General features: G+C 52.0%; 9 protein-coding genes across 19 annotated transcripts in view; 6 read left to right on the forward strand and 3 right to left on the reverse strand.

The window, feature by feature from the left end:
* Nucleotides 1–5,294: 5,294 nt before the first annotated feature.
* Nucleotides 5,295–14,239, reverse strand: LOC130530635 (regulator of G-protein signaling 9-like). Of its 2 annotated transcripts, XM_057041992.1 has the most exons (18): nucleotides 13,957–14,239; nucleotides 12,976–13,072; nucleotides 11,167–11,217; nucleotides 10,966–11,072; nucleotides 10,512–10,563; nucleotides 10,355–10,413; nucleotides 9,786–9,862; nucleotides 9,550–9,631; nucleotides 8,993–9,055; nucleotides 8,293–8,322; nucleotides 8,146–8,207; nucleotides 7,532–7,645; nucleotides 7,351–7,466; nucleotides 7,172–7,259; nucleotides 6,904–7,042; nucleotides 6,756–6,838; nucleotides 6,522–6,639; nucleotides 5,295–5,684 (listed from the first exon to the last, which is right to left on the reverse strand). In XM_057041992.1, exons 1-18 carry the CDS (start codon nucleotides 14,023–14,025, stop codon nucleotides 5,445–5,447), a joined length of 1,647 nt encoding a protein of 548 aa, XP_056897972.1. In that variant the 5' UTR covers nucleotides 14,026–14,239; the 3' UTR covers nucleotides 5,295–5,444. The 2 variants fall into 2 exon arrangements, with proteins under 2 accessions (XP_056897972.1, XP_056897981.1); XM_057042001.1 differs by lacking the exon at nucleotides 5,295–5,684 and having other exon boundaries at nucleotides 6,239–6,639.
* A 497-nt stretch (nucleotides 14,240–14,736) lies between these two features.
* LOC130530704 (guanine nucleotide-binding protein subunit alpha-13-like) lies at nucleotides 14,737–20,189 on the forward strand. 2 transcript variants are annotated; one of them, XM_057042151.1, is made up of 6 exons: nucleotides 14,737–15,238; nucleotides 15,740–15,966; nucleotides 17,844–17,894; nucleotides 18,083–18,283; nucleotides 18,369–18,746; nucleotides 19,038–20,189. In XM_057042151.1, the coding sequence occupies exons 1-5, from the start codon at nucleotides 14,956–14,958 to the stop codon at nucleotides 18,738–18,740; spliced, it is 1,134 nt and encodes a 377-aa protein (XP_056898131.1). In that variant the 5' UTR covers nucleotides 14,737–14,955; the 3' UTR covers nucleotides 18,741–18,746; nucleotides 19,038–20,189. The 2 variants fall into 2 exon arrangements, with proteins under 2 accessions (XP_056898131.1, XP_056898123.1); XM_057042143.1 differs by having other exon boundaries at nucleotides 14,740–15,238; nucleotides 18,369–20,189.
* Nucleotides 20,190–20,621: 432 nt separating this feature from the next.
* On the forward strand, nucleotides 20,622–23,596 carry si:dkey-21c1.4 (uncharacterized protein C17orf80 homolog). 2 transcript variants are annotated; one of them, XM_057042132.1, is made up of 5 exons: nucleotides 20,624–21,052; nucleotides 21,300–22,244; nucleotides 22,332–22,442; nucleotides 22,501–22,617; nucleotides 22,687–23,596. In XM_057042132.1, exons 1-5 carry the CDS (start codon nucleotides 21,043–21,045, stop codon nucleotides 22,713–22,715), a joined length of 1,212 nt encoding a protein of 403 aa, XP_056898112.1. In that variant the 5' UTR covers nucleotides 20,624–21,042; the 3' UTR covers nucleotides 22,716–23,596. The 2 variants fall into 2 exon arrangements, with proteins under 2 accessions (XP_056898103.1, XP_056898112.1); XM_057042123.1 differs by having other exon boundaries at nucleotides 20,622–21,052; nucleotides 22,332–22,617.
* On the reverse strand, nucleotides 23,430–30,788 carry bicral (BICRA like chromatin remodeling complex associated protein). The gene is made up of 13 exons (XM_057041979.1): nucleotides 30,584–30,788; nucleotides 28,805–28,854; nucleotides 28,609–28,654; nucleotides 28,371–28,419; nucleotides 28,219–28,287; nucleotides 26,925–28,142; nucleotides 26,799–26,844; nucleotides 26,691–26,710; nucleotides 26,564–26,613; nucleotides 26,313–26,455; nucleotides 26,134–26,228; nucleotides 25,932–26,034; nucleotides 23,430–25,866 (listed from the first exon to the last, which is right to left on the reverse strand). Exons 3-13 carry the CDS (start codon nucleotides 28,647–28,649, stop codon nucleotides 25,421–25,423), a joined length of 2,280 nt encoding a protein of 759 aa, XP_056897959.1. The 5' UTR covers nucleotides 28,650–28,654; nucleotides 28,805–28,854; nucleotides 30,584–30,788; the 3' UTR covers nucleotides 23,430–25,420.
* Nucleotides 30,789–30,976: 188 nt separating this feature from the next.
* prph2a (peripherin 2a (retinal degeneration, slow)) lies at nucleotides 30,977–36,736 on the forward strand. The gene is made up of 3 exons (XM_057042190.1): nucleotides 30,977–33,209; nucleotides 34,381–34,627; nucleotides 35,777–36,736. Exons 1-3 carry the CDS (start codon nucleotides 32,629–32,631, stop codon nucleotides 35,981–35,983), a joined length of 1,035 nt encoding a protein of 344 aa, XP_056898170.1. The 5' UTR covers nucleotides 30,977–32,628; the 3' UTR covers nucleotides 35,984–36,736.
* A 3,732-nt stretch (nucleotides 36,737–40,468) lies between these two features.
* qki2 (QKI, KH domain containing, RNA binding 2) lies at nucleotides 40,469–51,891 on the forward strand. Of its 5 annotated transcripts, none has more exons than XM_057042051.1 (9): nucleotides 40,469–40,987; nucleotides 42,959–43,107; nucleotides 44,081–44,197; nucleotides 45,882–46,025; nucleotides 46,979–47,066; nucleotides 47,283–47,567; nucleotides 47,909–47,932; nucleotides 48,486–48,560; nucleotides 50,424–51,891. In XM_057042051.1, the coding sequence occupies exons 1-9, from the start codon at nucleotides 40,477–40,479 to the stop codon at nucleotides 50,444–50,446; spliced, it is 1,416 nt and encodes a 471-aa protein (XP_056898031.1). In that variant the 5' UTR covers nucleotides 40,469–40,476; the 3' UTR covers nucleotides 50,447–51,891. The 5 variants fall into 5 exon arrangements, with proteins under 5 accessions (XP_056898031.1, XP_056898022.1, XP_056898040.1 ...); XM_057042042.1 differs by having other exon boundaries at nucleotides 40,470–40,987; nucleotides 48,483–48,560; XM_057042060.1 differs by lacking the exon at nucleotides 47,909–47,932 and having other exon boundaries at nucleotides 40,470–40,987; nucleotides 48,483–48,560.
* Nucleotides 51,892–55,039: 3,148 nt separating this feature from the next.
* Nucleotides 55,040–57,145, forward strand: timm23a (translocase of inner mitochondrial membrane 23 homolog a (yeast)). The gene is made up of 7 exons (XM_057042222.1): nucleotides 55,040–55,425; nucleotides 55,601–55,659; nucleotides 55,731–55,824; nucleotides 55,952–56,036; nucleotides 56,121–56,179; nucleotides 56,278–56,388; nucleotides 56,495–57,145. Exons 1-7 carry the CDS (start codon nucleotides 55,320–55,322, stop codon nucleotides 56,614–56,616), a joined length of 636 nt encoding a protein of 211 aa, XP_056898202.1. The 5' UTR covers nucleotides 55,040–55,319; the 3' UTR covers nucleotides 56,617–57,145.
* zgc:112285 (uncharacterized protein LOC561476 homolog) lies at nucleotides 57,143–63,462 on the reverse strand. 2 transcript variants are annotated; one of them, XM_057042177.1, is made up of 7 exons: nucleotides 62,692–62,829; nucleotides 59,108–62,141; nucleotides 58,917–59,026; nucleotides 58,151–58,245; nucleotides 57,777–58,057; nucleotides 57,522–57,685; nucleotides 57,143–57,452 (listed from the first exon to the last, which is right to left on the reverse strand). In XM_057042177.1, the coding sequence occupies exons 2-7, from the start codon at nucleotides 59,241–59,243 to the stop codon at nucleotides 57,273–57,275; spliced, it is 966 nt and encodes a 321-aa protein (XP_056898157.1). In that variant the 5' UTR covers nucleotides 59,244–62,141; nucleotides 62,692–62,829; the 3' UTR covers nucleotides 57,143–57,272. The 2 variants fall into 2 exon arrangements, with proteins under 2 accessions (XP_056898157.1, XP_056898146.1); XM_057042166.1 differs by lacking the exons at nucleotides 57,143–57,452; nucleotides 57,522–57,685; nucleotides 57,777–58,057; nucleotides 58,151–58,245; nucleotides 58,917–59,026 and having other exon boundaries at nucleotides 59,259–62,141; nucleotides 62,692–63,462.
* An 86-nt stretch (nucleotides 63,463–63,548) lies between these two features.
* syt15 (synaptotagmin XV) overlaps nucleotides 63,549–64,161 on the forward strand; it is a 2,060-nt gene continuing 1,447 nt past the window's right edge. For 2 of the 3 annotated variants that reach the window (XM_057042091.1, XM_057042109.1), the window contains exons 1-2: nucleotides 63,674–63,928; nucleotides 64,028–64,161. In XM_057042091.1, the coding sequence (XP_056898071.1) occupies nucleotides 63,717–63,928; nucleotides 64,028–64,161 (346 nt within the window). In that variant the 5' untranslated portion in view covers nucleotides 63,674–63,716. The other variant, XM_057042101.1, reaches the window with a different exon arrangement.

Genomic DNA, 64,161 nt, shown 5'->3' on the forward strand with positions numbered 1-64,161 from the left:
GATGGAAATCCACGATTTGGAGGCAATCGTCCGCCGGCAAACTGATAAAAGGAGGAGAAGAAAGGAAGCACGTGGCGCTCAAGTCATGTTGACGGGAATGGTGTTGGCGTGCGTGAGGGCGAGCCGGTGCTGAGAGACGGATGCCGGGAGTGAGAGAGGGACGAACGTCCGATTGCTTCCCGCTTCTTCGCCTCTCTGTGGCACTGATCTGGCCTGACTCCCGCGGGTGGACGCACGTTTAGCGGCCTTAACGAGCGGCGTGGCGACGCGGGCGCGGTCAGGTGACAGGCCTTTTAACGAAGCGCTATAAATACAAACGGGTGCTAAAATAGAAGGTTTGAGGCGTGTAGCCGCTACGCTGAGCGAAGAGCAGCCGCGTCTGAGGGTCTTAGCAGCTGCTCACCAACCAGGAGGGAACATATGTTCTCCAACCATCAGATTAACGCTGGTTCACAAGCGGGGAACGGAATCGTGTTGGGTGGGAAAAGCTTCCGACAGACGCGTAATTGCTGCTGCGCGCGGATTTATTCAGTCAGATCTGCGGTGACCTTGCGTGCAGGTTGTGGAAGGATCTTTTGTTTGGATCTATATGTTACGATCGCTCCCAAACGGTGAATAATCTCACTGCCGACGCGTCGCGTTTATCCTTTAGTGCGACTGGAATTAAGGAATGTGAAGGTCGTTGGGTGAGGCCAGGGGCGTTGAGCACTAGAGGGCACTTTGGCTGCTCTGGGGGGGGGGGGGGGGGACTCTTGTTGCATAGATGAAACCAGACAGTTGAGAGAAAACAAATGTCCGAGTGTGTGAGCGTCCTGGCGGTTTCGCTCCAATCAGAAGCTCTGCTGGCTCGTTTTAAAGTGTCCGAGAGTGCAGGGACCCCGCAAGGAGGGTAAAACCAGGAGGGGTTTATTGGTGAATTACCCCTCCCTCCACCACAGGCTTCATTTGTGCATTTCAAATCACTTCAGCGGCAAAAGCTGCAGCTACAATCATTCATGAACTCTTAGTGAAAGATTTAACACGCACACACACACACACACACACACACTCGTAGCCACTCAGACATTCCTCCAGGTCGTGTTCGGTGAATCATCCTCTGACTTGACAGCTCGGTCGCTTTGTTGGAGGTCATGTTATTTTTAAGAAGCGCTGCGCTACCTGTTGGTGGAAACCTCCCTCCTGACAGCTCGGCTCAACATTTACAGTAGAACACAGACGCCTCACGTCCGTCACACGTCCTGAGCAACGTTCGACCACCTGGAGCTGCAACCGTCCCTCGGGGGGAACTCGGTTTCACATGAAGCTACACGCTGGTTACCGCGGTTTAGCATGTTAGCGCAGTAGCTAGGTTAAGTACGCCAACGCCTCGTAGTTGTGCCTCTTGAAGGTGTAACACAGCTAAACGGTTCCCATGACCTCACGTCTCAGGGAGTAGATCAGGATCTGGGCTCGAACCCGCGACCTCCGCGCGACCGGAGCCACCAAACTTGGCGATTCACCTTTGAAACTGACTCGAGAACAGCTGAGCGAGACAGCGGAAGAGGAACGAGCGGGGAGAGGACGGGTCGAGCCAGAATTTCCCGAGCCCGTAATGAAGCTCTCGGAGGTCGGAGTCCGCGCCGCCGTTCCATTTTTTCCGGAGTTGATTAGAACCTGGAGGTCGGGGCGAGCTACAGTCTGCTAGCATTAAAACCAAGTGGCCACGGAGATGTTCTGAAACCTTAATGAGAGTTGCTTCAGTCATGCGGAGAGGAACCGTCAACCGTTATTCATTAAAAAGTTCCAGCTCCACTTCTGAGTTCCCTCTCTGGCGTCTGGCTGGACGTTAATCAGCCCAAGGTTTGAGCAGCTGGAGGTGGCGGTGGGACCTCCTCGAGGCTCCTGGACGGTGGTGCAGAACCAGGTCAGGCGACTCTCAGAGCAAGTCCAGGACCCGAGTCTGGGTGGCAGCTGCTGGGGAGATGTTTCTATTTAGGAGGTTTTTATACCCGCCTGTATGAATATGAGGGTGAAAACACGTCTGTATCGTCAGCGTATAAGGAGTGTGTGTGTGTGTGTGTGTGTGTGTGGGTGTGTGTGGGTGTGTGTACACTGGGGGACAAATGTTTAAACATGGAGGCGTGTGGACGTGAATACTGAGCGAGGACGATGAAGTGACACCAGAGTGAATAAAGAGCAGCTCGTGTTCGACAGCGGCGCCGGGGCTGAACGCAGACGCCTGATTGGCCCACATTTGTGGTATTTTTACCACCCAGTGGAACTCTTTGATCACAGTCACATGACAGCAACGGCGGGACGCTGGGGGGGGGGGGGGGGTTACGCCACCGCCGAGGCGAGGATCCCGCCGGATGGTGCCGCTGGCGCCGACCCCGCCCAGGACGCGGTCAGCTCCTCTCGGACACCTCGAGCGCCGTCCCGCCGCCTCGTCTTCAGCTCCGCCCACTTTAACCACGCGCTTTGAAAGCAAAAATAGCCGAGGAGCGGCGAGGCGAGAAAAGTGTCAGATCCATAAATAAATCGGCGCCATCTTTGAGTCGGGCTGACATTTTAAAGCCCGCCAGGTATTAATACTGATTTTACGTAAAGAGCGTGCGCTCGTGAGTGCACGTGCGCACGTATTACTCAGGTGGCAGCAGCGTAAACACACGTCAGCGTGGAAAAGAAGCATTAATTCCATTAAAGCTCGTGCGCGGAGGTCAAAGGTTAAGGAGGAAGTCGGGTACGCAGGTGTGAGCTCACCTGTGCTGCGGAGGCCTCGGGGTCGCGGGTGAGTCTCTGCTCTTGTCCACCAGTCGGGTCACCAGGGCTGACGCTCTGGCGTGGGCGCGCTCGTGCACGTGCACGGGCGCCTCGGCGGCGAAGCAGCAGCAGGTGAACGTGAGACATTTCATTAGCTGCCTGATTCGGTCATTTATCATGTCGCGGCGAGGTCACGCATGTTTACGTCTGCAGGGGCTGGCCGTGCACGTGGCTGCGTGCGCGCGGCTGCGTGCGCGTGCATGTGCGCTGCTTTATTTCATTTCGCCGGTTTCTGAGGCCACAGGCGGCGGCGGCAACGGCGAGCGGCTCCTCTCGGCGCTCGGCTTTGGTCAAAGAAGGAAAACAAAATGGATTCTCTTTCATCTCCCTTCAGGATCAAAGCCACCGTCTTTTCGTCTACTTTAGCTCGGAAATTAGAAATCAGCTTTATTTACGGTCAGAATCTGGCAGAGAACACAACAGAGAATCGATTCTCATAAAAACCCAATGAAAGTGATGATACGCGTGCACGCTGTGCACGAGAGACTGTCGGGTGATGCTCAGGGGTTTTAATTATAAAGGTGCCTTTTAATATATTCACACCTCTAATGAATGTTAAGCATGCTGCATAAATTCCTCTCTCCTTCCTCACATAAAGCTTCAGTGGACTGAGGGTGGACGTCCCCGTGAGGACAACGAGACAGTGAAAGACGCCGCGCACGCGCACGCGCACACGCACTGATCGAAAGTTCAGCCTCATGCAAAACTCTAATACTCGATCACAACTTTTCACTTAACTGAGAATCTTTCACACTACATAACCCGAAATATAAAATTTAATGTTTTTTTTATTAAAAGCTTAATCAGAGTGTTTAAAAGTTATTAAACTTTTAATCAGCTATTAAATTTTTGATCACTTTTTTAAAAGTGGTGTGTGGCTCTATTTCTGGGGTTACAGTGGCCTCTAGCGGCCAATAGTGGTTATTACACGGGCCGAAAAGTGCACTTTAAACTTTAAACTTTAAACTTTAAACTTGCTTTACTGACTTTATTTGTTGACTAACTAAACATCCTTCTGTCAGACTTGTGATCTCCTCCCCATAATGTTACATTTTGAAGTTTGGTTGTACGTTGCATTGTGGGGAGTGAAGTCTGTGTTCAGTGCGTATAGTTTTAATTATATTTTATATTTTCCAATATAGTAACTGCAACTGTAAATATGACTGAATAATTCTGCATTGTAAAAATCTGCAGAGAGGAGTACAAATACATCCAAACATAATTCTTGAAGCTTGCCAATATGTTCAGGAAAGTTCAAATGTGGATTTTAATGTAAATAATGTCGTCATTAACGAGCAGAATCTTCTCGTTATAACAATCATTTTATTGAGGCACTTGACACAATGAAACGTACAAATCCATTACAACAAATCGAAGGATTTACTGACATTCCTGCATCTGTAAACGTGGTAAAGATGATACATTCTGACAGCTAATTGCCATTACGCCATGTGAGGCCCCCAGGAACCGGCTGATCCGTGCGGGAGCAGCGTTCATCGGGAACGAGGCCTATTAAGGTGCACACAAACACATCCCTACTGCAGAAAACCGTCCAATAAGTAACGCGACGCATTGTTCCACACAGGCAGAGTCTTCCTGCCCGCCAGGAGGATCATCCTGTCTCACGTGTGCACAAAATTCCTCCTAAAATTCCTTTTCAGGCTTTCCAGCTCAACACACACCTGCTTTGTTCAAACCTCTGAGAGCAGGAAGGTGTGTGAAGCAGATAAGGCTGCTACCCAGGGAGGTTTGCGTCTAAAGGCTACGGGACGGAGATTCCGACGCGCTCGTGTGATCCGACAGCCTGGAATCCCGGAGAGGAGCCGGGGCCTCACAAGCCAAACATCCGCCCTAAACAGCTGCTCACATCTGTAAGGGCTGAAGTCAATCAGGCTGCAAACCGGCTCCAGCCGTCAGGTTTGTCTCCACAGAGCTGCGGGACTTTAGGTCGTCACCACCTGAGGATGGAATCACGCTAAATAAACACGTACAAACTTACGTTTTCGGCGCCAGGAAGTCTCTCAAAGTTTAACAGTGGAAACATTTTGGGACAGAAATGCAGCTGTAAATACTGTTGTCCTGCAGCTGGAGCGTCCCAGTGTGTGTGTGCGTGTGTGTGTGTGTGTGTGTGTGTGTGTGTGTGTGTGTGTGGGTCAATAAACACAGACTGACAACACCCTCTGCAGATATCTGAGGCAGACTCAGTCCACGCCGTTCTGTGGCGTGAGGCTCTCCCAGGGGCAGATGATCTCTTTGGCTCCCACTGCTCCTCCTGCTCCTCCTGCTCCTCCTGCTCCTCCTGCTCCTGCTCCTCCTCCCACCCTGCTCTCCTCCTCCTCATCCTCGGACTCTATGGGGTAGATTCGGCACTCGGGAGGAATGTCGACTTTAATCTGGAAGAAACTGGGGGAGATTTCAGAGGAGACGTCCTGTAATATTCGCCTCGCTGCTGTTTCCAGGATGACGGACCAGCTTTTGGTACCTGCTAATCCGTCTGGGTGGCGCCTGGCCGGGTCGGTCCGGGCCGCTGGGCCGGTCCGGGCCGACGGGCTGGACGCGGCTGCTCGCCCCGGCGGCGGACGGACACGTGGGGGACAAGCTGGCGAACACGGTGGACGGGGCGCAGCCGCGCCTCAGCAGGCGTCTCAGGGACAGCGCCACTCGAGACCTGGAGGCGGGGCCCGGGGTCGAGGGGTCCCTCCTGGCCTCGCCTTCGCCGGCCTCCGCCGCCGCTCCGAGGCGGACGTGCTGTCCAACGCCACGCTGATGGGGGACGGACAGACCGGAGCGGGGCCCGCGAAGGAGAGCGAGGGGGAGGCAGAGGGGAGGTCGGAGAGGCCGGTGTAGATGGCGAGGTGGGGGAGGGGGGTGGTGAAGCGGCACAGCTGCGGGGTCAAAGGGCAACGGAGGCAAGTCACAAACTGGAACTGAGAGCGAAAATGAATGAATGAAAAATGAGCTTTTCCAAAATAAAGTAAAGGTCCAAAATGAAAGCAGAAGCTCTGATTTCTCGCCAGGAGCAGCGACGTGACGTGATTAAGCGCCGCGTTGCTCGTCGGCGATGATTCGCCAAACCACAACTAACGGAAAATAAAACACACAGAAATATAAAAGATGGATTGAAATGAAACATCAATATGCTCTGATTGAGCTGCTTTATTCTCATGTTACAGATCAGCTGGTGATGACATCAGCACTGACGACTGTCACATGTTACCTGCCCTAATTATGGGACTGTGATCACATAGTTGCAGGAATATTATGGTCTGGATTCAGTCCTCAGTTTGGTGGTGAATAATAACGAAGCTAACGTGTGTTTCAGTGCTTCAGATCGGCTGAATCGTCCGTTTCCTACAGATAAAACCGGTTTTTGAGCATCGATGAATGAAATGAGACGCCGTGACAACAGAACAAATAAACAAGAGGACCAACAAATAAACAGGGGGTGGTTCATGTGTGTTTTATTGACTGGAGACATCACAAACGATGGTGAATGATGAGAAAGCTGAGGTCACACACGGATCCGGTAACATATTGTGCTTGATATTACAGGGAATCAGTGGGAAGGAAACCAGGAATATCCTGCTGAGGATAGCCGTTCAGGAAGCTTGGAGACATGTGTCAGTTCAATAATAAGAAATTCAGGTGCTGCTCGCTGCTGCTGCTGCAGCGGGACGAGGAGGCGGCGCCTCCTTGGCCTGTTTACTGAGTTTGCTCATAACCTGTGTGATGTCCACGTTGGCGGCCATCTTGGCCTTCTGCTCCTGCTCCTGCTGCTGCAGGATGATGGGGCTCGGGCTGGGCTTCCTGTTCTTGGCGTTGTGCTCCAGCTGAGCCTCGCTGAATCGTGAGAGAGAGAACACAGGTGTTTTTGCCCTCCTACCTGGTCACATTTTCATCTCGCCCCACGTTGGACCCGCTAGCCAGGTTAGCATGCTATTAGCTGGAGGTCTTACGTGAACTTGTGCTCCTCCGGACAGGCGGCTTTCTTCAGCGTTTCCTTAAAGACCGGTGATTTCAAGTAGCGGCCGTACGAATCCTGCCAAATGCTCAGAGTCAAAGCGTGACCTTCGTCTCCGGCGCCGCTCCGCTGCGTTTGCTCACCTTCTTCATCAGCATGTAGATGTGGGTTTGGGCCGCGTCCAGCACGTATCTGTGTGGGTGTTTCAGGCCTTTTACTGTGATTTCCATCGTATTTCCGTCGATGTTGATCCACCGCGGCGCCCCGCGTGCCAGGAACGTCCTGAAAACACAACAGACGGCGGCGTTGGAAGTGCCGTGACCCGCTTGGCACATTAACGCTGGCGTGATGGACCTCATCGATAATATCCAGGTAAAATTTAGCAACAGTGACTGAAATATTCCACGTTACTTGTAGATCTGCTCGGCTTTCTCCTTCATCGTGGCGGCGGTTCCCCACTTCAGATCCTCACAGCTCTCCCAGAATGCCAGGTTCTCGCCTTGGAAGCATCACAGCAGGGAGAAACTGTCCTATAACCCTGGTTTAAAGATGTTTAAACTGTTTAAAGATCAGAGATCAGTCTACCATACCGCTGAATTCCTTCTTCAGGAAGAGCCTGAAGTCGTTTCGTCCCCGAGGGTCCGAGAGCAGCTCCCTGAAGCTGAACGTCCACCGCTCCACCCGCGTCTTCGTTGGCGTTTCCACACTGTCCCAACGACAAGCGAGGAGTTAATGGGGGGTCAAATCCCTCTGGATGGTCAGCTGGCTCACTTGGGCATGTTGAGGGTCCAGTTTGTGACGTCATCGGTCTGCCAGGGGTTGCTGGGGAGACAGGCGGACAGGAAGGGGTCGTGGCTGCTGTAGGTGGCGCAGTACTTCACTAGCCTGGGAAACACAAACGTGCATCTGCGAGGCTGGAGCAGCACATTTATCTGAAGTGTGCATCAGCACCACGTGATTGTCTGCACGGAGGGGAGGAAATGAGGCCCTGGACAGGGACAAGCGTGCACTTCCTGGTTACACACCGTCCACATTGATTAAATTAATCAACAAGAGCCAGACGTGCTCGTCCGCTGGTTTATGGGGGGGCGACAAAAATGTCTGGGGGCAGTTGTGGAGCTCCATTGTAGCTTGATTTAATTCAAGGTCACGTCCCCTGCAGCCGCATTCATGCATCATAAATGACCACAGCAAACTATTGGTATGCGCGTGCAGAATATAAGCTACTCAATTCATATTTACTGTCAACCTTTCGTGGTTGTTAACAGCATTTTTGTACATAAATACCACTTCTGTGCAAGGCAGTGATAAAAAGGATCCTGTAATGGGCAACAATCGCGTGTTATACTGGTAAATAAATCCATGAGTAGGAAGTACTAGCTTACGCGCCGATGGACACTGACGACTTCACTCTGGGCCTCATGATGGACTGTTGGGTGAAAATCATCTAGGGGGAGATGGTGGTTTAAAAAGGTGAGAGGGAAACTTTTCTGGCCTGTTAGAAACAGAATATGTGATAAAGTTTAACTCACGACTCTCTCGTAGAAGACGGGTGTTTTAGCCTGCAGGAGAAATGGTTTAAAGTTATACACAATGTCAGAAAAAACCTCTTCAGATATTAATTAATCATCCCATTTAGATGTATTGCACATCTGTTTGTTTTTTGTTTAATTTTTTGATTATTTTAACATTCTCAGATTTGTTAGTTTGTTTAGTGTGGTAAATTCCCTGTATACTACATTACCCATAATGCTCCACGAAGGGGGCCAGCCAAAGAAGGAAGTGATTAATTAAGGTTCTCAAAGATAGTGCCTGTCCAAAATGACTGTCTTTAACGTTCTGAGGAATCTGAAGCTGCATTTTTACACCATTTCAGGATACGTGTTCAGTGTTTGAGATTAATAAGACAATATGATGTTTATAAACCATTAAAAACTAACGAGGGTTTTCATTATTTATCAGTCGTAGTGGCTGTTCAGGTTTTGCAAACCTTCTGTCTGTCCAACACCACCTTTCGAATCACCTCAACACACTTTTTATGTTGAAGATGTGATAATGTTTGATTCAAAAGAAAAAATAAAGCGAGCCTTGAGAAATGCCTGCGGAGGAGAAGAAAGAAAAGACAAAGGAAAGAGTTTAATCAGCTTAAAAAAATAGGGCAAATTATTAGAAACAGGACTTAATCATATGTGTGCGCTCCCATTTGAAAGGTCACACTGACTCACCTGTTACCTCATCAGCATTAGGATCGACTCGCCGGTCCAGACCATAGTCCATGGCACTCACCGTCCCAGGCTGCACACACACCACACACACACACCACACACACACACACACCACACACACCACACACACATGAAACGGTCATTAATATTTTGCCATCATCTTTGATTATTAAAGAAAGTCCACTGAGGATTGTGATCATGTTTCTTTAATATGAGCTCAATGTGAATTCATTTCCAGGTCTGTTGGTGCTCAGCCAGGCTTTTATGATCAAGATGCTTTGGAGACCAAGCAAAGCCACAGCACCACATTCTCCTGCACCGGGTGTGAAATATTAATCTGTCGTGACCTTTTCCTTTAACTGGACGTGCAGCAGTAACGAGGCGTCGTGGGTGGAGATAATTAGAAACCCGGGAAGAGAAGAGCTGCGATCTATTTTCACACGGCTCTGCCTGCCGGCAGGCTGCTGGTATCTGCGTGGTCCTCGGGTGAATACTGACACCCATGTGTGCGCGTGCACGTGCACGTGCACGTGTAGGTGCATGTGTGTAAGTGCGTGTTCTCACCGGAGGTCTGTGCACCACCCAATAGGCTCTCTCCTGGCATTCAAACACCACACGGTCTGGCTTCCTCCTCTCCTTCGCAGCCCTAAGACAGACACACACACACACACAACACACACACCACACACACACACACACACACACACACACACACACACACACACACACACACACACATTTATATATATATATGACACCTCCCTGGATCTAGCACTGAGGGCTGATGCTCACACACCCACCTGTACTGCTCCTTAGCCTGCATCACGATGAAATCCCATTTATGATTCATCCACTTGTGCAGGCGGTTGTACTGCTCCTGAGGACAGAAACAACACCTCAGGACTGTGAATGAAGCATGAACGGCTGAATGAAGCATGAACAGCTGAATGAAGCATGAACGGCTGAACGAAGCATGAACGGCTGAACGAAGCATGAGCGGCTGAATGAAGCATGAGCGAGGAAGAGAAATGAACGGCTGAACGAAGCATGAGCGGCTGAATGAAGCCATGAACGCTCTGAATGAACGAAGCATGAGCGGCTGAAACTGAGCGCTGAACGGACATGAAAGGCTGAACGAAGCATGAGCGGCTGAACGAAGCATGAACGGCTGAACGAAGCATGAGCGGCTGAATGAAGCATGAACGGCTGCTGAATGAAGCATGAACGGCCTGAATGAAGCATGAACGGCTGAATGAAGCATGAATGGCCGAATGATGAAGCATGAACGGCTGAATGAAGCATGAACGGCTGAATGAAGCATGAACGGCTGAATGAGGCATGAGCGGCTGAATGAAGCATTCTCCCCCACCTGCTCGTGCAGCTCCAGGATTCCCTTTTTCCGGATGTTTCTTTTTGCCAGGTAAATCGCTGCGAGCAACGAGGGGCAGAGCCCGAGTTTGATGGTTTGTCTTTATTTTCTTGAGTAAAGTGAGTGAACAGTGAGCTGCGTGTGCAGAGTTACTCGCCATAGTCGGTGTCCTCGGCCGGCCATTGCTGCGTGGGCCAGAAGTACGGAGTCTGCTCGGGACAAAGAGCCGCGTTAGGCACCGGGGGGTTCATCCTATTAAATAAACCTGCTTCTTTCAGCCTCTAACGGCTCCAAATATAGTTGCACCTCTTGTATTAATTGAATCATCCAACATTTCTCCTGTTTCTTTCCGTTTGACACCTTTTTGCATTTGATTGATTGAATTTTGGTGATAATAATTGGAACATTGGACCTGTTGGGCCGACTGGGGGGAAAGGAACGAAACCATAACGATAAAAAAGAACAATTAAAACTAAATTAGGTTCAAATGACGAATGAGCAGTGGTGAAAAGAAATAAGACCTTTTGTTTCCACACTTCAGCTGTTCAGAATTTCCGCTTATTTCACTAAATCTCGGATTCTTTCTCTGCAGATCTGTGGGGTGATTTTACCTGGAAGCGATAAAGCGAAGCATCAGCTTTAATAACCAAGCGTCGGTGGTCTTGAAGAGGGTAGATGTATCCAAAGGCCACCAGCATGGAGCCAAAGTTCCTCGCTTCTGAATAGAACCACACAAACGATTGACTCAATCAATCAATTAACCAATCAATCAGCCAGTCAGTCAGACAGCACTGTTATTTAAGCGCGCTCACCTTGGGCGTCCATCTTAAATCTGTCCACCAACCATGAGATTAAGTCTTCACCTGCAGAAAGAAGCCAGAGGGAGACTTCAACATTTCTACCTTCACAGCAACTAAAGCTGAGTTTGGTTTGGTTAGTTTCATGTGTAGAGGATGGAAGAGGAAGAAGAGGAGGAGAAAGAGGAGGAGGAGGTGGAGGAGGAGGAGAGGAGGAGGAGGAAGAGGATGAGGAGGTGGAGGAAGAGGAGGAGGAGGAGAAGAAAGAGGAGGAGGAGGAGGAAGAGGAAGAGGATGAGGTGGAGGAAGGAGGAGGAGGAGGGGGAGGGGGAGGAAGAGGAGGGAGAGGAGGGGGAGGGGGAGGAAGAGGAGGAGGGGGAGGAGGAAGAGGAGGAGGGGGAGGTGGAGGAAGAGGAGGAGGAGGAGAAGGAGGAGGGGGAGGAGGAAGAGGAAGAGGATGAGGGGGAGGAAGAGGAGGAGGAGGGGGAGGAGGAGGAAGAGGAGGAGGGGGAGGAGGAAGAGGAGGGGAGGTGGAGGAAGAGGAGGAGGAGGAGAAGGAGGAGGGGGAGGAGGAGGAGGAAGAGGATGAGGTGGAGGAAGAGGAGGAGGAGGGGGAGGAGGAGGAAGAGGAGGGAGAGGAGGAGGAGGAGGAGGTGGAGGAAGAGGAGGAGGGGGAGGAGGAAGAGGAGGGGGAGGGGAGGAGGAGGAGGAGGAGGAGGAGGAAGAGGAGGGGGAGGAGGAGGAGGGGGAGGAGGAAGAGGAGGAGGGGGAGGAGGAGGAGGAGAGGAGGAGGAGGAGGAAGAGGAGGAGGAGGAGGAGGAAGAGGAGGAGAGGAGGAGGAGGAGGGGGAGGAAGAAGAGGAGCACGGAGAAGAGGAAGAGGTGGAGGAAGAAGAGGAGGAGGGGAGGAAGAAGAGGAGGAGGAGGAGGTGGAGGAGGAGGAGGGAGGAGGGGGAGGGGGAGGAAGAAGAAGAGCACGGAGAAGAGGAGGAGGAGGAGGAGGTGGAGGAAGAGGAGGGGGAGGAGGAGGAGGAGGTGGTGGAGGAGGAGGAAGAGGTGGAGGAGAGGAGGAGGAGGAGGAGGAGGAGGAGCATGGAGAAGAGTAGGAAGAGGTGGAGGAAGAGGTGGAGGAGGTGGAGGAGGAGAAGAAGAGGAGGAGAAAGAGGAGGAGGAGGAGGTGGTGGAGGAGGAAGAGGAGGAAGTAGAGGAGGAGGAGGAAGAAGAGGAGCACAGAGAAGAGGAGGAGGAGGAGAAAGAGGAGGAAGGGGAGGAAGAAGAGGAGCACAGAGAGGAGGAGGAGGAAGAGGAAGAGGAGCATGAAGAAGAGGAGGAGAAGAAAGAGGAGGAGGGGAGGAAGAGGAGAAGGAAGAAGATGAGGAAGAGGAAGAGGAGGAGGTGGAGGAAGTACAGGACTGGAAAGGACATGGTGGGAGAAAGAGGAGGCGGAGAATCCAGAGCCTGTGACTGACGCACCAGTCTGGGTTTCATCTCCTCCTTCTCACTGTTTGTTTCTGTCTCTGCTTCTTGCCGCCCCCCCCCTCCTCCAGCCCCCTCATCAGCGCCCCCCCCCCCGCACTCCATGACTGTGAGCGTTGTCATGGAGATGCAATCTGCAGCTCTCAAGTTTGAGCCCCGAGCTCAGGTATCATCAAGTGAGACTATGCAGACAAACACTCCAGCGGCTGGACGACACCAGTGCTGCCGTGCACGTTTACCTGCCATGACGTGCACGTGTGGCGTTTACCTGCCATGACGTGCACTATCGTGCACTACTGCAGTCATAACCCGTCCCTGGGTGTGCTGCCGTGCACGTGTGCACGTTTACCTGCGATGACGTGCGGTATTGTTGTGATGACCAGTCTCTGGAGCTGCGACTTAACTCCGGTCTTCTGGTCCTGCATCTCCAGTATCACCTTCTCTGCCTGTGGAAGAGGGGGGTTACCATGACAACTGAGAAGGGGGGGTGGGGGGTACGGCTGGGGTCAGAGGTCACAGGCCAACAAAGGAATGCTGTTCCCGGGTGATGATGGTGACGCACACGGAAGCTGAATGAAGTCTGACAAACAAAACTCGAATGATTCTAATGATTCTCGTTTCATCGCTGGTTACTGAGGCGGCGAGTGTGTGTGTGTGTGGGGGGGGGGGGGGAACGTGCGCACGTGTGCACGCACTGACTCCCATGTTTGAAGTAACTTTGAAGTCATCCTGGAGAGGCGACAAGCACCAGGCTGAACCGGACCAAAGTGGGCACCATGGAGAGGGACGTTCCCTTCAGCGCCTGCTTTGATTTTAAAGCTCGATTGTTCTAATTTATTGTTCTAATTTCCAACTCTGTGAATGTGCAGCTGTTTATTCTCCAACTCCGATCCTGCTGTGGTGGCGCTCCCAATACGGGATTAACTTCGTTCCAGACCCTGGTCGGTGATACTGATCTGGGCTTAATGCTTATTAAACCCAATGACCTTATCACTGTGAAAAGGTTGCTACTAAATACTGTGCGACTGTCATTGTGACTGACAGGTGAGAGGAAACTTGTTCGTTTGGAGGTGTTTTCTGATGGCAAATTCAGGATTATTATTATTATCATCATCATTAGTGAAAACTGCTCGTCTTTCATTACGTTCTAAAGCAAAAATCACGTTGATTCTTTAAAGGTCTTTTGAGAATTCACACCTGTTGAGTAAAAGGCAATGAAATAAATGTTGCAGCAAAGCTTCAAAGCTTGTAGAGGACAGAAGTAACGCGTTTATAGGAGCGTCTGCCAGAACATGGATGTCAACATCATGACAAAGAACGCCAGCCTCACCTTTTTGAGGCAAGCCATCCGAGGTCGGTACCTCTGCCCGTGATCCCGAAGGGTATTCCTGATGGTCATCGTGTCTGATATGGATCCCTGTCACTCACATGCAGTGTTTCTGTTGGATGGGAGAGCACCGTGTGTCGCGTGAGGATGCCGGAGGAAAGTGTAATGATACAGATGCTGCGTTCAAGTCCTCTCCATGGTCCCACGCTCGTCTCGTTGGACATTGTGGGGAAAGACACTCACAGTCGTATCATCTAAATTTAATTGACGTCCGGGTTGACTTAATTTCGTGCACTTTGGGCCTGAGGTAAACACGGATAATTCAAAAACAAAACATCCGTGAATAACGATGGAGCGATTACATAAAGTCAGAATTGAAACAAGTGTTCCTCTTTATCTATAATTAATGACAACAATCGTTCTTTTATGCAAACATTTCAAGTTTATTGAATATTTCCTCAAGAAATAAATAAAGTTGGATTTAAATTACAGTAATTACATGAACGCATTCGAGTGTGTCCAACGTTTACGACGGCACCTGAAGGCAGCATGCCTCAAACGAGCGCCGCGTCAGCCAATCACAGCGCTTCGCTGTGTCGATACCAGTGACCACCAGCAGGGGGAGACAGTGTACAACCATATCGGGTTACCAGGATTTCTTATTTTTAAAGATTTCCATTTAAAATATTCAAAGCAATTCAACTACACGTGTCGAAAACAAATTGGTGTGTTATAGGCATAGGGTCAAAAATTGTTTTTACAATTTTGTAGCTTTTATTAAGTTTACCATTTTCTATTTGACGCCTCTGTAAACATATTTCGTGCGTTCGGTGGAGGATAAACTGCTTGGCTTGTGTTGACATTCACAGCCAGGCCTAAAGGCGTCAATATTGACCATTAACAGTCACAAACGCTACTTCCTGAGTTTAGGGAAGGGGCTTGGTCCCGTGCCTGCGCACCGAGAGCGCGCATCAAATTTGTATCGATGAAGTTTGTTCGAACATGGCGGATTTCCTGCCGACCAGATCCGTGTTAAAAGTTTGTCTGCCCGTCTGCCTGCTGAACAGCAGCGAGGTCGAGCAGCTCCGCAAGTCCAAGGAGATCGACCGATGTCTCTCCCGGGAGAAAACCTACGTGAAGCGGCTGGTGAAGATCCTTCTGCTCGGCGCTGGCGAGAGCGGCAAGTCGACTTTCCTCAAACAAATGCGGATCATCCACGGCCAGGACTTCGACCAGCAAGCCCGGGAGGAGTTCAGGGCCACGATCTACAGCAACGTGATCAAAGGTAAGCGTGGGCAGGTGTGCTGCTCGGCCGCGTTCGTCGCTTTGGTGGCGCAGAAAAGCCTTAAAGTTTGCACATCTGTGTAGCAGCGCAGGGACCCACATAAACATACATCTGCCCCCGGCACACCCATGTGCCCCCCCCGCCTCGTCTCTCAGCTACCCCGGACCTTTCGTTTCTCTGTTCTGGTCAACATGGCTCGAAAGGGCCGCTTGCCTCGTCGCCCCGCGGCCGTCGCCAGCCTCGGTTGCTCCGCGGCTGGGAGGGCGGGGGCCCGGAGGGGCCTCCGCGGGCTCCACGGGCCCCGGGATGCGCGTCGGTCCCGCCGGGCTGCGCTCATGTCACATGCAACATGGACTCGAACGTGTATCCTGCTGTGTGTTTGGGGCATTAGCCAGGTTTAAAGCCCTTTCCAGAGGCGCCCATTTGCCCTCGCAGTTGAGGTTTTTTTAATCAGTAGCTGCACTCTTAATCTGACCTTTAACCCCCACCCCCCCCCCCCAGGTATGCGCGTGCTGGTGGACGCCCGAGGAAAGCTGCACATCCCCTGGGGAGACAAAGACAACCAGCAGCACGGGGACAGCCTGATGGCGTTCGACACCCGCTCGGCGAAGATGGCGAGCGGGCAGCTGGAGACGTCGGTCTTCCTGCAGTACCTGCCCGCCATCCAGGCCCTGTGGGCCGACTCGGGGATCCAGAACGCCTACGACCGTCGCAGGGAGTTTCAGCTGGTAGGTGGCTGTGGCGGGAAAGGAAAGTGAAAGTCTATTCCTTCTTGATTCCTCCTCCTGGTACCTTTTGCCTCTGACATGTGACTGAAGGCACTTCCTGTTGACGCTCCTCGTGTCCATCTGGCCTTGAAGCCGATCGTTATCGGACACGGCGCCGCGTTCGCTCGCCATTTCTGGGGCTTCTCTTGTCTTGTGTCGCCTGCTGTCGGCGTCGCTCCCCACCAGCGGTTCTTCTGTGATGCCTCAGAGCTCAGAACCTCCCACATGAGGCCGCCGTGAGACACCCTGAACGCCGCGGTTCTGTAACGAGACCACAGCATTAACCTGAGATGTTTGAGCTGTTGTGTAAGGTGGTGGGTGGTGGGGGGGGGTGGTGGGGGGGGGTGGTTACCCTCACTCCGAGCCGGCCGCTGCTGCGACGGGAGGAGGAATGAGCGATCGGAGCTGGAATGTTGATCTGTGGTTAAACGGCTTTGTGCTCCAAAACAGATTTCCACTCACAAACGGTGGCGCGGCGAGCGTGCACGAGCGTGCACCAACCCGTATTTACCCCTCGGCCCGACTCTGGGGGGCTGCACAGGCACCTCGGCGGACGACCGTCTCCTCCTATGGAGCCTCGATCGTTTAGAATCGGACATTTCGGTGCTGATGGTCTAAACATCTGCTTGGGTGCCTCATCTGGTGGCCACTCCCCCCCGGGCTCGTGCACGCTCGCCTCCTCCACGCACGTTGCTGTTAATGCTCCTCATGAGCGGCTACGTGCGTGCACCTGTAGCAGACTAGTGGTGCAGACGGGCTTTATTCTGACAGAACTGCTCAGAAAAGCCTCTTAAACGTGCTGATTTTCTAATTTATTGGGTTTTTTAAGCCAAACCAGGACAAGAAATGGAACAAAGAGGTGTTTCAGTGTTGGGCAGCGTTAACTGTGAACCTTTGTTACCCCGGTTACGCAGAGACAGGGGTGAACGAGCGGGTTTCCGTGGGCTCTCGCAGGCCCGGCGGTGCCGCTCGTCTCCTGCGTGGATCTGGTGGGATGCTGCTCTGCTTCTGCACGCTCAGCACGCTCTGGCGGGTCTGTGTCACCCTTTCACGATGAACAGAAAGTTCTCGGAATGGTTGCTCTTCTTGTTTCTCTTCTTCTTTTATTTTTTTTTTTTTTTTTTTTTTTTTTTTTTTTTTTTTTAGGCGACGAACTCAAAATCAGCTCTTCGGTCAGATTCCGACTGGAGCCCAGACGGAATCTGTGGCCAGAAGTGGAGCGTAGCTGTGCTGCCTAAGCCAGGCTGCCGCGCCTCTCTGCCCCCCCCCCCCACACACACACACACACTTCCCACCTCTGCACACACTCGTGCGCACGCACAGGTTTTTCCAGTCAGATGAGTTTTTTCAAACATCCCGTGGTAAAGGCAGAGCGGCGCTCCGCGTCCCGGAGCTCCCGCACGCGCCGAGACCTTCGTCAACATTTACGTTTGAAAATGTAAAAAAGAGGGCGTGGCTTCGTGGCGTTGGCGCAGAATAACGCCGCCATCAAAGGCCCGGCGAGTGCTAACAAAGCCTCTGGGGGTCCGGAGGAAGCCTATCCTGGTTTCTGCTGCCACCTTTGTCTCCACGTCCAGAGCGGGACAATAAAGGAATGCGTCTCCTCGTGCAGCCTCGTGTCTGGGCCTGTAACGGCTGCACGCGAGCAGCATGAGAGCGGCTCAGAAAAACTCCCCTGCTTTCGCACACCAGCGCGCTTCTGTGTACATCAAAGGCTCTGGGCACACACGTCTCCCACAACACCACAACGTGCATCCTGCTTCGGCTGGGCGGCGCCGCCTCAGACGTCAGAAGTCCTCCGGTAGACGACAGTAACAGAATCTCCTCCTCTGTCACAGGGGGAGTCGGTGAAGTATTTCTTGGACGATCTGGATAAACTCGGCGACCCGGTAAGTTGCCTCCGAAGACTCGCGCCAGAATTTTACCGTTTCTTTAGGGTCAACAAACGAGTTGAGATGGTTTACACTCACTTTAGATTGAATCCGTTTGGATTCAGCTCGGCCGGTTTGGGTCGCGTCCCGGGTTCTGGGTCGGTGTCGCCCCTCAGTAACGTGCATTTTCACTGGCTCTCCTCCAGACTTATGTGCCCAGCCAGCAGGACATCCTGCTGGCCCGTAAACCCACCAAGGGCATCCACGAGTATGACTTTGAGATCAAGAACGTTCCCTTCAAGATGGTGGACGTGGGCGGGCAGCGCTCGGAGCGGCGGCGTTGGTTTGAATGCTTCGACTCGGTCACCTCCATCCTCTTCCTGGTCTCGTCCTCTGAATACGACCAGGTGAGCTCAGACTTCCGCCGACTGGCGCTTGTGATGGTTGGTCTCTGTGCGCGTGTAATCCGTGTGCTCCCCCGACGCCGCGCAGGTGCTGATGGAGGACCGGCAGACCAACCGGCTCCGAGAGTCGCTCGACATCTTCGAGACCATCGTCAACAACCGCGTCTTTGTCAACGTATCCATCATCCTCTTCCTCAACAAGACGGACCTGCTGGAGGAGAAGGTGCAGAGCGTTCCGCTCAAGGACTATTTTCCTGAGTACACCGGGCCGGAGCACAGCCTGGCCGACATCCAGGCCTTCATGGTAGAATGTTTCCGGGCCAGGAGGCGCGATGCCACGCAGAAGCCTCTCTACCACCACTTCACCACCGCCATCAACACGGAGAACATCAGGCTGGTGTTCCGGGACGTCAAGGACACCATCCTGCACGACAACCTCAAGCAGCTCATGCTCCAATGACCACAGGTGAGCGGCGAGGACCTGAACGGGGGAAGAACCGGCCCCTTTCTTCCGACGAGGACCCCGGAGGAGACGAATTGGACGGACGTTTTTATATTAGTTTTTACACTCCTCTTTGAAGAGTTGGCCTTCTTGTTGTTTTGGGGCGCAGTAAGTGGGACGAAGTGACCGTAGTTGACAGGAGCGAGCAGGCGGCGGCGAGAGCGGTTGGATGACATCAGAACTCTGCCGCTCCGTCTTGGGACTTTGACCAGAGGACTATCTGACACACTGAGACTTGGACTTCTTGACTTGCAGGGTGTCGGCGTTGAGGCGACGTGACGGCGGCGTTCGCTCCGGACCGCGCTGCTATTTCCACGACGCTGCCAGTGCCACGTGTGGACGCCTGGCGATGCGCCCACGGCCCGAATCCTGCCCGGTGGCGCCGCTCCTCCCGCGGCCCAGCGAGGGAGGCGAAGGTCCGGGGTGCCGACGGCTCCGGCACTGGCTGCTCGTCTGTGGAAAGATGCTTGAAAAGGGCGCCGCAACGAGACTGAACCCACGAATGTCGACTTACGGAGCTCTGATTACTGTTGAAATCCTGCGTTTGTGCCTGTGCGTCTATACAATTAATCTCAACTCCCTTATTCTGTGTTTTTTTTTGTTTGTTTTTTAATGTAGTTCTAGAGGGCAAAAAGATCTTAATTAGCACATTAATTCCATGTGCCAGCGAGTGAAATTTCAGTCCACTTTTTTTCTTCTCAGGGTTGAGTGAAAACTGGCATTAATGCTTTTGTGGGTTTTGGTGAAATAAATGAATTATGATCATCAGACGGATGCAGTCGGGCTTCCGCGTCGTTAGCTGGACGGTGCCTGGTGCTGTGTCCTCCTGGCTTTGACCTCCCTCCCCTTTATTCCACGGGTGATTAGGTGCCTTGTGAAGGGACAGCCCCCCCCTTACCTGTTAATACCTGTACAGAGATTTGCTCTACTTGTTTTGAATATGCTGTAACCAACAGAGACGTGACCAGTCAGCTGAGGAGATCTGTGCTGCCACTTGTGGCCCAAGTGAAAATGCAATATTATGCAGTTTATTAGTTCCCATTTTAACACGTCCTGAATTTCTTTAGTCACTATTGAGAAGCTCCATTTCTGCCAAATCACCTGAGATTTTTGGGACTTCCCATTTCTCTTCATAAGAACCATTAGTTTGCCCGCCCTTGTATATACTGTCATCTGTTGCCTTGTAAATATGTCCAGGTTTCTCTTCATATATGTAAATGATTGTAGAAAAGTCCTATTTTGTTTCCCATTTGGAACATGTTTCAAATCACTGCTTTCCTAATGAAGAAGAGCTTTTGATGTAGATGTTTTTGTGTAATTTCTCTTTCCCATCTTCTTGAAATCCATTCCTGTGACAAGTCTCATGCCACTGTAACCCTATCAATAAAATTCACTTTTCTAATATAATCAGTCTCTTGTTTAAATGACACGCATATACCAGAGAAGGTTTTTACAGGCCTTCAACTATACGTTCTTGTTACATACTGGGGTTTGCAGTCACTATTACACACTTTAGAACTTTTGCATTTTATTGTATTTAGGCAAAATGGACTGACATTTCCATTCAAATGCGACAACTTATCCTTGAACAGATTTGAATTATCAACCAGCGTTGCTGTTGTTAAATCTGGGATGTGTTGCCGCCTTGTGCGGTTAGCTCGTGTGAACGCAAATCATGATCAGTGCCGTGGATAAAATTACGTGGTTTGACAGTAATAAAGTAAATGAAAGTGTTTTGCTGCACCACTAAACGTAGCGTTTGTACCCTAAAGGATCACAAACGAATTGATTTGAAGGTCTACGTAAGTGCAACATGTGGCCACGGCAAAAGCGGAAGTGCGCGGAAGGGAATCATCTCGATAAAGGACACAGACCGTGAAGTAACCACGCTACAGACAGACGCCTATTTTTTTCGAAATATGTATCAAACAGCTTCCTTTTGTCCGTGTAATGTCAAATACATTTTTAGCATCTACCGCTTAATCGCGTTGTAATACTTTAGCATGCCATTGTAAATATAACAAACATTTACTGTACATTTGTAGCTTTACTATCAGGCAGTTTAGTGGCCACCCGAGGGGTCCTTTCATAATCAGGACGTCTCCGAATGCGAAAATTGTGTAAAACTATATAAAAGTATCGAAACTGTGATTGTGTCTCTATTTAAATAGAACACCTCGTATTTGTATTTGGGGTTCATAAGTTTCTTATTCTAAATTCGGGTCATGCGTTACCTGGATTTACCGTTGTGACGTTCGAAATGAGCCCTGGTAAGTGTCAACAAGTAGTCGAAACAATATTGTTTTTCACAAAAATATCAGAAGCATCATTTTAAGATTTATTTTCATTTGTACAAATCTGTGTAAAATGTCATTTTAATTCAGTTCTTAAATGGATCTGCACTAAAGCCCCCACTGATCAGATGATAAATGAGTTATTCCCAATCAGTTTGTGCCCTGTTATATTCTACATTATATCCTGCCTAAGTACAGAATGTTCGCTGGTTTGTCTCCTCAGAAGTGTGTCCCTTCTGTGGGAAAACTTACAAAAGGTTGAAGAGTCACCTGCCACACTGCAAGGCAGCCAGAACTCCTCCGATCAGCCACGAGGCTGCCCAGGGATCAGCTCAGCACCAGCTAAGCCACAAGAGTTCCCCACAGAAGCTGACGGGACCTCAGTCAAAGCAGAGTGAAACGGCATCACAGGCTGCAGCCTCGTCCTCTCCGCGGTCGGCATCGGGTCCATCGTCGGCGAGGATGAAGACGCAGAAGCTGTCCGAGCAGATAAAGGCAGCACTTGTGCCACCTCAGCCTCGTCCCAGCACCTCCGGGACCAAACGGAAGACTGTCCACGGGTTATTGGAAGCTGCCCCAGAAGGAACGTCACCAGCCCAGCATGTGGCCAACCTCGCTTCCCGACCTGCCTCTCAGCCCACGAGCAACAGAGGTTCCTCTAAAACCAAAGATTCAGAGGAACAGGCGACACCAGCTGTGTCTGTAATCCAGAACTTTAGAACTGATGAGAATATCGTAAAACCCCGCGTAAGAAAGACCGACGTGGTAACAACCGAGGGGGAAATTGATGATTTATCTGCGAACACGGACTCATGGAATGGACATCAATCCAAGATTATCCTCCAGGACGTAAGGGCCATGTTGGGCCGAGACAGGAACCGCCTCAAACCCAGCAGGCCGAGCATCTTGGTCCAGATTCACCCGTCTGATCCCAGCACAGCCAGTTCCTCCCTCAGTCGGGCCCCCCCTGCCACAGGAGACCCAGGCGACCAGTTGGTCCGCACCGGTTCAGCCTCACCGACCCAACCGGCCCTTGCTCCCGGTCGTCTGTCCTCTCAGGTGCACCGAGCCATGAAGGGACTCTCCACAGAGCCTCCTGATGGGCCCATGAAAGAGGCGAAGCCCCTCGAGGGCAGGAAACCCACATTGTCTGATAGCAGAACTGAAGGTTAGTGGTTGAGGGGGGGGGGGCGACTCTCAAAGGTTCGACACAGCCGCTCGTTTAACACCTGAACCCACCTGTCGTCTGCCGCAGGTGTTCTGGCGCAGCAACCTCTGGCCCAGGTGAGGCTGAAGGACCTCCCCGAGTGGCTGGCGTGGAAGACGCCCACCCGGCCGAGAGATTTAGTGGAAATGGTGCATAAAGGTGAGCTGAAGGAGATCCCAGGTGTGTGGGCGGGTGTGACCCAGCTGTCTCCCCCCAGGCTGGCAGTGGTACTACAGGAAGTATATCGACGTGAAGAGAGGCGGCGTGGGAGGGGTCGGCATGCTGTTGGCGGGGTACTGCCTGCTCGGCTACATCTGGACGTACCCACATATAAGTAAGTGAGGCGACTCTGAGGAGCTCCGCCGTCTCACGTGGATCACCGTTGGTGTTTGTTTATTTCCAGAGCGTGATCGCTGGAGGAAGTTCCACTGAAGAAAAGAGGTTTAGTCTGGCTCAATATTGGGGGCTTTTTAAAAATTCTAATTGTTAAAAACTGTCCAACGGCTCACATAGATGAAGATTTTGTGGAGTTTTTTTGCCCTCAGTGTTGCTGAAAAAAATCAACTTCCAGTCTGAACTGGTTTTCTGGCAACAGGAAATAGCACGTTACATCCCTGGAGGGGGGTACTCTAGTTACTATAAACACTTTAGCTACTAAAAGGCTAAATCATACTTTAGTTTTTTTAACAGATGAGTTGCCAGGGAGCGCGTTTTAGCGCTCTCTCCTGCCTTTACATTAACTCGGTCTTGAAGCATGTTAAGTCCAAGCAAATCCTGAACGTTTTCCTGTTTGTTTTAATCGTTTTGTCTCCACTGAGCTTGGCCTCTCGACTGAAGCCATCAAACTATCGTTATTTACATTTCATATTTATTGACTGATCCGGATGTAGCTTTAGATTTTTTCTAACTTGTAGTTTTGGTAGCAAAGATGAAGAAAGTCCTTTGGGGGTGCAGTTCCCCGGGACGCCGCTAGATGTCGCTGCTGTCAAACTCAAACATTCGGGCCAGTTTAACGTTTGCTGGTCCGGATTTTCAGTTGTATAAAATCTTTATTTGTCGTGTAAAAGGAAATTCTGACTTGTGCTCATGTCCGTGCACACCGAGCACGTGGTGGGATCAGAATAAAGGAGGCTCGTGGAGTCCGGAGCGGTTTCTCGTGGATTCCAGATAAATTTATTGACTCTTCGCTGCTGTAGTGAACACGAAATAGCTACAATTGCAGAAATGACAGTATTTTTGTAACTTTCCCCCGATGCGTGTTTTTTTTGTTTGTTTGTTTTTTGCCAACACAATAAAAAATAATTTCCATTTTCTTATGGTTTCTTTTACATTCTTTCTCTCCATAGAAAAATTATAAATATTTTGTGTTTCGCTTTTCATTTTTATACAAAAAAACCCCCCCGACTAACTATACAAATCAAGTGAGGAACAAAAACAGTGAAATAAATGCAGAAAAACAACGTCTGCACCGGATCTCGGGCGGGAAACTCAAAGCACAGTACGTCTGTAGCAGCCCTCGGACGCCGATATGCATGGAGAGAAGATTCCACAACCATTCCTACTTTGTGCAAGCCCGGAACGTTCTTCGGATATGTGCTGCCGAGGCACGTCTTGCAGCAGCCACCTGAGGAGCACCTAAATCTGACCTTTGCTCTTCCCAGCGTGGATGTCAGAGGTCAACAGGCAGAGATACGTACGCGTGGGCGGCGGCGGCCACTGGCACTGGAAACAAAACGCCCCCGCCACGAAAAGGCCTTCAGTCTGTTCTGGAGCAGATTTCACTCAGCTTCAGTGGGAGAGCGGCCCCGCGGTCCGGAACCAGGCCCGTCAGGACATTAATCAGCGCTTTGGTCCCCTCTCCCATTTGGTAAAATTTGACTTTCGGGATTAGTGCGGGCTGGCGGCGAGGACGCCGGCCCGGTGACCGGTAACCGAGGTCCAGCCCAAAACGCTTCAGTGCACAGAGCTGCTGGGACAGGGACCCTGGACGCGGGGACGCTCTCTCCCAGGAGGACATTTGGTCGTGTTGCTGAGAGGAGGAGATGAGGGGCAACGGCGAGGCTAAAGCACAGTCACAGACACGTGCACGGCTGAGCGTGCGCGTGGCGGGGGGGCAGTTTAACACACTGCATGTACAGGTAGTGGAGCACAGATATGATCAGTGTCGAAGGCTGCGTACAATCAACCCCCCTCAGTGTTCACAGAGGCAGGAAACAAACTGCATCTTAAACGTTACTTTAAGAAAAATGAGGAAATGACGCAGATTAAAAAGAACAACAACAAAAAAAAACACGTGGTAACACAGGTGTTCCTCAATCTGAGGGCCGAGCGCCGCCGACACACACACACTGAAATGTCAAAAGTGGTTCAGACCGGTTTGGCCTGCAGCGCGCGTACCTTTAAGGTACAAAAGAGAGCAAAACGTGGCAGAAGCACAGGAAACGTAGAAAGACACATATTTAGGAGCTAAATACGCCCGCGGAGTCGTTAGCCAACTGTTCGGGGTGAGGAGTCGTTGCAGGCAGCTGAAATTAAGGGAATAATTTAAGCTTCAGTCCAAATGTTCACATTCTGTTTAGCAGTCATTCAGTATATTTAGTGCAATTCGTCTGTTGACGCCAGGCTGCCTCTGCAGCGCACGTGCGCGCGCACGCCGCGCCGCAGAGCGAGCGGATCTGTTTGTTGTTTTCTAGAATAGAGTTTCTTCATGTAAACACTTAAAACAAAAAAAGTCAAGTTAGGCACAGAGTCGCCGCGGTCTCCCCCCCCCACTCCCACTACCCCCCCTCCACCCCCCCTTTTCAGCATAGATTTCAGAATTGATCAACTGGCACAAAATCAGAGTTTGTGTGAAGAGAGGGACGCTCCTCCTCCGCTAGCCTGACGCTACAGATGCTACATCAACAGAAAAATAAAAGAAACATTTCACATGTTCCGTCTGCGAGTCCTTTGCATTGCACTCGTGCCCGGTTCCTTATAGGTCATGTAAGTGCCTCTGAGCGCGGCGGCGCGCCTGCGCACGCTCGCCAGCGCAGGTGTCGCTCAGGTGACCTCTCTTCACACAGGCGTGGGAGGAAATGGGACAAACAACAACAGGGGACGAAGGAACGAGTCAAACCGGAGACGAGGGGCCGGTCTCAGCATTCCAGGATGCTGTTGACGGCGGCCTCCAGAGCAGAGTCCGTGTCGGGGTGGGGGGGCGAGCTGAGCGGAGGGGGGAAGGAGGCGTGGTGGGAGGAGCCCTGGTAGTGCGTCGGTTCTGCTGCTGCGACAGGGGAGCGGTTACCTTGGGGGTGAGTGTTGGTGCTGGTGCCGCCGGGCCCGTAGTGTTGCTGCGGCCTCTTCGCTTCCACAACCTTCCGGTTTTCCGTGAGGGAAGGCGGAGGGTCGTCCGCCGCTCCGGGAGCCGCGGCCCCGCCTCCTCCTGGGTCCCCGTACCCGGGGGCCGAGTCTGTCCTGTACGCCGTCTCCACGGAGCTCTTCTCCGACGGGCTGAAGCTGCAGCCGGACCGGGACCGAGGCGGGGGGGGGTCCTGGAAAAGTTTGGATTTCATCCCACAGCAGAAGTCTTCCAGGAAGCTGTCTGTAACGGAGAAGAGGCGACGTTAAAGCGAGCCGGGCAACGGGGGCCGTCTCTCCGCGTCCCACCTGGATCCACCAGCACCAGGCGCTTGTCCTGGGTCAGTTTCCGGCGCTCCTCCGTGTTGAAGGTCCTTTCGATCATCACCATTTCCGACGAAGGGCTGGAACGCTGAGGAGAAGGGCGGACCGTCAGGCGTGTGCCCGTCAGGCGTGTGCCCGTCAGGCGTGTGCCCGTCAGGGCGCCGCGGGGCGGAGAGGAAACACCCACCTCAGCTTCCACCATCAGCAGCCGCCTGTACTTGTTGACCATGGCGCAGGTCCGGTTCAGCACCTGCGCCGCCACGTCCTCGAACTCCTCGTCCACTGCGGAGGGAGGACACAGGTCACTCACAAGTCTCGCCCTGCGAGCACGAACACAGCAAGGAGGCGCGAGCGCCGCGCTGGTACCGAGGGAGAACTCCTGGCTCGGCGGCGGCCCCTGGAACACGTGGTATGGGAGGAGCCTCTGCAGGGCGTCGTCGAACGAAGAGAATCGGCGCCGATCCGGGGCCTGGACCCCAACGTGATCCTTCTGCAACTGCTGCAAAATCCTGCAAAAGAAGAAGAGACGAGTCAGCGGCTGTTTTGGTCCTGGTCGGACGGACCGACCCACTTCCTGGGTCGGCGTGGCGCCGCTACACATCAAAGAAAACACTCACATTCCTCCTTTGGTGAGCGGCTGGGGAGCAGGTCTCTTCTGGACACTGGCCTGAGGAGACAGAAGCATGGTCACTACACGTGCACGTACGGGCGCGACGCAGCTGCGGCCGGGCGCGGGGGACGTACCTGAGGGTGTAGCGTTGAGTCTGGCGTCGCCGTGGTGATAAAGAGAGACAGATTAGCCACATAAAAGGGAAACTTGGTGCGTTCCTGCTAACAAATCCTGGTTGTTACCGTGAATGTTGTTGAGCTGCTGCTTGAAGACGCCCGTCGAGGAGTTCTGGGAACAGAATGGGGATTAAAACCTTACGGGGGGGGGGGGGGGGGGGGGGGGGGGGGCGGAGCTTTGAGACGCCGTACCTGTCTGTAGTCTTGCTCCTGTTTGACAGCGCCGGGTAAAGAGGACAGAGACGTGCAGTTCTGGTTCTGAGTCACCAGCAGCCGCTGCACCGGGCTGGCCGGCACCGCCTGGCCCACCAGCGTCAGCCGGGCCGGGGCGCAGGAGGTCTGCACGGGGGTGGAGGATGTGCTGGAGACGCCGGTCCACGTCTGAGGAACCGCCCCCCCCACCTGATTCCCCGCCATGACTCCCTGATTTAAAATCAACTGGCCTTGCGGTGCAGTAAAGTTCTGCCCCGCCACGATCTGCACGGCGCCGGGGGCGGGGACCAGAGTGCTGGAGTCGGCAGAGGCGGCGTGGGCGGCGCCGGGCGGGGCCAGCAGGAACTGCCCGGGTGTTACGCCGGGCTGGACCTGCTGCTGCTCCAGGGGGGGGTGCAGCAGGACGGAGCCGTTGGCCGCGTACTGCCCCCCAGGGGCAACAGTGTTGACGACATTGGACACGGTGGTGGAAGGATGAAGTCCAAAGCTGTAGACCGCCTGAGGCCCAGCCTGAAGGGGTTTTGGTTGGATGGGTCTGACGAGGGTCTGGGTCCCTCCCGGACTTCTCTGGATGATGATATTCTGGAGAGGGATGTTTTTGAACGGAAGGCCCACCTGGCCCACGGGCCCTTGGGCCGGCGTGAAGCCCTGAACCGCTGCTGGGGCTCCTGCTGCAGGTACAGGTGCTCCTGGCTTCAGCACGATCTGAGAGGGTCTCTCCAAGCTGCTCAGGGTCATCACCCCGGCACCCGTCCCGAACGAGCCCAGAACCTGGATGTGCTGCGCGGAGCCGTTGGGCAGCGGCGACACCCCCTGCAGGAGCTGTCCTCCAGGGAACGCCGCCGCCGCCGCCGCCGCCGTGGTGACGACGCTCACGCCGCCGCCATAACCCCCAGAGGCCAGCTGTGAGGGGAAGGGGGCGGGCGCCTGCACCAGCGTGGGGGCCGGCTGGGACTCCAGCAAGGCCTCCTGGGCCAAAGTCTGCTCTGTGATGTCGGCCTCCAACAGCGACTTCTGGAGGATGTCGAAGGGTTGGTCGTCCCCCCCCAGGTCCACCCCTCCAGGCGAACTCCCGGGTCCCAGCTCATCCTCGATGAAAGAGAGGCTGCTGGGGAGCTGGAGGCCGACCTCCGTGGAGTCCTCGCCAAACACCCCCCCTGACGAGGAGCCGTCCTTTAAGCCAACGCTGGAGATCGTCTGTGGACGAGAAGCAGACCCCAAGTTCCCGATCGGGATCTTTGAGCGGAATCCCGACGGCGGCCGGTCGACTCACCGTGTCGCTGGCGAAGAAGGACCCGGGGTCGGAGCCGTACGCGGCGTTTGCTAGGTCGTCCTCCTCGATCTGCAGAAACAGTTTAACAGGGACTTAATGCAGCAGGAAGCGACACCAGAACCCCTGCAAACACATTCCAAAGAGCCACTCACAGACTTGCCGGTGTTGCCATGGAGAAAGTCGTTCAATGCGTCCACATCCCTGAAAAGGTTACACAAGAGGTGTTTAAGAGCCGGGGACAGCTCCTTCTGTCCTACATGAACGGCTTCTATGTAGCGGCTGGCTAACGTTCAACAGGAAAACCACAGAATGTGTTGTGATTGGAGGAACTTAGGGTCGGAGAGTTGTTGAAGACAAACGTCTGCGGGGACACGTTCGGGATGTTTTTACCCTAAAATGTCCAGGAGATGGCGATCGTCCTCATCGTCCATGACAGCTGAAAGATTGTGGAGGGACAGAGATGAACGTGAGCAGGTGCCATAAAAGGACTTTACCTTCTAATTAGTATGAAGCCCTGGTCTGGAGCTCGTGTGTGTGTGTGTGTGTGAGACTTGTCTTGTTATCTGAGTGAGGACATGTGACTCACAGCTTTCCAGCAGGACGCATGGATTCAGGTCATTTACCACCCAGTGTTTCCTGCAGGGGTGAGAAACTGCCTTTAGAAGGACACAAGTGTGGGAGTGAAGTGTGAGGAACGAGGAGGTGGGGGGGGGGCATTTATATTACAGTGCTATGGGGGTGTTATTTTAAGCACAGGGTGGCCTCCGTGCACGCCACGGCCCCCCCTCAGGCCGCTCAGTCGATCTGTAAATGGGCATTTGTGTGTCAATAACTCCACCCTTGTCCTTTTCTACCACGAGTGCTTGTTGGAGGTGCAACATGGAGGTGGATCCTCCGTCCTGCCGCCGCTGCCCCGCACACGCGGGTCAACGAAGCCCAAGTGCTCGTGCCCGCTTGGGGCAGTCGCTTTATTTCACAATACGGCCGGGGGGCACTTGTGTGGAAGAAGGGGGCAGCTATTTGGGAGTCTGGGTCCCTGCAGAACTTTACAGCTGCAGTGCAACAAAATGGCTGTTGCCCTGGCGGGGGTGTCTTCGCAGCTGAGCCGCGTTCAGCCTCCATCTTGGAAACAAGGGGGACAAAGAACGCCACAGCTGCGGGACAAAACCGGGACTTTTCGCCACAAAACCCACTAGTCAAACGAACCCGCCTCCACTTTTACAGAATAGAGGCGTCGGCGGACAAATGCCGACGGTCCGAGACGCTCAGTGACGCAGGTCGAGGGCGAATATGTGGGCCTGTAGCAACAAAGAGACACGTTCTGTCCACACGGGGACCGGTGTCCACACGGGGACCGGTGTCCACACAAACCAACACTCGCAGGTTCGGCTGACACGTCGGTGTTTGGACCGAGACGTCGGCTCGGCAACGGTCGGAACAACCGACAGAAAAACGAACGTTGCAGTTGATCGGATTAGATTAACGAACTCTAACGCGTCTGGTGAGAAGCCGAAGCCCTTAAGCCCCCCCCACCCGACGGCCAACGGCCGAGCGGTTGGTGCCGCTCGGAGCCCCGGTTCGGCCAGAAAAAACACCGCCCCGGACGGTCCCTAAGCTAGTCCGAGCGGCGGGGAAAGAGCCGTTGGTCCGGCGGGGCTGCGAACGTTCGGCGGTTGAGAGTTAAAAACCCGCCCGAATCGAAAGAACGATAACCGCGTCCGAGCAGCACCGACGCCCGGGCTCCGTGTGGTCGGTCCCCGCCGCCGAGGCGGTTCTCCGCTGCGGAGGCTCCCATTTGTCCTCGTCGAGACGCGCACACGAGAGAAAAAAAAAAAAAAAAAAACCCCGTCACATTTGTCCGGATTAGTCGAACGGACGCGTTTCAACCGCAGCCACTCCGAACCGAACCGCGTCCCGCGCGGACCGGACGCCTCCCCCGACGCCTGGCCAGGCGCTACGGCCCGGCCTGGTTAGCTAGCGGCGGCGGCGCCCGCTCGGAGGACGTCGGCTAGAACCGGTTGGAAAATGCCGCGGGACGCCGGCGCGTCCCGTCCCACAGATTAATCCCGATTAGCACAACACAAAGACGACCCAAAGAGGCGAACCCTTCGCTCCCGTCTGACTCCTCTTGAAACCCAATATCTCCATTTGGCAACTTTTAATTTGCTCCCCCTCCTTCTCCTCCTCCTCCTTCTCCCTCTCCCACTCATATTTTTTCCCTCACTGTCCCTGCGCTGTCTCGGATAGATTTTTCTCTCCGCTCAAACTCTCTTCCCTCCCTGAAGGAAGTGAGGAAGGAGGCCGTGTGTGTTTTTTCCTTGAAATTTTTATCACAAAATTATAATACACTCAAAGGGAAACTCACCGTCATGAAAAAGCAGTGCCTTGTCAACGGGGTTTCCTCGCCATCGCCGCACGGGTCGGAGGGGTAGTGCTCCGAACAAGACATCCCGCATCACCAATCCGCAACTCACCCGCAAAACACGGCCGAACGCCGACACGCTCGCGCCCGAGCCCACATTTTCCCACCTATTTTAATTTTTTTTTAGCCCCCCTGCCAAATGCATTCAATTTTGCTTTTGTTGTTGTTGTTGGTTTTTTTTTTATTAGAGTGCCTCATTGCCGACGGTAGAGGGCGGGCCTCCTCAGACTTTGCCACACCTTTAACTGGCTCAGGTGTCACGCTTTCATATCCAGCGCTTTGTTTTCCCCCACCAGCACAACAACATCAAAATAGTTGCATTTTCCGATACCTTAGAGTTGTAATTGGCACGTAGCTTGTATTTCGCCCACTATTGTCGGGGCCTATTAGACGTTATTGCAAACGTTTTGCACGTGATTAATTCCATTTATTTAAATGCAATTTAGCATGCACTTTATCTATCATCTACGTTTCTATCTATAGAGCTCCTATGTAATGTTGCACCCAAGGCACTGGGGGCAGTGTAACATTTATTCGCGGTCGCGAGGAACCGGGGAAATTCGAAGAAGAAGAACGCCTAGCAACAGTCGCCAACAGAATTCATAGAAGAAGAAAATCCACCAATAAGGCGGTGTGACGTAGTGACTTCCGTGTAGAAAAGCGAAATGGAGCCGTTTGGGCTCCAAATGGAGAAGTTTCTGTCCATCGGCCTGTAATGCCGAATGTTTTACTGAGGAAACTTTCTTAATCAGTAAAAGCAGAGATTTGGGTTTGTCTGTACTACAGACTCTGTGGAGGGGCTGAGCAGAGCAACCTTTTAACTTTCCCAGGCCTATTACTTAGATGTGTTTGGAGATGCTGGAACTTCTGAACCATAAAGGCCTCCATCCTCTGTTAATTAACTGAATTTAAAACGCAATTAGCTCAACTTTGAATTAGTCATAATAATAAAGTCAGAAAGCTCAGGTTTTAACTGTTGAAGAAGTTAATCAGTGTTATCGACAGAATGGTAAATTCTTAATATAACCTAGACTTATGACTAGTTATTTGATATTTGCTGCCTTGTTTTGTTGTTGCTCTTTCTGTATGATAGTAAATTGAAATAATAGAACAGGATGGGAACAGCAACTGTCCAATTACATAACAAAGTATCATCAGGTCAAAGTGAACCAGTCAGTGTTTATTTCTATTTGATAGAAAGTGTAAATGAGCGTTGAGTCTGAATGCACACACCAGCTCTGAAAACATTCCTGTCCATCAGTGAATAATTTGTCTCATGCTTTCTGATTAATCTTATTCCCAATCATGGGGCGTTGTGAACTCATGGACCCCTCGCTGTGACTCCTTAGATGGCATTTTTAGCATCACTTTCATGTTCTTTGACCGTCTCCATACGGTCCTTTACAGCTCCTGCAGCGTTGATCTTGGAGACCATGACCACGTGAATACTCAAACCAATTATGACCCCTGGGAGCAGCTTATGATCAGGCCCGTCTTGAGAGGAAGGATTTCTCTAAATTGGATCAGGCTGCTTACAGGGGCTTAACATGACGCACTGTAACTTTGAGTTTAATCATGAGTATCCTCGGCAATCCTCCACCTTTACAGGACAACAGAACGCCACAATTAGCCTTTCCCGTGTGGTGAGATAGAAAGACAAGAGAAAGTTGGAGGAAACGAAGCCCTGTAAAATTTGATGATTCTGCTACAATGGGAGAGGTCACAGCGTTGGAGAAGTAAAACTCCTGGGCTGCTTCCATTCTCCAGGGTTCTTCATCTCTGTTCTTCAGCTGTGGGATGGATTACAGGCTGAGCTGACTCTTCCGTCCCATTGGACCAGCCAGAGGAGCCCCCGTACAGCAAAGAAACTGGGAAAGAACAAGGAACTGCCACAATCAGGAACCGTTTTTTAAACCTAAGGGCTCTTTGGAGATCTTGGATCAGCTGATTCTTCCTCTTACAGGCAACGACAGGTAACAGGTTGAATCATGGCCTTGATGTTGGTCAAGTTTGACCTGAAGAAGCGAGTGAAACTCGCTCAGACCGTCTGGTTCATGTACTGGTTTGCTGTACTGGCCGGCGTGCTGGTCTTCAGCATGGGCCTGTTCTTTAAGATCGAGTTGCGAAAGCGCTCAGAACTTATGGACAACAACGAGAGCCACTTCTTGCCCAATCTGCTCATACTCATGGGTCTCATAGCCTGCGGCATGAACGTCTTTGGAGGCAAAGTCTGCTACGACTCACTGGACCCTGCCAAGTTTGTAAAGTGGAAGCCGATGCTGAAGAACTTCCTGGTGTTCTGCGTGGTCTTCAACAGTTTGCTCTTCGTGACGGCCCTGCTGTGCTTCGTGATGAGGTTCCCCCTGCAGTTCACCCTGGCAGAGGGTCTGAGGAACGGCATGAAGTACTACAAGGACACGGACACGCCGGGACGCTGCTACATGAAGAGGACCCTGGACCTGATGCAGATAGAGTTCCGTTGCTGCGGAAATGACAACTACAGAGACTGGTTTGAGATTCAGTGGGTTAGCAACCGCTACCTGGACTTCAGCTCTAAGGAGGTCAAAGAGTAAGTAACACTGATCAGAGCAGATACCCTACGGCGTCCTTTAGAAGTTCTATTTAACTCATTAACCACAACGGCAGCTAATATCATATGAGGCCAGCTGGAACAAGCTCAGGTCACCAGAGATGCTGTGAGGTTCAGTGGAGGTGGATCTGATGGCTGGTCAGACATATCGTTCACGTTCACCTCGGTGGTGCAGCGCTTAGTCGGCAGATTTACAGAGAAAGACAGAAGCGACCAACTTGGGCGATTATATGCAAACAAAGACACTTGGGTCATAGTCCCAGTACCTTCACGGCAACTTTCTGTGGCAATGTGCGTTTGTTCTGATAATTATGAAGAGGTCAGTTTGGAACATTGACAGATAATTAGGTCTAATCTGGAGGATTAACGTGTCAATGGCCTTCAAGACTCAGTGTCCTGTTCAATCAGCAGAGAAGTTGGCAACATTTGGGGGACGTGCCTGTCCAGTAAAAGAGTTTGTAGTTGGGATTAGAAAACCAGAGCAGCACGAGGTGGAACCAACTTTGTTTACATTCAACACAGCGGTCCGACGCCGCTGGCTTGTTCCGGACTGTTCCGGATATTTTCTGTCTGCTTGCTCGAAGTGACGTAATTGTAATCTCTAATCTGGGACATCGTGTTGAGCTCACCAAGGTGTCGATGTTTGCAGAGATCACCGATCCATTTCTGATGTTCTCAGATCCTCATGATCCAATCAGACGTGACTTTCCATTGACCTACAACTATCAGTCACTGCTGTAGATTTGGGTCAGGTCCTTTAAATGGAAGCAGGTTTGACATCAATCATTGGTAAAGAACCTTCACAAAACTCATCTCCAGTTGTATTTGATGATTGATTTTCAGTGTAAGAAGATCTTTGGCTTTACTGACAGGTGCGGCACCAGTTAAGTTCTTAAAGGAATAAATTAAAAGTGCTTTTTATCCTTTTTATTTGGTCGGTTCATAATAAATGCTACATTAAATAAGCTAATCTGCAGCATCTCACTCACAACCTAGTTTATAACGGTAGTGGAGTCTCGTAGCTACGTAAGTACAGTATTTATGTATGTATGTAGCATGTGTAGCTCCCGACCTTTCAACTCAAGGCACTTTAACCTCTGACCTCTCATAACCTGTCATAACCCGTCATAACCTGATGCTCTGTTTTTAGCCGCATCGGCAGCAATGTGGACGGCCAGTACCTGATGGACGGCGTCCCGTTCAGCTGCTGCAACCCCAGCTCCCCCAGACCGTGCATCCAGCTCCAGATGACCAACAACTCGGCCCACTACAGCTACGACCACTACACCGAGGAGCTAAACGTGTGGCGGCGCGGCTGCCGCGAGGCCCTGCTGTCCTACTACGGAGGCATGATGACCTCCATCGGAGTCCTGGTGCTGCTGGTGACTATTCTGGAGGTCAGCGCCACAAACACGCAAACACTCCTGGAATATTTATGTAGGTTTAAGGTGCAGGTACGACTCAAAGCTAAACTAAAATACTTGAGTTATTCCAGAACTATAAAGGTGATATAAGGAGAAAAAAAGAGAATTAACAAGATGAACCCAACTGATATAAAATCACGAGTCTATACCTTAAAGGCTCGAGCACACATACTCGTGAGTTTTGAGACTGTGTGTCGTGACTCTCCCCCCCCCCCCCTCAATGTTTTCGTGACTTTCATGATGACAAACCGGCATGAAAGAGTTTAAATCCTTTGACCCAGTTCGTACTTCCTCACTCGACGCTTCTGGTATTAGAACTTCCTCAAAAACCGCCTCTGCTCTCGGATTAGCGCCTTTGTATCGAGCACATTAGTGATGTTATCTCACCCTTTAGATTCTGACCAAATGGCGATCTTAAAGCAGCCAACCTTCACTCACGCCGTCTGTTGTCGTTGTTGTTGTTGTTGTTTACCACTCTCCACGGTCACCCAGAATAGCTGAGGCCCAGTTTAAAGTAGGCGACACCCCTGCTCTGAAACTGTGGATTTGGGCGACACCTGGGACGGCCTGTCAGGCTACGGATCTGCAGACCTAATAATTATGCAAGCGTCTCTTCGCTGACCCACTTCGTGGATTAATCTGAGAAAAGGACCGACCCCAAAAGCCTTGTGGAACGGTAGAAAAGGAACCTTTAAGGTTCCATACGGCCTCAATAATCAATCATTCTGATCTGCTTCTTTGAGCATTTGGTTCAATTTAAACCACAAAGGGGGAAAAAACTAATTAACTTTTTCCTTAATTTCTGTTTGCCTATCTGTGTAAAACAAATAATAATAGTATTAATTCCTACTTTTGGTCAATTGTAGTGTATAAACAGATGAGGATTTTTATTCGCTTTGGTCCTGATTTTTCTAATTCAAATTCTTCTCACAAATCCTAATTTTCCTAATTAATTATGCAAATCATTGTCTAGTTTCCTTTACAAACATGAATGCTGCTGTGATTTCCCGTTCCCACCACAAGTATAATTTCTGCTGATGAAACGTGCACGTGCGGGCGCACCGGTTTTCAGCGGTTGGTCCAGATCCGGGTTCTTGGCTCACGTCTCCGTGTCCGCTTCAGTTCGGCGTGACGGTGGGCCTGCAGTACGTGAACAGCTCCCTGTCCACGCTGGCCAACCCCGACGACCCCGAGAGCGAGAGCGAGGGCTGGGTCCTGGAGAAGACGGTGAAGGAGACGTTCACCGACATCATGGCTAAGATGAAGGCCATGGGCAAAGGCGCCAAGGTGGAGGAAGGAGACGAGGCTGCGGTCGCCACCGTGAGCTGAGCCAACCCGACAAAACCCGACAAAAACTGACGCTGCTCCCAGCTGGAGAGAGGAGGACAGAGATTATACGTCTACCAACGTTTGTCACGTAACACTCTTCCCACACACACACACACACACACACACACTGCAGACCCACTCCACATGGGCCCCTTGAATTAATGAATATGAACTGTGCACCCAAACATGTAGGAAGAGGATCAGTAGGAAGAGTTACCTTCAAAAAGATCCATTTCAGGCCCAAATGTAAAGAGATTCGCTGGTTCCACGGCTCACTACTGAGTATTTGCACAAGTAAAGATACATATAAAATTTCCTTTGTATTGTTGTTGGCTAGTTTGACACGGATGGCGGTTGCCATGCAACCACAGCTTTATTACCAAACCCCGCGCACGCTCACACTCCCGTCCATCTGTGTCCACGCCGGTGGACACGCTCCTGCGACTGTAGTCCTGGAGAGCAGCAGCGCCGGCTCCAAACCTGCGGAGGACGACTGAAATTGGCAGCTAAATTTTGGCTCCCGACCCCTGTACTGTAACCCCAAATCATCTTCAGTGTTCCAGAATTTGTATATTGACACGCATGCATGTGCTGTACATACACAGTGTAGCTAAGAAAATCTAACTTTTTTAATGGATGTATTTAAGCTAAACTGTAAAGTTTCTCTTTTTTTCCATATGATTTGTTCTCTGTGTGTGTCTGTGTAGAGAAAGAGGTGATTGTACAAAAGAATAAAGGATTTTAGAGATGCGACCCACCAGTGAAACCAGACCGTTGTGTTGACTCGACCTTGAGTCAGAAGAACCTGAGATCACGAAGCGAGCCGTACTTCCAACCACGGGGTTCCTGATTAAGTCAATAGGATGAGGCCAATTATAGCATTACAGCTTTCACATGGACACGGGATGACCCTTCACATGTACCGCGCACGGGCTTGTGTGTGCTCGCACATTCCAGGGTGCAACCACACACAAGCTGTTATCTTTTAACGTATCCTTTCTTAATAAGCCACGAGTCTATGAAGAGCAGACTTCTGGAAGGACACCAGCGTGATTGTTAGCAGATGGAGGGAAGGAGGGAGGTTAAGAGTCAGCAGGAACCGGCAAACGGGCCAAGTCTACGTGATATTTTCGTTAGACCAAAGCACATAACCGGCACTGAGTAGATAAGAAGACTAATCAGATTGAGATTAGCATCAAGACGTCATCCAGGTGAGCAGATGAACCTGCGGGACTCCCGGGAACAAACAGCCAGCAGGAGAAAGTGCGTAACCATGCTGATATATAGTGTTTGGCCTGAACGTGTCCCCAGTAGGATAGAAATGTACAGTTGGGGCTGAGGTTTCTGTTTTAAATGTTGACCTCTGAGGTATGTACTGAATTTAAAGGCATTTTTAAATCTGCACACTCAGATTAATGAATTTCTACCTTTTAAGAACGTGCAAATAAAAGGATCCAAGATGTTTGTGAGGAGTCAAAACAGTAAATTAAATCTATATATGGAATATCGTCAGTTAAATTTATTTTAAAAGTTAGTTGTATGAGCAAATTTAAACAGCAGAATTGACTTCCTCCCTCTTGTGTTTTATCCTCACTGATTCCTTTATGCAGTAATAAAAAGTCGTCACGCTCGCTAGGAGCTACGGTAAACGTGTTGTCGCGTAGCAGGCAGACAGAGGCAATAAAAGAGTCTAAGAGGGTTCACTTAATCCTGCATAAATATCTCAGATCTTTTGTCCAGTAACCAAATGAGCCATTGTGGCTCTGCTTTACCCAGAGAAACCATCAGTATTGGCCATTAAAGGTGACATCTGGACCGTCTCTACAGGGGAAATGAATGGATCTGGGTTGAATCTGTGCAGTAGAGGTGCTGATTAATGTAGTTTAGTGATTATTTTAAAGAGTATTACTTCCTAAATATATTTCTGAAGGCAATGTAATCCTACAGACTGATGAAATCCATCACAAACCATCTGCAACAGCTGAATGAGGCGTTGGTGGATGATCTGAACAACCAACTGGGGTGTAAATTTAGTCAGATTTCATACATGAGCCTAAAGTTCCTGATGACTGACTGACTGACTGACAGACAGACAGACAGACAGACAGACAGACAGACAGACAGACAGACAGACAGACAGACATGATGGGCGGTTCGTTTCCCACATGTCAGTTACAACAAACGTCCACAAGAGGGCGCATTCCCATCAGCTCAATACTAGAAGAGGAAGAAAAGGCCCATAAAGCTGCTGGAATGAGGAGAAAGGAGGAATATTGATAACTGATCGAACTGTTTGTCTTTTTTCAGAGCCACCAAATAAAGGATTCCATCTATTTCTTTCTGTGGGACATTCCTGAGAAAATGTTCTATTACGGTACCTGTTGAATTGATGGTTTCACACCTGTGCACCAGAAAAACCCTCCACAGACGCTTAAAAATGTCTTTTGTCAAACAGGGAAAATAACTTTTCCATTTCCTGAAAGGTTTTTTCTTGTTGGATGACTAAAGAACCTCTTTAAAGACTAATTTAAGTTCACAAATGCATGTTGATGGTTTTTTTGTTGTGTATTTAAATGGGTTATGCTGCAATTTTAATCAAATTTCAATTTGTTTTTTCGGCAGATTTAACATCTGTGACTCTACAAACAGTAATGGAATTTAGAATTATGTGTGTTTAAAAAAAGAAGTTTGCAAACCAGCCCGTCAACACCAGATTAGTGCCCAGATTATTCAGTTTTATAATCATTCTTAGTTGCTGTCTCAGTTTTAAACCGCCCAAAACTATCCAGAGGATTTCAAACTGGTGGGTGTTTGTTGAAAATGTGCAGCTAATAAATTGATTTATCCATTAGCTAATGTGAGGAAAGGGTCATCAATGTCAAGAGTCAGGGGTGGTGGTGAATCAGGGGTCAAGGGTCGACTGGAGAAACATGACTTGCGTTTTTCTGGTGAGTAGTAAATATAATATTGTAGTTTTTGGAGTTCATCCATTCAGCCGACGGCTCGATAAAGGCGGTAAAAAAAAACGCACAAAAACATTTCGCAATGAAATGAATCCTCCCATCTGCAAATATGGCGACATGTTTGGGGTTTAAACAAATAAAGATGTGATGAAAGTTGCCGATAATAACCATTTAACCGCGCTAACGTCTGACGGGATAAAGGGTCCGACAGGAGCGGAGGTTACGGGTTCACCTGGGTGTTTTCAGGCAAAGGTCGGGGGGACAGCGGTCCCGATCAGGTCCCACTTGGCCGTGGGCTGAATAAATATGGCAGACAGAAAGAAAAGCAGAGACGGGGCAGAGAGAGGCCCGTGACTGGTAGATGTGTGGCCCTGCTCAGAGGGGCATTGTTGGAGCTATGAGAGGACAATGCACTGCCCCCGCCCCGAATACTCGCCATACCAGCTGACCAGCCATTACCAGCACTGCCACCGCATTACAATTCCTGCTTGCTGTTCGGACCCACACACACACGCACACACACTCACACACACACACACACACACACACACAGACGCAAGTTTCTTGCAAGTTTAGTTGTACAAGGTGAAAGAAAAATTCATTGTATAACAGTGGACACAGACAAAAGCAGGTGGGAGGTCAGCGACTGATAGAAGGCTTAAAGTAGCGCATGCATGGGCACACACAGTGTCCCCTGTGTGTGTGTGTGTGTGTGTGTGTGTTACAACAAGTTAAGTTTAGATTGTAGCACCTATCTGCCATCACATGTCAGCCACCTGTGGCGAACTGTTGCACACATCACACATTTTATTTCAAGAATGTATGTGTGTGTGTGTTGGGGGGGGGGGGAGGTCAGTTTATCTGAAGGATTGAAAGTTTTAATTTTGCTCAGCTCGTTTCACTTCCTCCCGGGAGAATCGTGCAGTCAGTCGGTGAAGCATTTTCAGTCCCGATCCTGGTGGGACGGGAACGTTCCGACCATCCGCCGTCACTGCTCCACCCGCCGATCCTGCTCAGGGACACATATCAAACACACCCCGCACTGATATGATTGACAGGTGGTTCCAGGTTGGTTGAAGCTGTTGAAGCCCCCGGGCGACACCTGGAGAGGTGTTTTATTGACGTAAATGGAGATCTTCTGCCACCTTCTGCCACTTTTTGCCACCTTCTACCACCTGGGAACAGGCCAGAGAGGGAAAGATGGGCTACCGGACCGGTTATAGTGGGTCACAGGGCCCACACGCACGGCTGGATGAACTTGTTACAACGTGGGTGAAGTTCGCTCCAGATAACTAAGAAAATACACGCGCGCGCTTCACGTGACCAGTGGTGGACGGTGACCGGTGCAGCACAGGTGCGCTTCTTTTCTCCTTCTTTACTTTTGTTGTCGTTGAACGTCGTCGCGCTTGTCCACAGGCCTCGCGAGGAGGGCGTGCGCGAGCACGAGCCCCCTCCCCTCCCCTCCGAGCGCGGCCGCACGCGGCGCGCGCCCGCCCGCCCGCCAGCCCTCTCGTGCTGTACTGTAATCATATGACAGGGACTCGAGCCGCGCCGCAGAATAGCGACACAGGCGGAGGAGCCGGGCGGAGGAGCAGGTACAGCCGCGCAGCGACCCAGCGCCCCTCTCCGAGCAGAACCGCACTTTCTGGACGTCCGGGGAGAAGGCACGAGAGGAGGGGGACCTTTGGAACGAGGAGCGCCGACTCGCCGAAGCTTCAAGAAGATTTGACACAAGTTTGCGTAGTTAGTTGGCGGTGCGGCGGTCAGCGGGTCGCGGCCGGCGGATTCCCCTGGGCTCCTCGCATCGCTTGTCGGGGCGTGTCTGATTTAATTTCCCCTGTAAGTTTTTTTTTTTCCCCCCCCGACTTGCTCGCACACTTTAGAGTTGAAGGACAAGCCATGGTTGGGGAGACGGAGGTTAAGGAGAGACCCAAGTCCAACCCGGACTATCTTATGCAGCTGATGAACGACCGGAAGGTGATGAGCTCGCTGCCCAACTTCAGCGGCATCTTCACGCATCTGGAGCGGCTCCTGGATGAAGGTAACCCCCGTCTGTGTGTCTGTTCTGGGGAGGCTCCCTCCCGAGGGCTGCGGGCTTAATAAAACCCACTTTATTGAAGAGCCACCAGCTCAGCGGAGGAATTCTTCCCGGGCTCCCGGGAAACGCCGCTAATGACACCTGACATCCGCCCAAGACCCAGAAATGTTCGGCACCAAAGGGCTGCAAACTAATAATAAGCACGGCTACAAAAGTTGCTTGGAAAGCCTAATGTGGTTGCCTTAAGTCACACTTTTAATTTACAGGACTAGATGAGCGCTCTCCCCCCCCCCCCCCCCCCCCCTCACACACACACACACACACCACACACACACACACACACTCTGCCAGTTGGTGATGGGAACAAACAGACAGTTGTTAGTCTTTCTCGGTGACCTAATGCGCAGGCTTGTGTGAAGGCTGCAGCCCATCCCTGATCTGGACCAAGAGCATCCCACTGAACACCATGTTAATTTGAGCCGTGCTTTCCACGCCGTGCGCGCCGCCCGTCCGTGCACCCCACTTCCTGCCGTCCCGTGCGCTTCTAAAGTGGAGCGCCGGCCCTTTCGGGGCCGTGTTTGTGCCGGGATGCAGACTTTGTGCTGGGCGGCAGCAGCTATCAGGACGTGGCAGCCATCACGTTGTGTCACCCTGACCTCCGGCGTGTGACACACACGTCAGCTCAGCGTCCCCCTCCGTCCGAGCCCCCCCCCCACCCCCTTCCCACGCACGATAATGTGACACTCATAGTTCGAATGAGAGGCATTGTTCCACGGCCATTTCCAGCCTGGCGCTGCCCTCGGCCCCAGCAACGTGGACAAGGACACACACCAAAAAAAAAAAAAAGTTTGTGCGGGACAATAAGGAAACCTGCCCTCGTGTGCGGCGTCTGATGTGGCGTCTGAGTCCAAATATAAACCGACGGCAGGTTGTTTCGATAGGGCGGCTGCTTTAACCCCCTCGTCCTCCTCTCACTTCTCCTTTCAGCCCAGCGCGTCCCTGTCTCAGCTGAGCCGTGACACCCGTCCTGCTGCTGTCGGCACATTTGTTTCTGTATTTTCGCCGCTGTTTTAATAGTTGCTTTTGCCCCGTAACAGGTCACCAGGGGTTATTAGAGGATCACCATTGTTGCCCCAGCCGTGACTGTAATTATAGAGTCAGTCTGTAGTTATTATGGTCCGACTCATCAGAGCTGCGACACATTCCTGTCAGACTGCTGAGGTCAGATGATATATGCGCCTCAAGGAAGTTATTCTGTCATGAGTGTGTGTGTGTGTGTGTGTGTGTGTGTGTGAGAGGTGAAACCTCGGCTCTGTTGGCGTGTGCTGCGTATGTTTGTGTGATGCAGGAGTCGGTTATTATTGACCCAGCTTGTCATTACAAAGGCATCGGAGACCAACCTCGGTGGAGCAGACGGGCAGACAGACGGCGGCTCATTAACCGCGGCCTCGTCGCCCCGAATTAACACCAAAAAACGGGATCTGACCAGACGCCCGAGCAGAAATAAAGTTTGTGCAGGGGTTTAGCCGCGCTGCTTTGATTGTGTTTGCGTTTGGAGCCGAGAAAAAGAGGGATTTTCAGCGGCGCGGCATCGTTTCTGGGTATCAGAGCCGTCTGGGGCCCATTTGCTGCTTTCCAAACACAGGTGCTAACAGAGGAAAACACGGCTGTTTTCGCTAGCGTTGTTTACACAGCGAGGGGGCATGTGTCCATGTGACAAACAGCTGGATGGGGAAACACCAAAAGACAAACAGAAGGGGCGAAACGATGGGAGAGAGGAGTTCTGCCCTGGGGTATTAATTCGGCAGGAAGTTAGCCGCCTGTCACGCCAGCGTCTCCTGTAATTCTGTGCCCGTGAGTCACGTCCTCAGAAACGGAGGTGTGAAGAAACGCGATCCGGCCGATGCCTCCCCGCTCCCTTTGCTTCGCCTCGCACTGCTTTCTGATGTGTATGCGTCTGTGTCTCCGCCACAGAAATCGGCAGAGTACGCAAGGACATGTACAATGACTCGGTCAACGGCGGCATGTTCAATGGGCGGGACTTGGAGGAGCTCCCCGAAGCCGTGGGCCCCGTGGTTCAGCTGCAGGAGAAGCTTTACGTGCCTGTCAAAGAGTATCCTGACGTGAGTGCACCAGGCGGCGACCTTTCACCTTTCCGAAGGGTCTCTGTTTACCTTTAGCTGTTGTCGCTCTATCTCCTCTTGCCTCAGAGAAGAGTCGCCACAAACTCTCCGTTTTTATCACGTTACGTTCCCCCTCCCGAGCTCACGCCCGCTGATGTCATCCGCACATGAAATAAATCAATAACGGCCCCGTTTGCTGTTTGCAGGGAGATAAAAATGTAGGAGATTCTTCGTGTCCTCTGGAAGGCCGTTCCATTCCGTCCCCTGATTAATTAGTGTGTTTAAAAAGGTGGATTAAGACTCTTGTCAGGACATAAATCAGAGAGGGAGTAGAGCAACAAAGATGGCCGCCCACGCCAGCGAGGTGATTGACCCAGACTGAAGCGCTCATATGATCTCCTGCAAGCAGCAGTTTGCCAATCACGGAATACAATGACGAGCTGTCCTCGCTCACATGACAGGACTGGACACACACGCACACACACACACACAGGACCTCATTTGGAAGACGGTTTAGATCACGGTTAAATTTAGAGCCTAGTTCCTCCCAACGCCCGCTGCTAATGCGTAGCAACTTTTGCTAACGTAAATAGCGAAATTCAGCTAAACGGCTGCGGCGGGCGAGACGGCGGCGGGAGGGCGGCAGAAAGGGGCGTCGGCGACTCCAACACGCGCGCAGACGCGCGGAGGCAGCTGCCTTGTTAATCGCTCAGTGGTCGTGACAGATAAGGTTAAGAGAGCGGCGCTGTCCTGTCATGCCGCTAGCACCAGCCTGTGCCCACATAATGAGCTATTTCGGTCTCCGCTGGCAACATAAACACGCTGCAAATGCACAAATCTCAATGATGCAGCACGTGCACGTTCGCGCACATCGTACGGTGACAGCTCGAGACACCCGAGATGAGAAAGACCCGTCGCGCCCTCAGCTGTGCTTCCTTTTAACCTGTCTTTTGGTGCCTGTCTGTGTGCGCAGTTTAACTTTGTAGGCAGGATCCTGGGCCCCCGCGGACTGACGGCCAAACAGCTGGAGTCAGAGACCGGCTGTAAGATCATGGTCCGAGGAAAGGGTTCCATGAGGGACAAAAAGAAGGTATACGTCTCAATCCACCACACACGCTGTCGCTCTCTCCCTCTGTCTGTCTCTCTCTCGGTCGTGTGGGACGTAGATCTGCTCAGTTAGCATCACGTCTCACAGCTCTTCCTTTAAAACACCAAACACCATCTTGTAGACCAGCTTTCAATGATGTCTGGATGTTAGGAGCCATAAATCATAACCACACAAATGGCTGTCGGAGATGTTGCTAATAAGCTTGGCTGCTAATAGCCACAGTATCCTTGAGAGTATGAATGTGTCTGCATGAGGGCTCTGTTTTAGGGGCTCGGCTTTTCTCTCCTGTCCTGGTGTTAAGTCCATCTGTTCTCCCTTCCTCTCCCCTGGTGTGTGCTGTTGGACAGACTCGGCTCCAGCTTTCCAAACGGCAGGTGGAGCAAGTCCAGCATTCCAACCCACCCTCTCTCTCCAGAACATTCCCTACCCCGCACGTCCCTAGGAAAGAGAGAGGGAGAGGGACACACAGACACACACAGAGACGGAGAGGAAGGAAAACAGAGACACAGTGGGAGGCAACAGGGGGAGAGCAGAAAAAGATGTTGACTTTTGCTGTTTTTCAAAATGAGACATCTCACTTGACCAAACATCTACAGAGGATCGAGTGTCCGAGCGCACAATAGTGAGCGAGCAGCCTGGGCCGGCTGCATCTGGCCCACTGTTACCACAGGAGGAACCTTTTCAGGTCCCTGGAGGAGCTGTTGAAAAGAGCCAGAACGTCACGTCTTCTCTCACTTCTGCCCCTCCGTAGCCGTTAGCGTCGGCTAGCCCGGGGACAGGAAGCAGTTTCCCGTCTGTTCCAGGCAGCGACTCCAAAGCTGAAGTCTTCCCGGCGAGGTCCAATCACGGAGCTCAGGGCGCTCCCGAGAACGTGACACACAGTCGTGTTGACAATGAAACACGAGAAGGGTTGAAAAAAAGCCCAGATCCAGCTAAGGTTCCGGCCTCTCCGCAGCTGGTCAGTCCCAGCGTGAGATGGGTGTGGATGTCACGGACCGGGCCGAGCTGCTCGGGCTCGGCCCTCGCTAATCGGACACATCTGGAAAAGCAGACTCCTCGTTGCAGATCCTCCAGATAGGAATGCTTTGTGTTTTTCCGTCTCTTTCTCCGTCAGCATCAGCGACTTCTGCTGAATCCGGAACGAGACGAGCGTCGTTGACGTAAGCGCGACGGCTTTCCGGGTATTTCCCTGCCGCTCCGAGACCAAAGCTCCTGATCCGGATGGGGAGCCGGTTCCCAGACACGGGACACGTCGCCTCTCTGGATGATCTCCCCTCTTTGATGCACTCCTTCCTCACGTCACCACGAGTTCACAGTTCCCCGTCTTGGAACGCTTTTATTCCCACTCCTCCGCTCCTCACCGGAATATCAATGAAGTGATTGAGAGATTCTCTGGAAAGAGGAGTGAAAGGAAAAGAGGAGAGGAGAGGAACCACCTTTGATAAGCTCCCAAAGCTGCCAGGCACGACCTGCAGCTCTATATCTGTGTAGTTTAAGGTCTGATTGAAGGTCGGAGCCAAAGCAGGAGACAAGTGAAGCCCCCCGATGCCCCCGTCCCCCCCTCGACCCCCCCGTCCCCCCCTCGACCCCCCCGTCCCCCCTCCGTCCGCAGCAGAGCGCCCAGCCTGTGCCCTGCATTTCAAAAAGGCCTGTTTTTGTCTTCCAGGAGGAGATGAACCGGGGGAAGCCCAACTGGGAGCACCTCAGCGAGGACCTCCACGTCCTGATCACGGTGGAGGACACGCACAACCGGGCCAAGATCAAGCTCCAGCGGGCCATCAACGAGGTCAAGAAGCTGCTGGTACCTGCTGTGAGTACCAGCGCCGCCCCCGGCCCGCTCCACATTACGGCCCGGGCCGGTGCTAGCGCCGGCCCAAGGTGCCGTGTGTTGGTATGCACGGGAGGGGGAAGGGGCTCGCCGCTCCAAAAAGTGTGTGTTTGTGTCTTTTTGTGTTTCTGTGTGTGACTCTCTGTGTATGAGAGAGTATGTGTAAGGGGTTAGGGTAATTAGGGAACATGCATAAAGGGGTTTCCATGGTTACCCCGGGTTGTTTGAAAGGCTGAGGGAATGAATGGAGAGTCTGTTCACTTGTTCTCCCCACTCCATCACTCCTTTCACTCCCTCACAACTCACTTTATTCCCAACCACCGCTACAGTATTCACTTATCTCGCCGGGCACTTTTTCCTCGGCTTGTTTTCCTCCCAGAGGACGTTTTCCTCGCACTTCTCCACATTTCTCACATTCTGCTCCCCTCCGGCGGAGCTCAGGGGCTCGTCGTGGCGGCGAGCGCCCCAGAGACCCGCCGCCGCCGCGGCCCGTGTGACGGAACCGGTCTCGCTCCCCTCTGCGTTAGCTGCAACAATAGAAACGGGCTGAAAGGACCAGCGGGGGGGGCGGTTAAAACGCCGCCATCGGCCGTCACTTCCGCTGGAACCTGGCAAAGCCGGAGCGGAATCGGAGTCGTTAGCCGGTGGCGGTGAGGCGGCGAGCACACGTGTTGCTTTAACAGCGCCGACCTCCGCTCCGACTGTAAATCAGTCAAGCTTTTCACCGCCTGTAACCGGCGGCAACCGGAGCCGCGTAGCCGACACCTAATATGATCCGCGCGGCGCGCTGGCGGCGTCTCCGCGGCCTCACGTCAAACTGCCTCGGCTTGAGGGCGCGGGGAGGCGGCCCTCGCCATATTGGGGCATGGGCGGGGCACAAAGGTTGACTGTGGCGACAGCTGATTGTGTTGTTCTCCTCCGGTGTCGGGCTGTAGGCGGAGGGCGAGGACAACCTGAAGAAAGTGCAGCTGATGGAGCTCGCCATTCTCAACGGGACCTACAGGGACGCCAATGTCAAGACGCGTAAGGATGACATCATCATGTGCATGAGGAGGAGGGGCGGTGGGTGGCGGCCCGGCCCGGTACAGGAGTGCCACTGTATGAGCGCACAATGCCCCTGTCTCCCCTCCTAAAGGCTCTTTGTGTCCTCCCCCCTCGCCCCCTGTCTATTGTACGTGCGCGCGCTCGCACGTGGGTGTGCGCACACTTACATTGTGGCCTGTGTTTTGTGTGGCCCAGCCGCCGGCGCCTTCCCTCTCGGGACCCCCCAAGCGCCTCGGATCATCACAGGCCCGACGCCCGTCCTGCCTCCGACGCTGCGGAACCCGGCGCCCGTCACCACGCCGACCCTCATGCCCCTGATTCGCCAGATCCAGAGCTCGGCTCTCGTACCGGGGGCCAATCCGCATCCGGCGCTGGTGCAGCAAGGGCCCGAGTCCGGGATCATCTACACGCCGTACGAGTATCCCTACACCCTCACGCCCTCCATATTGGAATACCCCATCGACTCCACCGGAGTTTTAGGTATGTCGATGCCGGACGTTCTCCACTCCCGTACAGAGTCAAAGGATGTATTACGAGAACTGGAGATTTGGCGCCAATGTGGCGCCGCCGTGCACGTCTCCTCCGCTCCGAGGTCGTTTTTAGCGGCGCTATTTCACGGCGAACCTTAAACGTTCCCATCGCTGCTGCGCGCTGGCGGCCGAGCCTGAAACCAGGACTGCGGCTGAGTTGGCCGTAGTAGTAGTAGTGACCTTTGACCTCTGCGGGGGCTCCACGGCGCCCCATTGGCGGCCAAACGCAGCTCTTGTAATACATCCCGAGCACCAGTGGACACATGCTGAGGCTCATTGGTGGGCTAACAGTCCCTTCTTCCTGTGTTTTTGCAGGTATGGCTTTTCCAACCAAAGGCTAAGTGATAGCAAACCTTGCTAGTAAACACACGGACTGGCTTGCAGAGACCCCCCCGACCCCCCACCCCCCCCCCCCCCATACATACTTGTCCCGCGAAGCAAACCCCCAGAGTTTGCTGATACTTTAGGATGAGCGACAGTCGTCCCGTAGTCTATTCCTCCTCGTTTCCTGTGTATTAGCAGACTAGCGTTGTGGTGTGACAGCTATTTAACCTTTTTAATAGTCCGGCTTCTGCTTGTAATTTTAACCCGTTTTAAAGAACCTGTAGCTATTTTAGCGCCACTGTTAGCGATCTTAATGTACGTTCAAGCTTATTTTAATGGCTATAGAGTGACTTTGCTTAGAGCTGACCACGAAATCGACTAGCGAGGCTTAAATTAGCAGTTTGGATTCTTTTCTTTAGAGGACGGAGCAACACAGCTTCCGTCTCTTCGAATTCCTGGTTTCACTGATGTCGGGTGAAATGTGTGATGTCTTTCTGATGAGTAACCTGTGTTCTGTTTTGGCAACGTCAATGGCTGTTAGCAGGTGCCATGACCACTAAGGTACGACGCCACGACAAGAGAATCCATCCTTACCAAAGGGTAGTGACCCCAGACAGAGGTTAGTTAGCTCACCAGCCACTTTATGTATATGTGTGCCTGCGTGTGTGCGTGCGTGCGCGCTCGTCTGTGTGTGTGCGTGCGTGTTTGCGTATGTGTTTCGAAACAATGGACCAATTCAGTTTACATGTGTCTGAACACGGCGTGCCTACGGGAGAAATGAGCGCGGCAGGCGGAGAGGAAGCGGCGTCGGTGTAAAATGTGAAGCAGTATTTGTCGCGGCGAGGGTGAACTAAGTTAGCAGGTTGGGAGGAACCACGCTCGGGGGCCGGCGGCCGCAGCAGTGGGCGGTGATCCCGGGTGGCTGGCAGGCCGGGGCCCTCTCGATCAGAATGGATTACTCCGTTCATGTGACTCGGCCTCGTGATCCGGGAGGTCGGGCCCTCTCCCGAACCTTTTTCTGGTGTTTTTGGTCGTCACTTATCTCTCCACTACTCCTGATCCAGCAAATAACTGTGGGAAGGTGTATTTATAGCCATTCCAGTAGGTTTCCACAAATGTTTTTTTTTATCATTATTATTAATGAAATCCTGTGTGTGCCCAATATTATATATGACATTTAAAGGAACGGTGATCATCTGCTTTGTGAAGGTCATTCAACCCAATATGATCTTTGGTCTTTACTACTAAAAACAGCGTGTGAAGACTACTGAGGTCTGTGTTACGAGCTCTTTTGTATGAAATACTGTTGATTGTGGTCTTATCAGTCGCCCACTGGACTTGATCATTGGGGCTGTTTACATCTTTCATATATTTCCTAGCCAGAGTGGTGCTGTTACCATGTATTTAGCTGCAAAATAAATGTGTATATAGGGATTTAAAGGATTTAAGTGCTTATATGAAGCTTATGGAACAAGATCGCTTGGAAATACTTGTAGTTTTTACTTTGCGTTTTTTTTTTTTTAGTTTGTACATTTTTTTTTTTTTGATTTTTGTTTTTACAGTATGCTTTTTATAGATGAAGTGTCTCCATGTAAACTTTTATTCAAGGTGTGTAGCTACTACTGTTTAGTCACCACTACGGTGGCCATGAAGGCAGTGTTCTTCTGTCTATTTAAGATGCGGTGACCTTCTCGCGGGCCACGCCACTGTTTATGCAATAGAAATGGACTAGCTAGCTACGACATATGTGTGTTTCTGAGCGGTGGCGCTCCTGTTGTACACGATGGACAAACGTACACTAAAAGGCAATAAAGATGATTATTGAAAAACAACAGAAATCTAAAGGAAACCAAAGCCTCGACATTCTTGTAGCTAGTCTGTCTTATTCTCTAAAACCACCATCTCTTAACCTCTCATCGCTGTCCCTTACGGTGTCTCTCTGCTTGCGTCGCCGTCGGGCGCTAACGTAGCGCAGCGATAATCAATAATCAGTCAATGGTGAGCGTTAATCATCGAGACCTTCTGCCCGCTGCTAAACAACAGCCCAACCTGTCACTAAGGGAAAGTATTTGTGAGGCGCGGGCACTTTTCCCTTGGTTCTAAAGGTCACTGTCTCACCCACACGGAACCACGCCGTCTCCCTTTCTGTCCATGGTTTCACTGTCTGTCTGCGCCAGACGTAGCCCAGCTAGCATGAGTAGGATCACTATAGCAGCAGTCGCACCACAGGAGGGGCACCGCCGCCATCCGTCACCACACCTCCGGGCGGTTGGCGGAGTCGGAGCGGCGCTGGTGACGGAGGTTCTCCCGCGGTCCCCCCCCCCCCCCCTGCTGTGCCGCTGCCGTAGATCTGCCTTGTTGTCATCCTGACGCCACTAGCTGACACTAATCACTCTTCTATCTTTTTTCTTTTTATGTCCCCTTTTATGTGCCCTTTTTGTTTCCTTTCCACGTCTGTCCGTCTGTGTCTGTCTAACTCTAGCTGCCACGGCAACTAACCCATGACCCCCTTGACCTTCTGACCTTTCCGCCCACTGATGACCCACCCATCTCTGCCCGCCGCTGCGCTCATTGGCCCAAGGCCTCCCCTCCCTCCCGCCATTCTCTCGGCTCCGCCAACAGGACCGGCGCTTTGGGAACGTCACGGCTGCCTCTGCCAAGCGGACGACGGCGAGCGACCTCAGGACCCCGCCCACCACCGAGTCCTAACCTAAGCCTACTGAACGTGCCTTCCAAAGACAGCCTTAAGAATGTTTTTGACGTTTAAGAACCTGTTGTTGCCATGCGAACACACGCAGCCTTTAACTGGGCGGGGCTTCCCAACCCGGCCAATCAAAGCCACCCATCGGATGCAATAATTAGCCGCTAATAACAGGGTAACTACGCTGATAATCCCGCTGATAGCGGTGGCCGCAGCGACGGCGCCCACGCCACCCGTGAAGGCGGAGACGTGTTGATGTTCGGTTGTTTCTCCCCCCGCAGCTTCTGTAATCGCCGTTAAATACTCACACGCTCCTCTGGAATGTCGCAGCAACGCGTCGCTACAATGTTTGACTTCTCCCCGTAAAGAGGGAGGCGAGGAGCACAGCTCCGGCAGCGCTCGCGTACCGCCGCGTCCCTTCATTCAGAGCTACTGTAGCTACGGGGGGGTCGGGGGGGCGGGGGGGTTCCTTTATTACACCACAGTATTACAGCTCCAACGACGGTGCCTTTATTTATTACGACCAACGCAACTACGTTACAAATTAAATCCCACAGCCGGGATCAAGGCGCCAGTTTGGTTCTGCGGGGTTAACCTGGGGGGTGGGGGGGTGGGGGTGGGGGGGGTCCGTTTGACCTGTGCTGCGGCGCTAAAGCCACGTGTGAGGTGTGTGTGTGACGCTCACACACCTCCACACAACAGTGTTCTATTTAATCCTGTGTTTGTTCTTATTTGTTGGGTCATTTGATGGTTTTTTTGAAGATGATCTCACCCCCCCCCCCACACACACACACACACACACACACACACAAGCACACACACCTTTTGCATGTGCAGCCGCTGATGCCTTCATTAAAGGAGAACGACCGTAACACCTGTAACACGTTGCTGATGTATTTTTATAGCCTATTTTGTACATGAAAATAACATTAAATGACCTTTCCAGATCCAACATGATGCCTTATTACAGCGAGTGTGTGGGGGGGGGCACGGCTCTTCCTCCCGGGCCCGGGGGGGGGGGGGGTTTAGCACCTCGCTTGCCTCTTGTGCCTTTTGTAAACGATGAGCGTGAAGATTAACTTAGATGGACTCTGTCAAATGTAGGACGCTAACTGTTAACCACTAGTTGTATCTGTGTTTCCTCAACGTAAATGCTCGTGTGTCTCAAAGATGGAGAGGACAACAACAACAACGTTTAACTTTTAAATAACTCTTTGTACTCTATTAAACTGATAGTTGTAAAAACTAACCAACTTTGTTGCTTCTTCTCTGTAGCTCTTAATGATGCACCTCCGCTGCCATCCTGCATACTAATCAGCACACATCTGAAATGGAGGTGTTAGAAAGACAAACTGGGGGGGGCGGGGGGGTCATAAGAGAGGAAAACACACCAGCTCACCATGGTTTCTAGGAGGCATGTGCACGTCTGACAAAGGAGGGTTTACATTTGGAATTGACAGAAACTGATTGCGCAAGCTGCCCTCAAACATCTGCAAAGTAAAATAAAGGCAGGATCGCCTGGTTCCCAACGTGCACCCAACGCCCACACCCCCCCCCCCACATCCATGCCCCCCCCCGTGTCCTGCTCACCCCCTTTGATGTAATTATGGGCTCTTGTTTTACTCTGCGGGTGTTTATTAGCAGTCAAAACACGCGGGCTTGTTTCTCCACCTGGAGTAAAGAGGAAAACCTGCAGAAGCACATTCAGCCCCTCTCTCTCTGCCTCTCAATGTCTCTCTGCCTCTCTCTCTGCCTCTCAATGTCTCTCTGCCCCTCTCTCTGCCTCTCAATGTCTCTCTGCCTCTCAATGTCTCTCTGCCTCTCTCTCTCTCTGCCTCTCTCTCTCTGCCTCTCAATGTCTCTCTGCTCTCTCTCTCTGCCTCTCAGTGTCTCTCTGCCTCTCTCTCTCTGTCTCTCTCTGTCTCTGCCTCTCTCTCTGTCTCTCAATGTCTCTCTCTGCCTCTCTCTGTCTCTCAATGTCTCTCTCTCTGCCTCTCAATGTCTCTCTGCCTCTCTCTCTCTGCCTCTCAATGTCTCTCTGCCTCTCTCTCTCTGTCTCTCTCTCTCTGCCTCTCTCTCTGTCTCTCAATGTCTCTCTGCCCTCTCTCTGTCTCTCAATGTCTCTCTCTCTGCCTCTCAATGTCTCTCTCTGCCTCTCTCTGCCTCTCAATGTGTCTCTCTCTGTCTCTCAATGTCTCTCTGCCTCTCAATGTCTCTCTGCCTCTCAATGTCTCTGCCCCTCTCTCTCTCTGTCTCTCAATGTCTCTCTGCCTCTCAATGTCTCTCGGCCCCTCTCTCTCTCTCTCTCAATGTCTCTCTGCCTCTCTCTCTGTCTCTCAATGTCTCTCTGCCTCTCTCTCTGTCTCTCAATGTCTCTCTGCTCTCTCTCTCTCTGCCTCTCAATGTCTCTCTGCCCCTCTCTCTCTGTCTCTCAATGTCTCTCTGCCTCTCTCTCTGCCTCTCAATGTCTCTCTCTCACACAAAAAGAATGGGGGGGGGGTTCTGCGGTGAATGCAGCGGTGGGTGGCGCGCTCGGCCCCTCTCTGCCCTTCCTGCTCTCATTGTGGGAGTTTTGGGGGTGATATTGAACTTCAGCTTGGAGTTGAGCCTGTTCTGTGGCCACATTCCCACCCCCCACCCCCGATATCAGAGGGAGAGAGAGAGACAAAGGGGGGGGGGGGGCTGCAGAAAATCCTCTGGACAGGAAAACGTGTGCATGATAGCAGAGGAGGGAAAGTGTGTGTGTGTGGGGGGGGGGGGGGGGGGGGACTCTTGTCTGACTGTTTCCTGTTTTCAGTCAAGTTTTCTTGTTGTTCCTGTCTGGTCAGAAACACTCTTCACAAATCTGTTAATGTATTCTGCAGTCGAGGTGGGGGCCCAGAGCTCCGTGTGTGTGTGTGTGTGTGTGTGTGTGAGAGAGAGAGAGACAGGCTGATTTACATTACTGCTCCCCCCACATAAAGAACAGCCCCAGATTTCCTCTGCTTGGCAAATATTTGATGACAGACTGGACGAATGATTTCAGCTAAATAACTCGGAGGTCGTCTAAGCCGCCCCAGAGTTGTATTTCAAACACCCCGTTCGCTCGCCCGCCCGCTCGCTCGCTCGTCCTCTTCCCATGTAAATAAGGCCAACTCCCCCTAACTTCTCACACCCCTCTGAGGCAGTTTAAAGACCCAACACTGTCTCCTTGTCTCCTTGACAACCAGCATACACTAGGTTCCTGTCGTGGCCTCTCTGTCTTTTGTGTTTGTGAGCTCAGAGAGAGAGAGAGAGGAAGTGGAGGAGAAGATGGAAACAAGAGTGGATGAAAAAAGATAACAGAGATGACATCACGGCTATTTTGTTCTACTACTCAAAATCTGGTTTGTAGCCCAGTGATGATGATGAGGATGAGGATGATGATGGGGAGGAGGACGAGGACGATTAGTCAGAGGCACAAAATGGGTGGCAGTGCAGCCTGTGTGTGTGTGTGTGTGTGTGTGTAAGAGAGAGAGGGCGAGAGAGAGAGGGAGGCCCAGTGCTGAATGGGGCATTGTGGGAGAGACAGTGGGCACACTGGGCAGTAACAGAGAGAACACTAACTCAAAGATCATGCCAGAGCGGCTGAAAACACCCACACTGGGCGACAATGGCAAACTTCATCGCTCCACTTGGCCTCGTCTGAATACACACACACAATGGCAGGAGCCAAATAAGATGCTCTGTTATTCGGGAAATTCAACACACTAAATTCCTTCAGTGCTTCTATCCTTTTGACCGGCAGCTGATGGATGGGGGCCGAGCATACACGGGCGTGCACGTACGCGCGCGCGCGGTCTTTGCATGGCATCGCGGGTAAGTGCGCGATAAGACGTACACAACCGTGAAACGCACATCATAAAAGCGTCACAGGGAAGCTTTTTTATTCAGGTTGAGGCCCCCCCCTGCAAACAGCATCATGCAAATTCTTTTTCAGCGCCGTGACAGGGAACAAATTTATCTAAATCGATCTCTTAAATCAGGTCTCATCAACATGCAGCAGAGCTGCAGCTTTGACCCCTCCGTTATTACAGCTGGCTCCTCGTTCACGGGGAGCTCGATGTCGCCCCCTTGCGCCACGCGCGGAGAACTGCAGTACTGCAGTTTTATTATAATTATATCAGATTGGAGATTAAAATGACACATTAAACGGGAGGCACGAGCACATTGCAAGGACAATTATAAAAAAGACTGTATTTAAAGTGTAATTTGTAAAATTAAAAAGTAAAAAAAAAAGTATAAAGTAAAAATAAATCAAACGAATAATTAAGTATTCCATTACAGTAATCAGAAATGGGCTTCATTTTAATTTTCCAACAAGGTGAGATAGGTTAGGTAAGATAGATGATTACGTCAACAACGTGACGTAAAAACGGCACGACAGCGGCTACAATTTACGGCAAAGCGTGTTGTTGGAGGTCAATGTTTACAAGGATGCGAGCTCAGTGAACTGATATAAAAATTAGATGTTTTCACGGTTAGTGAAAAAAGAAATCAGGGCGAAGGTACAACATATATATTGTCGGGAAAAGTTCTATTCCTGTCAGTGAATCCGCAGCGTCGCGTTGACTTGTCGTGACTCGAATAGCATCTAAGCTAGCACGCAGCTCCCCCGGCTTTAGCGTCGGCCAGGTGACCGCACGGATACCTACGGACATGGACAACAACTCACAAGGATCGGGCGGCTTCAAAGCCAGCCTCGGGAGTCTGTTTGGAAGTGGTGCGCCTGAATATTCCAATGCGGAGCTCGCCGGTGTTCCCTGTAAGTAAGATCTGCTGCCTTTGGTTGCTAACATGCTATAGTTGCTAGCATGCTATAGCTGCTAACATACTATAGCTATCTTAAAAACCACGCGTATTAAAGTTGCTTTCATGTCCGTATGATCCAAATGGAAACGTCGATTTCGGCACAATATAACCGACATGTAATGTTTCAGTAAGCGGAATGAGCCCCCTGTCCCCCTATCTTAACGTCGACCCTCGGTACTTGGTCCAGGTAGGTCACAGCTAAATTGATATTTAAGATGAACGTTTGCGCTTCATTCTAACGTGTCCCGGTGTGTTTAGGACACAGATGAATTCATTTTACCAACGGGTGCTAATAAGACAAGAGGACGCTTTGAATTGGCTTTCTTCACCATCGGAGGATCCTGCATGACCGGTTAGATGTCAAAGTGTCTCATCACATCCGTCAAAAAGAGACATGTCTCTCTCTCTGTGTCCACATGGATCAGAGAGAGAGGCTGTGGGACTGTAAAGTTTAACCTTTCTGGCTGTTTTGGTTGCAGGAGCAACACTTGGAGCTTTAAATGGCCTCAGGATGGGTCTGAAGGAGACTAGAGACATGGCATGGTCCAAACCTCGTAACGTCCAGTGAGTGTGACAGTTGGACTTGATCTTAGCAGAATAACGTCTCGTAGTACTTTTTCTTCACAAAAGTCTGTTTTGTGTTGACAGGATTATTAACATGGTGACGAGACAAGGTGCCTCGTGGGCCAACTCTCTGGGCTCTGTTGGTACGATCACGTAGCCAAACACCTTTTATTTAAAGGGAATCCTCTGGATGATCGGTCCCATCGGTTGACTTTAATGTGTCCCGGTTTTCCCGTTGCAGCCTTACTTTATAGTGCTTTTGGTGTGGCGATAGAGAAGGCCAGAGGGGCGGAAGACGACATCAACACGGTGGCCGCCGGGACGCTTACTGGGATGGTCTTCAAGTCAGCCGGTGGGTTTCTATCGTAGTTGTACTCAGCAGTTTATGCTGAACCTCCACGTGCTCTTGATCGTGATCTTTTTTCGATATTTCCACTGTTTCCCCGCTGTGTTTGCAGGCGGTTTGAAGGGTGTTGCCCGAGGAGGTCTGCTTGGCTTCGCCCTGTCTGGTGCCTACGCTCTCTACAACAACTGGGAGCACATCACGGGCTCGTCATCGTCGGCCCCCAGGCTCTACTAACGTCGCCCAACACGCATCAACTTCAGGGCCAAATCATTGAGGAGGACGCGGCCTTTAATCACAAGTTAAAGTGGGATTTAGACTCAAAGACATTGTCCCTTCTGAGGGAAATGCTAGTTGAGCCCAGTTTGGTCCCTTTTCCTGCATCTGACCTTGAAAAAGAAGCAGCAAATAATCCTGAACTGGTAATCCACCTGTAAACATCCCACAATCCCTCTCTTCTCTGATCCTCTGAGCCGTTCCTTCGCAGTTACCAGGAACCTCTCACAGGATTTTATATATTTTTAATTTGTTCTATATTTGTTTGGAGCAAAAATCAATAAACCCATTTCATGTGGCTTCGGCAGTCCCATTGTTGGGCTCAGAAAAAAGGTTCAAGAGCAAAGAGATTTGCACCCGCGCCGTCCCAGCACCGAGCCTTACATTTATTTATTGAAGCTGTTTTTCTGTGCGTGAATGAAGAAATCGCTGTAAACACACGTGTCGTTTATGTCCCGAACGCAAATAAATAACCGCTCACTTCAAATTATCTTCTTATCTTCAGCCAGTTTTATTGCACAAATCAGCGTTGCCAACTATGCACAGCACATCCTGTAAATACGGAGCGTTGGGAAGCGCCGTCTCCATGGCAACAGACCGCAAACGGAGCCTCCCGATCAGTGCAGGAAGAAATCCCTGATCCGCGTGGCCTCGATCCAGGGGACGTAGGCGGCGGTGCGGGTGAAGACGCTGGGCTTGTTCTCCACAGTGCAGCCGATGGGGCCGAAGCTCACCACGCCGTGCACCTCCCAGCGGTCCCGCCCCAGCTGGCACAGCAGGGGGCCGCCGGAGTCGCCCTGAGACGGCGACACGCTCGTTAGCCCATCAGAACCCCACACGGCACACGTTCTCCGTCGCCCTCTCACCTGGCAGGCGGCCGGCGGATCCTCCTTGTCTCTGAAGCCGGCGCAGATCATGGTGTCGCGCACGCGGTCGCCCCAGAACTTCTTCTGCCGGCAGGTCTTGAAGTCGATGATGGGCAGCTGTGCTTGATTAAGTGCTTCTGCCAGAGACACGTTCTCCTTCCCACCTGAAACACAGAGAGTTTTTATCCCCGATCCTCCTCCCTGGCATCGTAATGGAGCCGAAGGTCTTCGTGCCTCCTCCCTTCGACCCCTCACCCCGGGTGACGCCCCAGCCGGTGACCCAGCAGTAGTGCCCCGGGCTCAGGCCGGTCTGCTTGCGCGGCAGGCAGGCGTAGCGGATGAAGTTGGAAGGGTTGATGTCTGTCGCCGCTTTCACCAGCGCGATGTCGTAGTCCAGCTCGCTGTGGGTGGGATATCGGAAGCTCTCGTGTCTGTAGATCCGCTTCACCGGGAAAATCCTCTCCACTGACTCGGAACGCTTCAGCTGATGCTTCCCCAGGACGATCCTCCAGCTCCCAGCATCCTCTGCTTTGCCTCTGAAACATACAAGCTCAGTACGGTGTGGCTCTTTTTTGGGGTTTTCCTTTGAAAGCCTTTGATCATCTGAGCCGGGGGAAGAGTTTTCTTACTTCTGGAAACAGTGAGCAGCCGTGAGGACCCAGTTCTTGTGGATCAGCGTTCCACCACAGACATGAATGAAATGTTTGCTGCCCCTGGGACGAACCTGCGGCAGAGAACTGCAGACCTTTACCAACCCCCCATTTATATTACACACTTTAGCTATTAAAGGATTCATTCAAACATACATTTGTAATTTCAAATGTGCAGTTACTTTATATATATATATGGATAGCTGCAGTTTACCTTATTTAGTCAACCACAATTAATATAGATTAAATTTTGCATGTTGTTCCATGTAACGGAGCCAAGAGAAAAGCATCTTGTAATTGTTCAGATGGTTTTTACCTGATGCCTGACGTAGCTGCCAGTACATAAATGAGGTATTATGATAATGTGCAACATCCACAAAGGGGAAACATACATTTCTCGCTAAGGAAGGTTCAGTGTTTTTATCATTTACCTGAGCACACCTTTCAAGTTAATAAGTTTTTAAATTGTAACTTCCTCATTGCCACCACTAGATGGCGCCAAACCGCATCTGCTATTTTCCGAAAGCGTCACGATGTCTTTAAAACTGCACGAGGATTCTGGTTTTAAGAAGAAACTGCGCGTTTAAACAAACCTCATCCTCCTTATCTGATTATCCGCCATCTCCTGAATGACTTCATACCCGTTTTGATGTCTGAAACTGCTTTAAATCCAGTCAGCTCCAGATATCCTGAACATCAGAGAGCTCTTTAGAGAGTTCTCCTAAAACCCGACCGACGGATTTACCTGCAGAGACACCTGCCATGGCCAGGAGTGCGGTCTGGCCTCGTTCCCAGACACAATCCTCTCCGCCATGTTGGGCTTGAAGTGAGCCATCCCACAATCCGTGGGCCAATCTGGGAGCAGAAAAAGCCCAGAAGAGCTGTCAGCACAGCTGATATCTCAGCGTTGCTGTGTGTCTCTGTGTGCTTCCTCACCCAGGTGGAGCAGCTTGTGCTGAGGTTGGCGCCCGGGCGTGAGCGTGTACGCAGCTGCAGGCGGGGATGCCTTGCTCAAGAGCAGCAGCAGCAGCAGCGACAGAGAGATGAGCGGCGGAGGTCCGGGCACAGCCATCGTCTTACGCAGATTCGCCAGCAAACGTGCAGCCCGTGCTATTTATACCAGCACGCGCAGATGTACATACACAGGTGCACATACAGAACACACACCTCCGGGGACAAAGAGCGGCGGCACAACAAAGGCCGAGCGCTGGATTGTTCTCCTGTAGCTGCCAGTTTCCACTGATACTGTTAAAAAAGGGGGGTTTTGGGGCGTCCCATCAGCATTTTCATATATAGTACATATAGCATGCTCATAGTGCACCAATATGCACACGGGACAAAGAGAAAACAGACCTGGACACAAACAACAGGTCACATGATGCCTGGGCCACACAGAAGACTGTTACACTTTGGGCAGTTTCCCCCGATGCTGTCGCACCACAACGGGACGCCTTTTCAATCCAGAGTGGGACGTCTCAGCGTCTAAGATCTGAGACCAGATCCACTAAAGTGTGAGGGAACGTCCCGCCTGCCCTCCTCAGGTGTGGACACACAACAGGAGCCGCGGTGGAAGCCACTAGTGAGCGCAGCTTTATGTCGGCTGTGAATGAGAGGGAATGTGCCCGCTCATCTGAATGGCAGCGCCGGAATGGTCCAAACCTCGCAGCCGTGGTTCATCAAGGTTACCTGCCGCTCACAACATGTTTGCTGCCAGCCTGTCAACACCTGAGACTTTTGTGGTGCCACAGAATGTCACTCATCAGTCTTTTATTTGCTGTGTGAACGTATCTGCTGCAGCAAGACAAACACGCAGGTTTTATAAGAGCTAAAACATCTTCAAAATACAAGTTTAATGAATGAATGCAGACGTGTGGGCATCTACGCTGACCTGCGGGGAGCAGCCGGGGCCTAAATGTTCCTCCCCTCACTAAATGTTTGTTTTCAGGAGGTTCTTGAGATGCTCCCCAGATCGGAACTGTTCAGTCATCGAGCTTCCTGGAGCCTAAACACCACCTGGGCCTCCTCAGGGACCGGATCACGCTCCTCTTGCGGTTCTGCGTGCTCCCCTGTGAGGGTGACCCCGGAGGACTGCTGCCCTCCGGCTCCTCCGTCCTGGCGTCTGACTCCGATCTGCTTAATCTGGGATCAGTTTCTGGTTCTCCTTCCTCCTTAGCTCCGCCCCCTTTGTCCATTTTCCTTCCTCCGTCTGGGCTCTGCTCACCTTTGGGCTCAGCTGCTTCTCTATTCACACCGGAGGGATTTTTGTGGTCAGGGGATTCGACCACGTTTGATTTAGCTGGAGGCGTTGGTGCCTTTTTCTTCGTTGAGGCCCGTTTTACCGTTTGGTTGCTACTCAGGACCTCCAAATGTTTCTGGATCGCGGTGCTCAGATCTTGTGGGTCTGGAGATGCTCCGTGAATGTCCCACGTCATCCCGTCCTCGTCCCACTGCACCTGCTTCATGCTGCCTCTCCTCACGTCCTCCTTCTCCTCGCCCTGGTTCTTCAGGCAGGACCTCCTCCTGTCTGGATGGTGTAAAGTTTCCTCCGTCTGCTCTTCTTCATGTTTCTCCTCCTCCTCCTCTTCGCTGCTGATGGGGAACATGCTCGAGGACGGAGACACCAGATTCGAATTTGAACCCACTGAGGACTTCAGGTTGAGCCTTGATCCAGGCGGTGAACCCAAAAGGGAGTGCGACCCCATGTTGGAGGTGGACATGATCTTCCTGAGCCCCCACAATGACCCAGCAGGAGTCATGGTCTGCACCGCCACGTCCACCAGGTGTGGCTGTGAGGTCATGGTGCCTTCTTCTCTAAACTCGTCACCCTTGGGAGCCTTTGAGATGCTCTCTTTGGTGCTCATGTCGCATCTGCACCACTTTCTCAACTGGGAGTCACTCACAGAACAAACCAGGGGGGCTCTAGAACTTTGGGTCATCCAACAGCTTCGCGCTGGTTCCCACGCTAGCTCACCGTAGCTGTCGGAGGGGAACGATTCGTTCTTGTTCGCCGGAGAATTCGGCATCAAATCACCGGAGTTTTCCAGCAGTTTTCCAGCACTTTTCCAGCACTTTCCACGATCTCGGAGCTTTCGGGACGGTGCGGCGCTGCAGCATCAGCGAGGCTTCTGCTGTCCGATGCATCTGCTAAGCTGGTCGAGGACAGAATAGGGGAAGGGAAGGTAAAAGACTCTAGATTATTATTGTCCAGGAAGCCGTCGTCCTCTGTGCTGGTGAGCTGAAGGAGACTGGGGGAGTTGGACATCGGTGGGGGGGGCGTGGAAGCCTGATGGGGAGACACCGGTGGTGAAGACGCAGGTGAAGAAAAGTCCTTCTGTTGACCCGGGCTCAGAATTACTGGTGAAGAAGTTAACAGAACTTCAGGAAGTAAATTAGGCGTCTGCAGGGGGGAAGGGGGGGACGGAGGTTTGGTGGAGGGAGACATGGGACTGGACACCAGGGAGTGGGCAGCAGCAGAAAACGGGCTCTCCTGGGGGAGGCCGCAGCGGTGCGGCGTCCCGTCGCGCCCCACAACGGTGTCCGGCGTGCTGCTGCGGCTGTGCGTGCTGCTGCTACCTTGGCTCCACCGGTGCACGTTGGCGATCCAACGCTCGCTGAGGACCGGCGAGGTGTTCACGTCTAGAGTTTGGGCCGTCGGGGGCACGTGGTGGCTGTTGGTGACGTTCACGTGCTGCCACATGTGGGGGGGCAGCTGCTTGAGCGCCACCAAGTGGCTCTCGGGGTGCGTGTTGGTGCTGGAGCTGCGTCTCAGGTCCGTCGTGGTCCACGCCGGGTCCCTCTTGTGTGGCGGCCCGGCGGCCATCACCACATCCATGGAGCTGCGGGAGAGGGAGAAGATGGGCGCGCCGTCGTCCTCGTCCTCCACACCCACCGTCCCCACGTCACTGGAGCCCGAGCACACGGACTGGTAACTCTCCGACAGAGGACGTCTCGCCATGGCAACAGCGCGGCCCTGAAAGAAAGACGCGTGGTTTATCCTGACACCCGTCGGTGACACGCGAGACCTCGACCGGGCCTTCGCACAGCCCGGATCCAAAGCCACAGAACCGTGTCCCCGTGTCCTCCACCGCCAGAACCAAGCTGTCACAGGCACGGCGTGCATCAACCCGTCCCCCGCTGACCGGCACCCAACCCGGCCAGCACACACCCGCACATGCACGCACATCGAGGGGAATTTCCAGATTAGCCTAACGGGATTACAGCATCCAGATTATTTGATTGTTAAGGCGGCGCAGATTAATCATTGAGATTAAGAGAGCGTTCATTTGGGCTTTGGTTGAGTGGACAAAAGAACCAACAATCAAACAATAAAGACAAACATAGTGTGTGTGTGTGTGTGTGTGTGTGTGTGTGTGTGTGTGTGTGTGTGTGTGTGTGTGCATGTGTGTGTGTGTGTGTGTGTGTGATCTTCTTGAATTTGAAACATTTTGGTTCCAACTCGACCTTGAAGTGGGAACATTAGTAAATCTGAAGCAAACGTTTGAGATTAAACCTCATCTTACCTGTGAGTCCTCCCTCGTGTCCCCTGCTGGCCTCCCACACAACAGCCTCCTCTTCCTCCTCCTCCTCCTCCCTCACGTCTCTTTGGCTCCGCTGTGGTTTTGTCTTTGACTTGCTCCTCTCTCTTACCTGGACGTCCCCTAAACTGGACATCTGTGTGAAGACAAAGAGCTGTCCTGGTGGATGTTGGGGGTGTCTGAGGGGAAACGTATGAAAAAGCACTTCCCTTTAGCTCAGGGGATTAGCTGTCATCTCATTAGCCTCCATCCAATCTCTGTAAGGTGTGTGTGCGCGTGCGTGTGTGTGTCAGTGGGCGGCTGAGCTGAATTTCCATTTTGATTCTGAGTTGAGATCAGATTGGTGTCAAGTCATAATATACTTACACTTGAGGAAAAGGATCAGGCTTTTTAAAGACATGGAGGACAGAAATAAGCCGAGTCAGCATCGCTTTAACTAGACCTGCGTAACCAGATCTGTATATCAGGACGCTAACGTGTCCTCAATATGTGCTGCTGCTCCGCGTCATGGGTCATGGCTCATGGGTCGTGGCTCATGGGTTGTGGGTCGTGGGTCGTGGGTCGTGGGTCGTGGGTCGTGGGTTGTGGGTCGTGGGTTGTGGGTCGTGGGTCGTGGCTCATGGGTTGTGGGTCCTGGGTCCTGGGTCCTGGGTCCTGGGTCCTGGGTCCTGGGTTGTGGGTCGTGGGTCGTGGGTCCTGGGTCATGGGTCGTGGGTCCTGGGTCGTACTGGGTAGTCAGCCCAGGTGGTACGTTCACGCCGCTGTGCGTCTCCACATTTACCGCTCTGCCCCTTTAAAGCCCGAGTTCACGCCAACAACCCAAATGCAAGATAACGGCACGTGGAGGTGGGAATGAGGCAGCTGTGCTGCTGGGCTGCTGCAGCTGGGTCAGCCCAGTAAAACCCAACAAGGATCGAGAGGAGACCCAGTTCTGTTGCTGCGTCGGCTGAAGAGATGACAGGTAGGCAATGAACCAACACTGAACATCTGCTGATGCTCCTGCTGGTAACATGTTTGCTGGTCCAGACCAGGCGGTTCTGTTGGCTGCAGGACTGTCTGCGGGTCTCCTGGTCCTGCTGCTGCTGGGCCTGGCCGTGTACCGCCTGTGGAAGCAGCAGCAGCAGAAGTGTCAGAGTCAGTACGAGGAGCTGCCCTCCACACGGCCTTCAGCCCCGGGACCTTCTGCTCCGGTTATTCCGGTGTCTCAGAACTCCTGGGCCACGTTAGTATCACAAACAAACCAATGCAGGGGTCAAATTGCTTCAAAAGCACGTTGAAATGAGACGGGGAATAACGAGTGATCCGGCGACCTGTGTGACAGGCCCAGAGAGATCCCGTTCCAGCTGCCTCCTCGCTGCCCAACACAACCTGAGTGGAGCCGGACCGAAGGGGAGGAGAGAAAGATGGAGGCCCAGAAGGACCTCCTGGCCCCCCGGGGCTCGCTCTCAGTAAGCC

The sequence above is a fragment of the Takifugu flavidus genome, chromosome 1 (assembly GCF_003711565.1).
Source record: "Takifugu flavidus isolate HTHZ2018 chromosome 1, ASM371156v2, whole genome shotgun sequence".
NCBI classification, from domain to species: domain Eukaryota; kingdom Metazoa; phylum Chordata; class Actinopteri; order Tetraodontiformes; family Tetraodontidae; genus Takifugu; species Takifugu flavidus.

Bases quoted from the DNA above. Each gene is read 5' to 3' on its own strand.
- si:dkey-21c1.4 (XM_057042123.1), top strand. The intron at 22,245-22,331 runs GTTAGTGGTTGA...CGTCTGCCGCAG, and splicing joins GTCTGATAGCAGAACTGAAG to GTGTTCTGGCGCAGCAACCT.
- LOC130530704 (XM_057042151.1), top strand. From the start codon at position 14,956: ATGGCGGATTTCCTGCCGACCAGATCCGTGTTAAAAGTTTGTCTGCCC. The intron at 15,967-17,843 runs GTAGGTGGCTGT...CCTCTGTCACAG, and splicing joins GTCGCAGGGAGTTTCAGCTG to GGGGAGTCGGTGAAGTATTT. The intron at 18,284-18,368 runs GTGAGCTCAGAC...GACGCCGCGCAG, and splicing joins CGTCCTCTGAATACGACCAG to GTGCTGATGGAGGACCGGCA.
- zgc:112285 (XM_057042166.1), bottom strand. From the start codon at position 61,194: ATGCCGAATTCTCCGGCGAACAAGAACGAATCGTTCCCCTCCGACAGC.
- prph2a (XM_057042190.1), top strand. From the start codon at position 32,629: ATGGCCTTGATGTTGGTCAAGTTTGACCTGAAGAAGCGAGTGAAACTC. The intron at 33,210-34,380 runs GTAAGTAACACT...CTCTGTTTTTAG, and splicing joins AGCTCTAAGGAGGTCAAAGA to CCGCATCGGCAGCAATGTGG. The intron at 34,628-35,776 runs GTCAGCGCCACA...TGTCCGCTTCAG, and splicing joins TGCTGGTGACTATTCTGGAG to TTCGGCGTGACGGTGGGCCT.
- timm23a (XM_057042222.1), top strand. From the start codon at position 55,320: ATGGACAACAACTCACAAGGATCGGGCGGCTTCAAAGCCAGCCTCGGG. The intron at 56,037-56,120 runs GTGAGTGTGACA...TTGTGTTGACAG, and splicing joins TCCAAACCTCGTAACGTCCA to GATTATTAACATGGTGACGA. The intron at 56,180-56,277 runs GTACGATCACGT...TTCCCGTTGCAG, and splicing joins CAACTCTCTGGGCTCTGTTG to CCTTACTTTATAGTGCTTTT.
- LOC130530635 (XM_057041992.1), bottom strand. From the start codon at position 14,025: ATGACCATCAGGAATACCCTTCGGGATCACGGGCAGAGGTACCGACCT. The intron at 7,260-7,350 runs GTATGGTAGACT...GATGCTTCCAAG, and splicing joins CCTGAAGAAGGAATTCAGCG to GCGAGAACCTGGCATTCTGG. The intron at 7,043-7,171 runs GTAACGTGGAAT...TTGTGTTTTCAG, and splicing joins AAAGCCGAGCAGATCTACAA to GACGTTCCTGGCACGCGGGG.
- bicral (XM_057041979.1), bottom strand. From the start codon at position 28,649: ATGGACGATGAGGACGATCGCCATCTCCTGGACATTTTAGG. The intron at 28,288-28,370 runs GTGAGTGGCTCT...CTGTTTCTGCAG, and splicing joins ATGGCAACACCGGCAAGTCT to ATCGAGGAGGACGACCTAGC. The intron at 26,845-26,924 runs GTACGGCGTCTC...TTCTGTTCCCAG, and splicing joins AGGAGCAAGACTACAGACAG to AACTCCTCGACGGGCGTCTT.
- qki2 (XM_057042042.1), top strand. From the start codon at position 40,477: ATGACAGGGACTCGAGCCGCGCCGCAGAATAGCGACACAGGCGGAGGA. The intron at 46,026-46,978 runs GTGAGTACCAGC...GTCGGGCTGTAG, and splicing joins AGAAGCTGCTGGTACCTGCT to GCGGAGGGCGAGGACAACCT. The intron at 47,568-47,908 runs GTATGTCGATGC...GTGGGCTAACAG, and splicing joins CGACTCCACCGGAGTTTTAG to TCCCTTCTTCCTGTGTTTTT.